Below are 54533 nucleotides of genomic sequence, written 5' to 3'. Positions count from 1 at the left end.
ACATATTAAATAAAGTCAACAGCCTCTGACTTGGACAGGGTTCACATCATGGGGACTAATCTCTCATCCTCTGAGGAGTAGTGAAGTTCATCCTCAGCTGAGAAAACACAGACAGTTGAAGACTGTGACCTTGCAAGCGATAACTAGATCAATAAAAGCAGGGAATATCAGAAATCCTGGATGCAGCATCTGGAAAGAATCTGACTCAGGTTTTCTAGACAATTATGGTAGTTAGATTCGTAGGCCTGAACATTGTAAATAGTGTCCACGAGGACCTGTGGGCATTGTTGGCTCTGCTTGTTTTTTTCCTCTTAACCATAAAACCCAGAGTTCCATATGCACACAGCTAAAATGAAAAGTATATTTGTCTTCTTGAGTTTAAAATGATGGGAAATTAAAGTAAACATAAAACCAACCCTGTAAAAGACTATTACTTTTTAATACAGGCTGTGTTTCTGTGCCGTAAACTGAGTTACTTAAGAAAAAAAAAAAAAAGAAAAAAAAGCTCCAGCGCCACACTGCATTAGCATCACCTCAATACCAGTGAGGGCCTCTTCCTGTCCATTTGGAAAATATAAGTACGTTTTCAAGCTGCTGCACACTCCACAACGAGAGTGCTTTTGGCATGCTTTGAAGTTCTAAGATATAATGCTCCTTAAAAGCATCCTCCAAAACACAGAAAAACATGAACATGTATTTCAGACAAGAGGTGTGAGTGAGTACTTCTTAGTGGCCATGTAAATCCCCTCTGCAGGACCTGGACATCTTTGATGATTTTATTCTATTCATTTTCTTTTTCTAAATCTGATGATATGATGTGAGCCTCTTTTTGTGAAAAATATTGTCTTTTCATGGAAGTGCTTCATTTTCTCAAAGCATCTTCTTTTCATTCGTAATCTACCTTAAGGGCACGTGTGTGTATTATAAGCAGTCTATGTTTCACTGAAAATGAGAGCAAAGTAGCAATGTTTACTACTTATCATTTTACAGGAAATTTGTTAATACCCACAAAAAACTAACATGAATGAATAAAACCATGAGATATACAAATTAGCAGTGTCCTCTCCTTTGTGGCGTGTCCTCTGAGGATGCTGACTGACGGATCAGAAACCCCCGTAAGTGAATTGTACTTTCAGGAAAACAGAGTAGTCAGATTTAACTCAGCCAAACTGCTGAGATATTAATTTACAATCGCATGCTGTAGATGTTAAAAATGTCAGTTACCTTCAAGTTGTGGACTGTTGTTCTAATACTGTGGAAATTACAGTCAAATGGCGGGCGTGCTGCAACACATCCAGTCAATGAAGGGGATGGATACTGGCGGGGTGTTCAGCCTCAGCTGTGCCTCCTTGGCTCTTTGCAACACCAACTTGCATGTTATGACTGTGAACAGTCTCATAACATCCTCCATATGACTAAAATCGGGCTCTTTGACCAGCTGTGAAGCTCTTCCAACGTCTGCGGTGCTGCATTCACACCATCCTTCATCCTCCGCACTATAAGCAGGCAGCCCATCTTCTGCAAGTCCTGGCTTCACAGGAACATGAACTTCTGTGATGAAGGAACAATATGCAGATGGATGATGTAATTGGTTAGCACAGGCCTAAGCCTATGAAGTAGGTCTGAATATAACATTACCATGTTCGGGCTGGGCCCACTTTAAAGATCTACTCTGTTATGTCAAACTATATTTTCTGACCGGCCTGAAAAAGGTTGTTAACGGAAAATGATGAAAAATCTGTTTATCGGTGAAACGTCACAATTCAGTAAAGTAGATCTCAGTCTTTTACCATGTTTAAGAAACTATTGTCTAACATGTTTCCATGTCAATCCGGAAAGGGCTTTACATGAGTTTTAAGTGTCATAATTTTAACTCAACTCATAGAAATCAAAACAGTCTATACCAATTTTCTTTAAGCAGAATTCACAGTTTTTCTCTTTTTATTCCTATTATTAATTATTTACTGGTGGACAAACACTTTCCTGATTATTAAACGGATTTTGCTTAAAAAAGTTATTACAAATGAAACAAAACATTAGAGGCAAGGAGAAAGGCAGGAATAAAACTTTTGCAACAGTCTTTTATTTTCCCTTCTGTGCACAGTTTAGCGTTTCAGTTACACCCTTAAGGCAGTAAAAACTGTCATCTAATCATATCCTCACACAGTCTTAAATGCCATATACGCCCATACCAGCCTAGAAAGGGGACCTTTCTGTGGATTAAAACGGATATGAGGTTATTTTTGTGAGATCCATGATTGCATGGGGCACTCCCATCCAGACTTAGCGTGATGACTGAGGAGGTGAACTAATATGGCACGGTGGTGATGCAAAACAGTTGTGTAAGTTCAGCAGTGGATCCTGCCCTTTGGCTGCTGGAAAAAATAAATAAATAAATTAACTTTTCATGGCACATAAACCTCTTTATGCTACTGAAATGACTCTAAGGCAGTAGACGGACTTTGTTTATGTGTCGTATATGATATGGTCACACCCTATCATAAATAAATCAATACTAGTGCAAAATGATAGAGGATTTGGAAAAACTTGGATTTTTCTTTAAGGATAAACGTTTTTGAAAATGGGGTGTTTCTTCAATTTAATTGCAGCAGTGAATAAAAAAAACACCTGGTGGAAAAAAATAATTAGGTTAATTGACAACTTGTTAGTAACAGGGGAATAAAAAATGGATGAATCTGTCAAAAGCAAGAGATTTAAATTAATTGAGAATTTCATCAAATTTTCATTAAAAGATTCAGATAATCTTCAGGATTCTGTCGTGGACTTCACTGCATGGGTTCATGAATTAACTACAAGTTAAAATAATAATAATTAAAAAAAAAACAATTCCCAGTGACATTGCTGGCTTCTCTGGACTAAAGAGAAGTGAAACCATCCAAAGTGTCATTTGTACACTGCGCAAAAACTAGCACGTGAGGGTGCAAGAGCATACATGGCAGGACAACATACTGTATGCATCAATTAAATCACATTAAAGCTGAGTGATTTAACTGCAACATATATTGACATCCAGACAGTCATTTTCCAATGAAATTGTTACAATTTTTCAAATCAAAATTTTAAAGCTCTGCACCTTTTTTTAGAAACATAATAGTGTTTGCAATTGCTCTAGACTTATTGTGCATAATATTCCCTTATATTTAAGCTGCTAAAGAAGACCCCAGAGAAATGAAGACATTTCGGATGCCTCTTGGGATTAAGGAAAGAAGTAAACTTGGGTACACTTCGGAAACAATTAAGTCAGATCTAAATCTCCTGAAGTGAGATAGATAGAAGCAACAGTAGCACATTGTGTGATCTGACATGTCTCCTGCACACTTTAACAAGTATTATTAAAGAGCTTGACAGGGTAGGTTTGGCCTGGCAAAGCATGTTGGACACACTGCAGCAGATCAGAGAGGAGACAGGGGAACTGCTTTAACACCTCTGAAACAGTGAGGGGAAGCATGGCGAGGAGATGGGAATTACTGCTGAATTAAGCACCACTTTGATTGGAAACTGATTGACCAATGTTGGCAAAACATGAAAGGATGACCTTGAATTCTCCAAAGTGAGTATGGATTGGCACACAGCATCCCTCCCTCTCTCTCTCTCTTTCTCCACCTTGCCTCTCACCGTCCATCATACCCACGCACATACACACTTGCAGCGCCGCACGGACCTACAAGCACATGCTGATAGAAACACACTTCACACAGGGAAACCGACACGTGTGTGTTGGCACACACGGCTGCTCTATGTCTGTTTTTTTCATACTCCCTTTAGTGGGGAGTGGGGGGCGGGGGTGTGCGTTGGGCACAGTCACGTACAGCATGCCAGAGTTGAGAGAGCAACTTCAAAGTAAGGCAGATGCAGGGACAGCACCCTCTGAATAAATTTTCTGGCCACCAGTCGATCTGCCCCCAGGCTAAGATTGTGGCTGTTCGCATCTCTCATGACCCCTCATCAGCTCCCTGTTAGAAGCAATCCCTCTCAAAAAAGCCAGTCAGGAAAGGGAAGGATATAGCTAAATATAAGAGATAACATCTCCTTTCATGTGTTGCAGGTGTTAAAAAAAGAATATTTTTCATCCAAAAATTGTCATAATTTTCCAAAAATACCAACGCAAAGCTGATCCAAAGAGCCAAAAAGGTAACTGAAACGTGTCATCATGTAAACATGCTTTATTCCATCTCCAGCAATCAACATTTGTGCTTTATTATAAAGCCAACTAGTTTACAGTGTGTGTTTTCCTCTTGAAACATTGCTTTTTATATTTTCCCCACAAATCTTTCATGCAACTGGTTTCTTTCGTCACTTTACTAATACGTCTGACTGAACAACAGTCTACGTTCTGCACACTAGTGTTTTGTTTTTTTTAATAACAAAGTACTTGAACTTTGTGCATATGTGGGAGAGGTGTCATTATTTCAGATACTCCTGTTGAGCAACTGCCTCCGCATGGCATCATTATTTGTCTGGGTTGACTTGTTTTAATATTTGATTTCTTTATAAATAATTCATAAGACAATGGTACATGAGCACTGAATAATTGTAGGTTACACCTGCCAGGACATGAGCAGTGCACTTCATCGCTGACATGTGATACATTCAGAAAAAGAAATAACTTTTTGTAAATGTGTGTTTTAGGGTTTATGGAAGCAATGTATCAGACTGAGGGTTTGGATGAACGACATTACCATTCTTAGCATACCTTAGGCCCTCAGCGAACAATGATGGGTTGCCCTAAGGCCAAATATTCACCTGTATGTGCATGCAATTGAAAAAAAAAGAAGTGTATTTCAGTATGCACAAGTACAGAAGCTCACTATCAGTAAAAATACTCCAATACATCGAAGATGCAGCATGAAACTACACTATACGTTGCTTTTAAATTAATACATATACACGTACCATATTGCACACACACACACACACACACACACACACACACACACACACACACACACACACACACACACACACACACACACACACACACACACACACACACACACACACACACACACACACACACACACACACACACACACACACACACAACACCCAGAAGGAATCAGGAGATCTAATGAGGCCCGTGGAGACACTGCTGAATTGTCAGTCAACCCTCAGCCTGCTGACACGCAGTCAACAACATCAGTGGCTTCTTTTCTCAAATATGGGCAGCCTGTCGAATGGCATCAGCAATAAAGAAAAGTCTGAGATCAATTGGCATTGGACTCAAAAAAGACAGGATGGGATATAAGGATGTTTTTATTCAGAATATATCTATCTATATATATATGTGTATGTGTATATATATTTATATATGTGTGTGTATGCATGTATGTATATATATATATATATATATATATATATATATATATATATACATATATATATATATATACATATACATATATACAGTGGGGGGAAAAAGTATTTAGTCAGCCACCAATTGTGAAGGTTATCCCACTTAAAAAGATGAGATATACCTGTCATTTTCATCATAGGTACACTCTAACTATGAGAGACAGAAAGGGGGGAAAGAATCTCGGAAATCACATTGTAGAACTTTTTCTGAATGAATTGGTAAATTCCTCGGTAAAATATACATATAGCAAGCTTGCCTGTGTCTAACCTTGGAAAACTTTGCAGCGTTTAATGACCACGCATCAGATCAATTTCATTTTTCTTTTAGTATCCCTATTGCAAAACTCCATGCCCTTGTGATGATTCATATTTACTCCACGGGAACAAAGAAAATAAAAAAATATGATGTAACTATACTTCCCCTGTCCTTCCAAGCCAGCTTGCAAAACCAGACCCACAATCTTGTTCCTCAAATCAACAATGGGGCGACGTGCTTCAGCGTCCTGGAGGAGTGAGTAGATCCAGTGGTGCCACACTAGGCCCAGGGTATTCCAGGTGTTAAGCCTAAATTATGGTTCCGCGTTAAATCGACGCCGTAGGGTACGGCGTAGGGTACGCGGCGACGCGCCTGGTACGGTGCGCGTCGCCGCTTACCCTACGCCGTAGGCTCTGCGTCGGGGTAACGCGGAACCATAAATCAGCCTTTAGCGCTCTTTGTCTTCCCAGGCGCAGACAGGCGTGCAATTTACGTGGAAGTGTGTAATTACGACTTTTTGTCACTAAAAACCCGGCCTGTCATTTCCACCCAGATGGAAGCAGCATGGTCTCCCGTGCCTTGCTTTTAACAATGCCGAAACTATCAGCTGGGCACTTTTCGAGTCGACTGCCGCTCGAGTTTATTTAAACTCAGAAAACATAATGAAGGGAAACACGTGATTTCTGCAAGGCAGAGACACGGGGCTGTCTGCTCCTGTTTTCGTGTTTTTAGCAGAGCTGGGTAGAGTAGCCAAAATCTGTACTCAAGTAAAAGTACTGTTACTTCAGAATAATATGACTCAAGTAGAAGTACAAAGTAGTCATCCAAATAATGACTTGAGTAAAAGTAAAAAAGTACTTGGTGAAAAAACTACTCAAGTACTGAGTAACTGTTGAGTAACGTCTGATTTATTTTTTTAACACAATCATTCAAACAGACAAAAGTACAAAATAATCATCTTCAGGCAAATTAAATCAATAAAATAATAAAATAAATTAAAATTAATAAAAAATAAAAAATAGCTTAAATTAAAATAATCTTAAAGTAAATTCAAGTACTTTAATAAATAATAAAATAAATAAAATAATAACAGAATAAAAAATGAATTAAGCACAAAATTTCAAGCCTTTGTACTTTTCTTTTTTAACCAGGCAGAACTAGAACAAACATGAACTCATAGAAACTCTGTTTGTTTGAGTCTGTGTAAATATGAAAAAACATGCAAAAACAAACATTTTTCCCAAAGAATCAAAACTACTCCTAAAAGTACATTTCCCAAAACGTACTCAAGTAAATGTAACGGAGTAAATGTAACTCGTTACTACCCAGCTCTGGTTTTTAGTTCATTCCAATTATAATAATAGCCTCCAAATATTAAATAATAATAATAACATGTCGGGTGCTGTTTCTGTACATTGCATTGTTTGGTGTGTGTGTGTGTGTGTGTGTGTGTGTGTGTGTGTGTGTGTGTGTGTGTGTGTGTGTGTGTGTGTGTGTGTGTGTGTGTGTGTGTGTGTGTGTGTGTGCGCCTCGGTGGTTTGAGGGTTAAGAATAGCTGATATGCATGCTGGTGAATGAAGTGTCGGTTTTCAGCGCAAACTCCTCCTCTACGGACTGGCTGGGCTTTTTCTTCCACTTGAACAACCAAGTAGTTTTCGGAGCGCATTCCCCGGCAGCAATGTGGAGGGAAAGGGCGAGCAGCTGAATTAGTATTTTATTCCATTTTTCTTTATAACATTTCACAACTTTGTGGTTGTTGAGGAACAGAGTAAATCGTCTGTTTCGGGGGAAAGTGAGGAAGTAAGAAGTGAGGAAAAAAAAACTGCAGTCTCATTTTATTATTATTTTTTCCTCTCTCTCTCTCCAACCCCCGCCTGTTTTTTTGGTCTTTTTTCAGTCAAGCCATTGTTTTCCTGCACATGGATATCCAGAAGATGAAATGGGACGTGTTGCATGCTCTTGAGTAGTCGTTTATGTCGTCCCCGGGTGCTGTAGGAGGAGAGAAAGTCCCATTCCTCAGGAGCACAAGAAGTAGAGACATACAAGGATCACAAGTTGTCCTCAAGCTGCGAAGGAGACGGAACTTTGCCAAGCTGCTGCGCATCCGGCCGCACAGACGCCAAAGCTTCATCGATATTTTCTCGCAGCGTCACCGTTGCCAACTTTAACTGTGGATTATTGACGCCGTTTCCTCCGCCATGGATCACGGAATCACGTTCAGAGGATGAAAGGGGACTTTTGAAAACATGAACTATTTCTCGTAGTTAGTTTGCGGGCACCAGTGTGCGCGTTTTGGACGACACCGCTCTTTAAAACAAAACAAGAAAGATCTTGTATTATTCTCGCGTCGCTTTTTTTTTTTCTTCCTCTTCGACCCCCTTATCCACTGGAGTGCGAATATGCCACAGCTAAACGGAGGCGGTGGGGATGATTTGGGGGCCAATGATGAGATGATATCGTTCAAAGACGAGGGAGAGCCGGAGGAAAAGATATCCGAAAACGTGTCGGCGGAGAGGGATTTGGATGATGTGAAGTCCTCCCTGGTGAACGAGTCGGAAAACAACAGCAGCTCATCAGACTCCGAGGTAAAAAAAATAAATAAATACATAAAAACGTGTATGCTTTTAAAATATTTCCCTAACGGTTCCACGGAATGTGAGTTTTTTAACAGTTTCTCCCGTTGGTTGGTGTGTGTCCTCCCTTGCAGCAAGCGGAGCGGCGCCCCCAAACCAGACCAGATTCAGAAAGTTACGAGAAAGCAAGAGACTACTTCAGTGAAGGTGAAGATGGAAAAACATCGTGCATTTTTTAACACTTTAGTGGGGGGAATGGTGTCGCTCGTGTGCTTCGATGAACACTGACAAACAACTTTTTTCTCCCCCCCGTATCCCTGCAGCACTGAGAAGACAGCAAGATGGTGGCTTTTTCAAGAGCCCTCACTACCCTGGCTATCCGTTTCTTATGATCCCAGACCTCTCCAATCCATACCTATCCAACGGCTCGCTGTCTCCCAGCGCGAGAACAGTAAGTTTCCTGCTGGATGCATTTACTCTCTTTACTCTGTTTTCTTTATTCTTTCGCGCTCTGAGAAAACTTTGGCCGTGCGTAAAAGTTCCTTGTGCGGTGCCAGACCGCCATATTCCCTCCAAGTGGCCTCTCAAGGAGTAGTACTAACTACTTCTTTGTTCTTTTAGGGGATATAAATGTCTCCCTGCCACCCATCCTCGCAAAGGTTTCGCACATGACAACTTCTCATTTTAGCACAAAGCTCAACCGAATTATTACACTTTTTTATACTATTTCGTCACCGTAAACTCTGCAACGCATAAACTTGATCTTCATTATTTACTTTAAAGTGACTGCGCCTTGCTCAAGTTGATCTTATCTATTATCACCATTATTCTCTTACAGATGGCTTTAATTTCATAGTAGAAGCCTGTGTTCTTCTTTTTTTTCCCCTAAAGAATAGCCATATATATATTTTTAAGATATTTGCTCTCCTTATTTGCAGTTTTTTCTAGTGAGACGTTTCTTTAGTCTGCAGGCAGTGAGCCTGAGTATTTAGAGGATATTACTACACACTGCACAGAGGGAAGAGGCTGTTCCTTTAGTTATATCCTGCAGTAACAATGTAATACCTTGCTTTGACACACATGGGAGGCATCTTACTGCAGTGTCCTTGACAGACGTTGTCCAGAGACTTTGGATGTCTAGATAAGGTTGACAGTCTCAAGCAAGTGTTATTGATGCACGGTTTGCAGTGGTTCATTTACTTATTCTATAGCAGCTTCAGGCAAGCTGTTGTTTGCAAAGTTGCGAACAAACCGTATTTAGTGTTCTGAACTGATTATGTCATCAGTTGGAGCAGTTGTGCTGTTTTGCTCTAGATATCATGCATATGTGTTAATAGCAGTAATAATAACTATGTGGGGGAGTTGATGTTCGTTTGAAATGATTCACTCATCGTCAGCGAGCACATGTGATCTCACACTAAGGTCGAAAGGGCATGCGAAATGCATTGAAAATGAAAACCGCCTGCAAACAAACATGCAGAATTTGAAGGAATTAAAGCTAACGTGTTTGCGGATGGCGGCTTGTTGTGTACATTTCGAATGGGGCTATGCAAACTTCCTTGGAATAATCCCTGCTGGAGAGCTGTGTTCCTTAGGGCTTGTCCAGACCCCCCCCACCCTCCACCCCACCCAACCAAAAAAAAACCAGTGTCACCCCCCCAAGAGCAAGTACTTTCGTTAAGGCCTGGCAGGCATCTTGCTGAAAAGACCCCCCCCCCCTGCTCCCCTCACACCAACCCACCCACCCTTCACCACTCTCCCACCCACCCCCACCTTTCTGTCTCCTTTTCACTGTTCCAGGCCCGCTCCCCTCGCCTCCCTACCTTCCATTCAATTAGAAAGGCGTTAGTTGACCATTGTTATTCTGAGCAGTCTTGATGGCTTCATTGGAGGTCTCCATTGGGGCTCATTAACTAAATGGCTACTCTCCCCACAGAGATGCACGGCACCTTGCAGTTTCCTTGTTTTGTAGGTTGCGTCAATTTCGGAGAGATAAACATGTTTTTGCAAAAGTGCATTGAAATGTATTGTTCTTTTACTGCCTTAATTTAAAAAACAAATCTATATCCGCTTCGTTGGTCTAAAATTGTCCAAGTTGTCCAACAGGATTTTTTTTTTCTTGATTTTTTTCTTACTGCTCTTTTCTAATCTAGTCATCTTTTGTTTTTTCAGGAAAGCCTCTCACTTCCTCTTGTTTTGTCCAGCACGACAAGGTTGAAAATTAAAATGTCTGTTCTTGTCGCTTGAGGCAAAGTAACAAATAATTAGAGGGGATTTTAAATCGAGAGGTATAATCCTCCATATTCGAAAGAATAGAATGAGGTCATTGGGACAAAGTGAACGGACTGTCAATCATCGCTGTGGCAGAAAACAAGCAGGCAGACAATGGTTGGCATACTTAGCAGTTGTCTTAAGGTCTCCATATTGCCCTGCCCCACTGGCTTAGTGTGAATGCAGTGAATGTGATTGATGAGAGACTCAGCTTAGTACCTTTAAAGGCTCTTATTCTGGCTGCTGGTGTTGTTTACACCTGTGAATCATTGCAGTTTTAGCAGTCTGATCTAGTGAATGATGTTTACCAGAGGCCTGCACGCACATGTCTGGCCAACAGCTTAGTTGAACTGATGAGCTCTTTGGTCACGTTTATCATGTATCATCATTCTGTGGAGTATGCATATTGGATAGAGATAAGATTTGCCCACAGGGCAACTGGATTTTGGTTGCTAACTCTCCGGTCTCAGGATGCAAACAATGGTGATGCTTGCAAACACTTTATGATGCTGTGTGGCTTGGAAAGGTCTGCTGGCACTGACAGATTTGTTTTATAGGCATGGAGTGGTATGTGGTTGTACTTCTGCTGCATGAGACACATTAAAGTTATGTCTGTTAAACAGATCATGTGATTAATACCAGGCAACAAAACACACTGTTTTTATTTCCAGGTGGAGACATGTAGTTTTATGGCCTCGAGTAAATATTTTTACATTTACAGGTGTATGCAGGGTATCTTTTTTTTTTTTTTTTTTTAGCATTTCCTGCATGGGTTTATTCATAATTAGATACTTTTTTGCAGTATAACCGCTCTGTTAAACAAAAGAAAACACGTGCATGCCATATATGCTGCATAACAAACATGGCACGGTGTTGCTCAAGAGTCATTATGCAATATATTCTGTAAACAATGCGCTTCACGGTGAAGGATTTGAGTTCTGAACTTTATTGGAGGAATTTGGATGTAGCAACCCCATCATGAGCAATGGGAGACAGGCCTACATGGGATCAGCACAGAGTTCCCCTGAGGGCCGAGCATAACTGATTTAAAGCCTGCTCAGAGCTGACATTCCGCTGTAATCCACCGAGAGCTGAGGAGGAGGTTTTATGTTTGCAGAGATGTTCCACCAGACTCCTGCCTGCTGCGCAGTGAAGGGCCAGAACTTTTTTTTTTTTCCCTCTCCCTCTCTCTACAAAGTCAAGCCCTTACAAATCCAGATCATTGTTTGTCAGCTCCACATTGTTCCTAAAGCCCAGGTTTAATTGGTGAACACGCACTCAGCTTGACGCCACCTCTTGTCACCTTCCTCAGCACTTTTAGATAACTCCGCTAACACATCATCATCGTCGTCACCAGAGGGTGAAATGCCTCTTGTGTGTGAGAGGTGGCGAGTAAGCGAGAGTGAGACTGGCCGCTCAAACATATCTTCATCAAATATGTGGTGGCGCACTCAAACTCCCGAGCATGATTGCTGAATAGAAAAGTTGTTGCAGGGATTGAGATATGAATGGAGAACTCGTGTAAGTCCGAACATGTCAGGGGCTACGATTGCATGCCTCTCTGGCTTCTTCTTCTTCTTTTTTTTTTTTCATTCTTTCTGCTGCTTTTGCTGCTTAAAAATGTGCAGACAAAGAAAAGTCAACAGAGACATTGTCCAGCAGTATGAAAGGGCCTCTCCCTGCATAAGCAAAGCCTGTTTGTGTGGAGGTGTCTTTTCAACGGGTGGCTCACTTGGCACTTGACTCACCTTGCTGTGTGTGTGTGTGTGTCTGTGTGTGAGTGTGTGTGTGTGTGTGCGTATGAGCAAACATGCAGCCATGCGTGCTACACGTTTGTTTGTGCGAAGTCTGTAAGTGCTGGGGGTTGAGGGAGGTAGGCGAGGAGGCGGGGGGGGGGGGTTGGTTGGGCCGCTCAGGTGAGGCTGTGCGGATATTTTGCAACAGAGGGAACAGTGTAAGGGCTCGCATTCTGACAACCATCAGTGTTTTATTCCCGAATTCTAGCATGCAAATATTTTTTCAGCCAAGCGCTGTGTCAACAGAGCTAGCGTTCTCGACCAGGTTTATAGTTTTTAAAATGATATTTTTTTTCTTTAAAGGCAAACACATCAACATCAATCTGGTGGCGCTGTTCAATTAGAGAAAGCTCCGCAGCGACCACAGAAATGCTGAGAGCTCTTGCCTGAAGTGATTAACTCTGATAATGATCTCTTTGCTTAGGTTTGAGGAAGTTGCATTACGTTTTAAAAACAAACCAAAACAAAATGTGATTACTGTAAAATACTGCATATCTTCGCCACCGCATGTCTCAGCTGTTGCTTTTAAAAGCACATCTTATCAAGATCAGGTCTCATTGTCCTCCCGTGTAACCTTCCTTTTTGGGTTTTTTGCAAGTGTGTATCATCCATTTGCATTTCCCTTTCATCGTGAATGCCCATGCTCACTTCCTAACATCACTTGCACAGAGCTGTGTGAAATGGTGTCAGTCCTGGGCTGCATCCTTCCCTCTCCGGTCTCTGCGGAAAGCGCGAGCTGGCGTCAATTCCTCCTGCTCCGCCATAGCCTGCTAGTACACTATCTAACCCACCCACTCGCCCGCTTGACATTAGAAATTCTGTTTATAGCGCTCTCTGGCTTCTCGAGCGCCGGGCCCATCAGGAGCATCTCTGCACCCTTTGAGGAAAGGATAACCAACATCTCCCCTCTCCAGCCGTAGACTCCCCATGTTCAGTGACATCAATGAATCCCTTTGATGTGCCTAGATGAATATGTGTGAAAATGTGTGCTTTTTTTAAAATCAATTTGTGTGTTTTTCTCATTTGCTATGTTTGGCCGGAGCTACTGCGCAGTTTGGCGCATTGCTTTTCCCTGTGAGCATTTGTGTTGGAGTGTAAAGACATGTTGGCTGAAGGTGGCCACCTCTCACACACCTGAATTCACTCCGTCTCCCTTTTTAAAAAAAAAACGTTGTTCTTTTTAAAAAGAAAGCTTTGACGCAATATGTTGAAAACAAAACAAAAGAATTAAGTAATAAAGTTGTGTTTGCACCAAGTCAAAATCTGTAGCTGTTATCTGAAGGAAATGGCCGGTCGTGCCTACACATGTCCTGACTTTACTTTCAAACAATACCAGTCGTTCGCTGGTGATCGTCACTGCAGCTTTGCCCTGCTCGGGGGCTCAGATATAGCTGAGAATGAAGCGGTGAAAACCTGAAGCTTGCTCTCTTTTTTGCTCCACAGATGCTAATTATCCAAAAAGTAAAAGAAAAGTTTTCGCAGGGAACTGAAGCTCTGGGAGACGGAGGGTGTTGGGCGGTGGAGTCATGTATCTCGGCTTAGTCGTGTCTGTTCTGTGGCATTAACCTGGAGTCCTGGTGCGAGTGGGGACGGGTGCCCCTCTGAATTTGTAAGGGGAGTATAATCAGACTCACTCAGAGATAACCACAATCATAAAGCAATGAGTTTTAGACTTAAAATAAAATGACGCACTTTGATGGACAGTAAGGAAGTTCAAATTTATGATCTGAAACGATAACAAAAGGGAACAAGAACATTTAGTCTGGTCGCTGTTATTAATATTTTTAGTATCTTTTGGGTAAACATTGGTTGAACGTTCAATTGAAACATGTTAAAAGGTCTTGAAAAAGACACCTTATATCAAATACAGCATAAGAGGGTGTATTTACTTGCAAAAATGACAAAAAAAAATAGGTCTTTTTCATTTTGACTTCCAATATTCCATCAATCAGCTGACCATTTCAACTCTCGTGAAGTGCTCTTCTGTGAAAATTTCATGGAACTGATCATGAAGACTGAAAATAGCCGTAAGATTGGATTTGGAGTAACAGTAAACTGTCACCGGGTTGCTAAGTGTAAGCGTATGTGGCCTGTCCATGCTCACAACTAATACTATTTAACTCAACTAAAGAAAGGTTTTCCATCAGTTATTGTATCTTAAACTCTTCGCTACATGGCAATAAAATGTGATTGTGCAGGAGGAAGAAAACAAAAAGACTCTAAACAGGGTTTCATCAGTCTGGTATTCCAGCCAGCTGTTTTCAGTTTAAGCACTGCAGGCAGCAGGAGAGGGAGCGGGAGAGCGAGCAGGCAGGGGGAGAGATTGTTGATGAGATGTGGTGGTGGGAGCATAAACTGGAGCAGATACGGGTGCTGCTATTCCTCTGCCTGTTATCCTGAGGTGGGCCCACTTCCAGACCTTGAGGCACTCACTTATCAGAGGGATTCTGTCTCCCACAGAGCGAAGCTTCTCCTCCATACTGCACTACGCCCCAACCATTCCCCTGCAGTCACTGTCCAATCAAGGCAGCAGGATATCAGATCATGGACACGTAGAATCAGCTTTACTCAAATGTACATCATGCTGCTCATCGGGTCAGACACAGGGCACATGGTCTCTTAAAGGCCACGTTGTACAGTGAATGCAGGATCAGGGAGGTTGCAGCGGTCACACTGAATTAAGAAGTGGATGGATATCTCTTCAGGATGAGGTTAGTTGACAGCAAGCAGAGCAGCTGTTCTTCTTGTTGAAGTTATAAATCAGCCTTGTTGCTCCGTCCCGGTCATGGTGGAGCTGGTTTGGACTGCTGGAGGGGCTCACGTTTCCTGTCAGGCACACAGCACCTCAATACATTTCACCTGTGGCTCTTTCCACACAGGCTTAGGGCAGTTTAAACTTGATTGGATTAGCTTTAAGCAGAATGCGACTTTATCGACAAGGCTGATGCATCTGTTTCATGCTGTCGTAACTTTTGGTATTCAACTTGGCCTTGAATAAAATGGAAAAAATCTGGAGGGAGAAGAGATGTGTCGAAAAAAAATAATCAACCACACCACATAAGTGCTTTGTCATAAGTATATGAGGCCTTTCGTAATGTTTTCCCTGAGCAGTTTTCCATAACATGAATCATCAAATGTCAATTATTTGGTTGACTTCTGCCGTCATGATAGATACTTAATGATTGTACTTTCACCTACCACTTTATTAGATACACCTGATACGCCTACTAAAACGGTGGGTATAAATATAGAAGTAGAACATCCAAGGAAGTTTTTGTCCATGTTGTAATCCTATAGTTGTAGAGGTTGAGTAGCTGTCCAAGATTTGTTCTTGTTTTGACGTCTTTCTTAGACACTCTTGTGTTTTATCCTCCATCTCTTATCCATGATGTCCAATCTAGTTCTGTGAGATAGTTTCATGGTTGTGGACGTGTGACGTAGAACAATAAAGTGACAAGCAGTCGTCTGCAAGAGACCACCAGGACGGGAGTCCAAAGTTACTTTGGAAAGATTTTGCTGATAGCAGGGATGGGTGACTGCGAGAGCTAGATGATACTTGTTAAAAGTCAATCAAATATTCCTTTAAATGAAATGGAAACGGATGTTTTGACCTGAAAAAAAAAAACAACCCTCATTTGTGCTGCTGTAATATCATACATTTACAATTGTCCCATGAGATCAGGCTGTTTTGTTGTAATATTAGTAATAACTTCACCTTTGGGTGCCCCCTTCCTCCCCCCTGTTACCCTCGTAAACCAATTGTACTTGTTAAGAAGTCACAATGTTCTGCAGAGCATCAAATTTGATTAAATCCAAGCAAAGGCTCAAGTCATGTAAAATGTGCAGCCTCTTTATTTCAGAACAGACTTGTGGATCTTGTTAGAACAACCAGCCAAAGCAGCAGAAATCTCCGATGGGCTGAGGTTTTCATATCAGCATCAGCCACAGGATATTGGTCTTTTCTGACCTTATCTGCTCAATTGGAAATTATGAGGTAATGTTCTTGATTAGTTATGATTAATGACCATGATTGAGTCCCTTGTGCTAAGCAGACATAAGACAACTCTCAGTGATAGCGGGATTCCCCCTGTGTTTGCCGTCAGATAGTCAGGATGATTAGGTTTCTTTGTTCTGAGATGTTATCATGTGATGCACTCAGGTTAAAGCTTTCGAATGGTGACAATCGTCTCGAGAAATGTGGGTTTACATGCAGTGAATTGTGCCAGATGTTTCAGTTCAACACCTCCACATGTCGGACTCCTGCATCTGTTGTTAAAGCCGGGTACTCAAATCTGACACATTCAACCAACTTACTTTTATAGCCACATTAGAAAAAAAAAAAATCTAATCAACCATTTATGACATGGAGTTGACCAAGGAGGCCTTTTGTTTGATTTGTACATGGGTTAGAGGGGCAGGCTATTGGAAATCCCTGAAGCAGGCTTTAGGGGCAGGTCTGATTCTCGTGTGAAATGGGAAGGCTCTATAGCTCTCGGCTGACTTGACTGGGGCTGTATGGGTGTGTTGGCAGGGGGAGCGCCGGTCATGAATAGGGTCTTTGACTACCTCAGACTTGCCCTGAAAGGCAGGACAAAGACCCGAGGGCAACGGCTTAGAGCCTCACAGCTGAGCTACAGAATGCTTGGCCCAGTCTTCTTCCCTCCTTGCCCGATTTAAATACTACAGTGGCTTTCAGCATTCTGGTGACGGAGACTCGTATTCAGCGCAGCACATTTACCATAAAGCACCGCCTCTCTGTTTTTGTTTACAGTATACTAATCCCAGAGTCCCATTCGTAATCCATTGTGTAAAATCCACCAGAGGTGAGGGTGCCTACGCGACAGGGGCCATGTTAAACTCACCTAAAGGTGCCCATGTTGTTTGCATTAAGCAGAATGTATTTTGCCACAGACAAACTGTCGGCATGCACGTTCACCGCTGGGAATCACATCTCAGCTCGGGCTTGTTAATTATGCAGCACTTTTCCCAATCTTCACGCAAAAAAATTAAGGCATCGCCAAGTAAAGAGGAAGAAACTTGGTGCATACCTCTGATGGCTTGATTATTTCTGACAGATCGGTGTAACTCTTCAGCTTTCGAAATTTTGCAGGGGGAACATAAATAGCCATAAATCTTTTCTGTCTTTTCTGCAGCGTTAATGGGGTTACTTGAGTCCTGTCCAGACACTCTCCCCACAGAGTGTCTAGTTTCAGATGCCACTCAGAGCTTTGTTTGCCCCCGCCCCCCTCCCTCCACCTCCCGGGTGAAGGGCCGGAGGTCAAGGTTCAGGGCCAGTTGGCTGAGTGGCCACAAAAGCGCAGGCTTCCCCTCAGCACATCCGATCCCTTCTTCCACACCAGCCTGCAGCCACAATGAAGGGATCAGTTTGCAGAATTTGTCCTTTCTTATTATGAGCTAAAACTATCTTGGACTCAAGTCAACGGCGTAATTATAAGGCTTTAGTTCACAGTTTCACAGTAAGCTCATAAAACTGGCTTGAAACTTTATTTCTCAGTGGAAGCTTGTTTAATTATTTGTTTACTTGCTGTCCATCTACTTCATCAGTCCATTATTACTGGAAAACATCTTCTAGTTTCCATGATTTGCATAATTTGAAACCACATATTGCTCAAGTTCCCATTAAGTCATACTTATTGTCTGTTCTGCTGACATTAAAATGACAAAAAATGCACCTCAGCAAAATCTTACATCTCGCCTTCTCAGTTTCTTTGTTCAGAACATTTCAAAACTTTCAGCCCCCCCCCCCCCTCCCCACACACACACACACATACGCACACAATCTCAACTTCTCCCTCAGCTTCACCACCACCACCCAAACATGTCCTCCAGCCAGGTTTATTATGCCGTTTCACGCAGACCAAAATTGCAGCTGCATGGAGAACAATCTGGAGCACATTAGCTCAGGCGCTGTGATTTATAAATTGTTTCTCAGGCCATAAATCCCTGCTGTAATTGTGCACAAGCACCCCTCTCTTTCTCCAGTCACCCCCCTCCACCCCCCCTCATCCTTTTTCTCTTTCTTTCTCTCTCTGAGCAGCTTACAGTCCGTGGGTTAACATTTAATTGTTTGCAGAAGTGTGCAGTTTGGAATGAGGGAAAGTTTGTTGCATTGTAGCACAAAACCTGAGCTCGCAGAAAAAGCTCCTCATGCAAGATAATCCCATAATTTTTTAATGCTGTTCTGAATTATTTTATTTTTTTTGTCACATGGTGGGAGCTAAACATTCGAAATGGGGATGGGAGCAGGTTTTTTTTTGTTTTTTTTATGCTCCATGTTCCTGTGGTTCGTGCTCTGCATTCCTGAAAACTGTGTAATTGTAAGGGGCCTCTCCTAAACTCTGTCCCTGGGAATCTGATATTTACAGCAGCCCCTGATCGTTATCACCTTGCCATTCTCATTAGATTGTGTTGAGACTGAAAGATAGCAGCAGCTGTGTTCATCGCTACGTCAGTCACCGAGGTGTCAGTGGCCCTGATTAATTTCACAAACATATTTTTTAACCAATGTAGTCCAAACGAATCACATTTTTCCTCCTAACACCTGGTGCAATTTTTGTTGCTTTGGGTTCCCTCTAAGAAATATTGTGACATAGACAACAACACGTGTGATATCCACATATGTGTTTGCCTGAGAGACTGAGGGGATTAAAGACACATGAAAAATGTGTAAAACTAGTTTATCCAACATAAAATCATTTATTAATGTGCAAATGGGGGCGCGTTGTTTATGCTTTTACCTAAATGTTTTACTTTCAAGAGTCCTTGTAAACCTTTTAGAGCTAGCGGTCAGCTTTGTGATTTCTCTGCAGGTTTTTCTCCCTGCCTGAAGGCCGAGGTTTGGACTAAAACATTTATTTTTTGTAGAATTTAAGAACCACAACTATGAAATACTGAAACGGTCAAAATCAAAAATAAATTACAAAATGCATAAATAGCTCACGAAATAAATAAATGTCCAAGAATATTCTACAAAATAATAAATAAAAAAGAATATCAAATAAGTTGACATTTTGCTTTAAGTTTGAACTATGCACATACTTTGCCATTAAACGTTGAAGTACCAGTTTAATCATTTATTTTTCTTATATTTACCCATAAATGTATGTATTTCTGAAATGTATTTTCTTTTACAACATATTTCTTTGCAATTGTGGATTTCTTTTCATTTATTTTGACACATTTCCTTTTGATATTTTCAATTTAACATCTATTTTCTTATTTTATTTGTAATTCTGCTTCATTCATCTTTCAAAATGTTTCCTCAGAGCTCTGTTACCGAGCAACAGAGACAGGAAGTAGGGAAATGTTTTATTTCCGGTAATAACGCTGGACTTAACGGTCAGTCGAAACAGTCAGTCCATTTACAAGAAAGAAAACAAAATAATTGCATTTGCTCGACTGAACCCACAGGTTTAGGAAGCGTGTAAACATGTTGGAAATTGAACTGAACTGAACTTGTTTTAGCTGGATTAACAAACCCAAATAATGCAGCTGGAAGTCAAGCTAAGGCCTGCATGTGGATGTTCAACGGCACTGAAACTGAGCTGGGCTATATGTTCTGCACACGTCTTACAATTCCTGCCCTGGCTTTTACCCAGATGTCCTGGGGGGAAAAACAATACAAAGGGGGGAAAAAACTGCAAGTGTACATAATGTACGAAATGTACAGAGCTGTTAGTTTGTCACTAGCAGCTAAAACAAAGTTCTTTCTGTTGTTTTGCTGTGTGCCGTGTAGTTGTGTAAGTAAAACAGAAAAGCCCACTTCTGACAAGGAAGGGAATCCTAGCTGAGCTGTAACTGTGGCTCAAATAAACTGTACATGAAAACGTAAGGATTGTCTTAAAAAGCTTGCAGTAAACCTCTTTTGTTCTTTAAAATAAACCCCAAAACATCTGCACTTTCAACTGATCAGTTTATGACTGAAAGAACACAAGCTGTTCCAGTTTGTCAATAAGTGAGTTAACTTTACTGGAGCAGTGCAGCAGGAACTGCTGGTTTTCCTACTTCCGGTTTATCGTGTCGTTTTGCATAAAAGGATCCGAGTAGACGAACAATCTTTAAAAATGTAAAGAAGCTGAGCCCAGCATATACTCTGGAAAAGCCAATCCTCCTCATTTAGATGAAACAGCAGGAAAGAAATCTGGAAATGTAAGAAGAAGATGCAGAATTAAACATGTTTATTGAAATAAGAAAGGAAAGGATAAGAGACGAACATAAAAACATATAGGAATGAAACATATATGAATATCTTTCATTTAGTGATGAACAACATGCCAATAAATTAAAAATAATGATAAACTCAAACGATACTAAGTCAACGAAAAGTGAAATTAACAAAGTGAAATGAGTACAATACAAGAATGATCTTTTTATATTACATACTGTATTATATTACATTTTTGTAGAATCCAATGGGGCATTTATCTATTTTTATATTTATTTTAAATGTTGTCAGTTCCAGTCCTCCGTAAAGAGGTGAAGCCATAAAGGTGGACATAAATTAAACATACAACCAAGCCCATCACTAGGTCATAACTTGGACATAAATATTGCTGTGTGCAGTGTGATGAAAACGAAGCCTGTAGAATGCCAGGAAATTATTTCTTAAAAAAAAAAAAAACGCTTTAGGTATAAAAAAATGTATTGGCTACATTCCAGACCTCCCTGCAGTCTGCTGACAATACGCATAACTAATTCTGGGGAATGTCATGGTAATTTTGTGCTGTGTCACACATCGTGGAGGTCTGAAGTACTTCTGAAAATATTCTCTAATTGGACTCAAACCGTTGCAAGATAAGTGGGGAATATGATGGAATATGGGAGTTTTACTCCTTATTTTTGTCATTTAAACTTAAGCATCCCTTAAACTGCTGAGGTGTGTTTCATTTCTAACTGTTTTTCGCTATCCCTGCAAACTACCTGTGGCATTTGAATGTAGCTGAGTGCGTGTGCGTGCGTGCCGTGCGTGCGTGCGTGCGTGCATGCGTTTGTGTGTGTGTGTGTGTGTGTGTGTGTGTGTGTGTTTGAACAGGACCGAGACGGAGAGTGGAGAGTTTGGGGTTAGCAGTGGGGTGATAGGGATGTCAGGTAGTAAAAACTGAGATGAGGCAGGACCCAGAAGTCTGCGGGGCCTGGAGACTTGCGCCTATACACTCAGAGAGCAAACACAGAAGGCATCTACAGGCAGCTGTGTGTGTGTGTGTGTGTGTGTATACATGACTGCGTGTATGTGTGTGTGAGAGAGAGAGACTGGGGGGAGGGTGGGTGCTCCTGCTCAGGACAGGGGGTTGGGGAGTGGAGCTGGTTGTGGTGTTGGGTGGTGGTGAAGAGACAGAGGGGAGGGCAGGGGGAGGAGGGGTGGGGGACTTGCAGAGTGAACACAATCAGCCCTCTGTTTTCATAAGACTTGTGGTATGTGAGAGCAGAAACAAATGTGTTTAATTTAGGCTCCTTTTTTTCTCTCTCTCTCTCTCTCTCTCTCTCGCTCTCCCTCTTGCCTTTTCCACTACACCCACTTATGCCCACCTCAGTTTTTCAAAACGGACTTCTTTTTCCCTACAAGATGCTTCACTGCCTCCCCGGCCTCTGTGTGCCATACTTAGGACGTTTAAAAAAGTAGCCAAGGAAAGCTTAGAAAGAAGGTACAATCCCCCGTTGGCTGCTGTCAGAAATGAAAAAAAGAAAGATGAAAAAGTGACATGCTTTTAATAGACATACTCACATTTACTCTTGTAAGGTTGGAGTTGGGCTTTATCTGCCACTACTGGAAAAACAAGAGACAAAGACTGATTTAGTTGTGCGTTTTGGTGTTATTGCCACGCTGCGGTATCTGCCTCGCTCAGTGGGCTGGACTTATTATTACCTCCTAAATACCTTGGCAAGAAAGTGCTGTATTATACCGGTAACCCATGCTGTCTCCAGTCAATTTGTGTTTGGTCATAAATGAAAAATTCAGGTCTCACTTGGGTGTCATTGGCGTAGACTTGACACAGACACACAGACACACATTTGATTTCTAAGTTGGGCTTTACTGTAAACATCCAGCCAAGCGCCGGTAACCACCTCGTGTTCTGGAGTTAATTATACAGACATTTACAGCTGTAAATTTCAATGAAACGAGGCTACTCCCCAAACAGTAAAAATCTCCGCTCCTGTGCGACTGGCTGAAACAATGCCGCGGGACATGGAACGGGACGATGTCACCGACATTTGAAGTGTAGTTTGTCCTGACACTAGATCACACTGACATAAAGGGGAGCAGTTTGTGACCACGGAAAGCAGATCTCCCACGTACGGGAAACCACATTACTGACTTCACATAATTGAGTTGAATAACTTCGCACCCTCCTCTCTGTCTTTATGAGATGGCCTTGCTCTTACCAGATGCATAATTGTTTTCTCCTGTGTCTAATTATACAGTGAGTTTTGAGTGACCTGCTGTTGCGCTCTGCTCTGGAAAAGAAAAAGAAAAAAAAAGGCTCACTTATTCCAACTTTGCTCTCATTCTCCTTCAGCTGTTGGATTAAAATTACTCGCGGGTCAACAAGATAGTCTGATAACACACTCGAGCTTCATTTAAGGACTTATATTAGCTCCATGGTAACACTGTCGTTTCAGGAAGCAATAACTTTGTGATGAAGCCAAAGAAAAGAGCAGAAAACAAAGGAACTGTGAAACAAATACTTGCTTGAGATGCAAAAATGCAAACTCCTGCTGAAGCTGCAGCCTGCTCACCAGGATAGAATGTTAAAGAAGCTTTTCAGGGGATTTATCTTGGCCTTGTATTCTGCTAATGTCGTTTTATTACTGAAGCAGCAGTAAATTCACTCCAAGGACTTTCCAAATAAGCCTGGACTGCTGGCCTGTTTGGCCTTGCACAGAATATACATGAGGTAGTCATATGACAGTTGCTCGATGAGTAATGTAATTGAGAAAGTGGAAAATCTTGGAAATCATTCAACAAAACAATCAGCACAAGTATTTTATATGTATATAATATATATGTGTCTATATAACAGATGTTCTGGATGTTGTACTATCCTGAATAAGAGGCTTCTGAAATGTGAACACATGCCACATATGGAAGTGAACAGATGCAGCGCACGGTGGAACCATCTTGGAAATCTTGGAGGAACCTTGACGCCATGTTGTTTGGACCTCCCGTGCGCTGCCTCCCCTCTTCAGTGCCCTCTCTCCCTCTTTGCACTAATAGTTCTTTTGTGTACAAGAGCATGTTAAGAGGCCAATGAGCCTGGCCTTATTAGGCCACGTCACCATAGAAACCACAGCACTCTGGATGTCTGACCTTTGACCCAGTTTTTGTACTGGCTGTGAATAAAAGTGCAGGATGACCGACCAGGTCACAATGGAGGCCCGGCAAACTGAGGGAGTACCCCTGTCATAGTCACTTAACTTCATTCCTCCATGGGCTAATGGACACTTCACATGTGGTTTGCCATCAGGAAGAGGCTATCTCCGCTGCAGCATCACTGGCTCTGCAGGGATAATATCGTGGAAACTCGGAGAGGAGGCTTTAAAGATGAAATCCCTTTTTTTTTGTTTGTTTGTTTGTTTTTCATAAGGGTCTAAATGGAGTCAGATGAAAGTCATCCGCACTAATGTGATTAAAAGAATAGAAATCTAGGTTTTCTGTTTGGATGAAGATTATGATATCTCTCACTCATTACACTCATTATATACATATATATATATATATATATTAGGGCTGTTCGATTAATCGATTTTAAATCGTAATCGCGATTATGTAATTAGAACGATGTTAAAACGTGAAACTCGTAAAATCGATTTTTCACTTTTTTTTTCTTTTTTTAATTGGAAATATAACTTACTGTATGTTTGCAAGTGCTGATTTGCTGATTTTTTTTTCAGAGATAAAACTTTTTATTTTATTATATTTTTAAAAACTTTTTTTCAACTTATTTTACAGAGTTTTGCACTTTATTCATTCATTTTGGGGCAAATGTTCAATAAAAAAACAGCATATTTGAAATCATTTCTTTGCCTTTTGTCAATTCACAAAATAATCGTAATCGAAAATCGGATTTTGAGAGAAAAAAATCGAGATTTTATTTTTGGGCAAAATCGAACAGCCCTAATATATATATATATATATAGATATATAGATATATATAGATGTGTGTGTATATATGTGTGTGTACTTGTATCTGCAATTTCCTTTAGGATTTAGAATAACCTGCTTCACACTCACCTCATCGTTGATTACATAACAGGGCATGATCCCCATTCACAGAAATTTTCAGTGGCCCAATTATACCGTGCACGTCGGACCAGCTGAGCTGCTTGTCGTTTCCCCATCGATTACACACTAATTAGCACAATGACTGCCGAGGTTTGCTTAACAATTGTCAGTGTAATTGCCTCTAATGTTGGCAAACAATAAGGCTTAATGCAAACTCCAGGACGAGGCGGGGGCCACTCACCGCATTGTCATTGTCCTGTAATCTTTTAATTGTGTTCCATGCATAGATCAGGTGGAGGTGTCAATGGGCTCCCAAGAGCAGGTGATATCAGCTCAGCAAACTGGGGAGGGACTTTCGGGTCGGGGATGGGGGGGGGGGCTGACAGTGTTTTTGTCTGAAGTTGCTGTTCATGTGGGGCTGGAGACGGTAATTAACACCTCAGCCAAGCAGCAAGCTGTGTGGCCCATTTGTTTTCTGTTGGGGGTAAAAGAAAACAATGGGGAGGGTTCTCCACACAGTAGGTGATTGACATTATCTGCTGGAGCGATCCATGGACGCATTCTTGCATCTCTGCGGTTTCACCACAGGTTGGTTGAAGCCGTTTCACAAGCGTCTGAGCGGCCGCTTTAAATATACTCACTCCTTTCTTTGTTGCTGTTTTGGATTGATTAACTTAATCCAATTCGGTATGTTTTACAGGCTGTAGATATTCAGCATATCTATCTATTCAAGATATAACATTTTGTCTGGTTTTTATCAGTTCTTCCAGTTTGGTAGTAATTGTTATGTCTCTGTGCAACCTTTAAGTCAACAGAACAGATAGTTGCTAGGAAAGTTTGGCTTCTTTTTTTTCTGTCCCTTTGGCTTGGTGCCTGACTTACTTTGACAGCAAATGTCCAGACATCTGTCTCTTTTCCGTGCTCTGATGTTGGCCTGCAGTATGGCACCATACACTTCAGAGATGACAAAGACTCTTGGCTGTGTTTTCCCCCTGCTCCGCAAGAGCAATGTAACAATTAGAACCCAGCTCTGGCACGCTGCACGGCCCAGAGCATATGTTGTATTCTCTCTGTTCAAAAAACCAAAGGGCTCCAGTGCAGCCTTTTTGGAAATTTTTCTGTGGCATCACTGCCACCTTTGTCGCATCTGGGTCCTGTAAAAGTAGCACATTCTACTGAAGTCTATTCTGAGTGCTGGAGGCGGCAGGGAAAGCTGGAAGACAATTAGAGAGCTGCAGAAATGGATCAGCTCAACTTTACTTTAGATTCTCGTTTCTTTCAGTTCTCCGTCCGAGCCCATTTAGTATCCAGGTCCCGTGTTGAAACAGGCACTGCTGAGGGCCCTGACCATATGTCTGCATTTGTTTCTAATAAGATAAGAGCATGTGTAAAGCATTACTACATGCCTCGCAATTGAGTTGAAATTAGTTATCTGGGTTTCAAATCTTTTGCAAACATCTAATATCACTTAAGCCTTGGTGTTGCTCTTTAAGTAATCCATTATTATTGGGTTTTTTTTTTCTCCTTTTTTTTCCCCGATGCTTGTTTTATGTTTATATTTTTTCACTGGAACTCTTGAGAAAGTTTTTGCTGAGCAGCGCAGCCCACAATTCTAGCTTTTTTTTGCTTCCTGCAACAACTCACGGATCCAGACGCCCTCCTCCCCCTCTCCTGTCCCGGTGAGTGGTGTGTTCCTGGAGTCTGGACGGCAGCTAATGTGACAGTGTGCGGCTGTTGTTACCTAGCTGGATGTTCCAGGGGCTGTGTGAGCATTTGCTACATGGGGCACACTGGCAATTAAAAGAAAAGCAAAGTCCTACGATGGGAATGGAAAAAAAAAGAAGAGAAAAAGAAAAGTGCCTGGGGGCATGCTCCTCAGTCCTGGCAGAAACTGTCAAATAAGGGACGGATCGACAGAGAGAGCCAGGGTGGGCACAGCCGGAGCGGACCAAACGCTCACAATATCGCTTGTTTAATTTGTGGAAGGACTCATGATTGACATAGATTAGACAGAGAAAACTGCATTGTTTTGGATTTTCCCTCCAGAGAGTAGCATTCATTAGGCACCATGCACACAGCAGAGCAAAGTTTCAATAGGCAGCGAGCAGTCTTTAAAAGCAACTGCCTCCTGACAGTTGTATGGACTTGGGCCCATTAGTTGGAACCTACGATTCAGCCTTGAGCAGTATAGTGAAAATGAAGAGGGCTGATGTCAACTCCAAGAATTCCCCCTCTTTTCGAAGGAAAAAAAGGGACCCCTTCCCCCTGCCTCGGTGCTGTGTTGGACCCCAGCTGTCAGGAAACAATACCCTCTGCCTGCTCCGAAAAACTCATTCCTGAAAAAGTTTTTTTCCTCCTCTCCCTTTTCCCCCTTCTGCCATAATGTCTTTTCCATTTTTAACCCACAGTCACCCAAACTTCCTTCCTCCTTACAAACTCTGAGTGACGAATGGAGTTTAAAAAATCAAAACCTGAATGGCAGTTTTCTTGTCCATCATCATTTATCCTGCGCGCTTCTGAAAAGAAGACAGAGCTTTTCATATATTGTGAAGACGGGTTTGACTGCTAGTTTTTTTTCCACGTTCCAAATACTTTTTATTGTTTTTTTTTTTTTCCATGTAGCAGATGTTTGCAGAGGGTGGACATTAAACCGTTTGTGCAGAGGAATTCCTACGTGCAATGCTACATAAATAACAATGACAGTATTTAGTGGAGGATGCAAAATGTATAACTCAGAATACAATTCTGGTCTAAAATGGTACTTTAATGTCTATGCTAGAAGTGGTCTACAATAAAACACATTATTAATTAATTTAAAAATGTACCACAGAAAAAAATCCACATGCATGAAAAGCTAATGTATCCGGTATTTAAAGTGATTCATAAAACAGATGGTTGCCTGTGCTCTAGGAACTCTGAATTCATGCTGAAGGACGACAAGAAAAAAAAATGTAGTACTAAATGACAAAAAAACTCTCACCCACAGTACATAGCTCTTGTTTGATAGCCCATCAGCTCGAGGAAATGATTGGACAAAGAGTTGTAAAACATTTTTGCGACAAGTAACTAAATACAGGGAAAGCAGCCAAACACGCAGCCCCTTTATGATAATTTTCACACATGTGTGAAATATAGTGATAGTGGAAGGAGGAGGGGCTCTGTTCGGGTCAAAAGGCTAAATGCTTCGAGGCGGATAGTCAGGAATGGGCTTCGCGTCTGCAGCTCAGTCCATTGCTGATCTGTCGAAGGGGCTTCCTTCCAGCTGTCTCTTCCCACCCACTCAGCGATGGGCTCCCACAGCTGGCCTCTTGTTTTTCCTTGACAAACGGCAATTTCACAGTCCCCCACCAGTCCGTTGTGCTCACATCCCTCTTCGTACTCTCCCCTGTGCCAGAATTCACTGTCTAACTCCAGCAGCAATGTGGGTCTTGTACAGGTGTTAGCTGGACATCTCTGCAGGTTTCACACCATTCATACCATTTCTCCAGGAAAGGATACACTCATCTGGCTGATTTGTGACCCTGTCATTTTTGTTTTTTCAAGCCATTCTTCCATTGCTGTGCATGTTTGGTTTTGTTAAAATGCCTTTTTTTTCTTTTCTCGTCAACAGTATCTGCAGATGAAATGGCCCCTCTTGGACGTTCCCGGCTCTGCAGGAATAAAAGACTCCCGTTCACCAACACCAGGGCATTTAGTAAGTAGACACACATCCTCAAAAGCAGACAAAAAATGTCATTGTGTCCTAATCAGACCTTTAAAACTGAAAAACCGCTGCCAACCAAGCGGTGCTGGGGTTAAGGCAAAATTTGGCGTCAGGATTCTTGCGTGAAGTACACGTGTACGCCGACGGCTGCTGCTTTGTACGGGTTTGAACTAGTGCGTGTGCCGGAAACATTGTAATAAACAAGAGATTGTTTGAGGAAAAAGAACTGCTTGTTTGAGGGATGTAAAATAGCACACAATTTCCACACAAAAACTTAACACACCAAATAACTGTCACCACCATTTACAGGCCCTTATTTATGGCGCTTACAAGATGTTCCTTCCAGTCAACATCCTCCAGGACATTAACCCAATTATCAAACGAATCATGTAAACTTATTGGGGAAATCCATTTACTGCAAGACATACAAAATGCTTTAATCAGACTATAACCATAATATGGTTATGCCCAATAATGAAGTTATGGTGTGCATGTAAACCCACTGGTTCCCATCCATCCATCCATGCAGAGCTTCTGACTGCAGCCCTCACAGCACCCGCAGACCAGCTGCTGAGCAGTCTGTCTGTCTTTACCGCAGTAACTCAGCCCCCGCCATAAATCTCTCAAATTTGATGCAGCCTGCCATTCTTGAACTTTCCCACACAGGTGCGAACTAGTCATCCTGGTGTCTCACTCCAGTTAGACAATGCGGGGCCTCAACAGACCTGTTTGGTTTGTGGCTTCGCTGAGGGATGTGTGTTTGGGACTGAAAACACGAGATAACGCTGAGCCCAGAACATCTATCTGGCATCTCACCTGCACGATTGTATCAGGGCGTTGTCTGCTTCAGGAAGTTATTTTAATACAGAGCAAAATACCACCGTGGCTACACTTTAGTAAAAAGGGGTCATTGTGACAGCACCTTCACCTTACATGTCCTCACTGCGTGGACCCATTGCATTTATGCTTGATTCACTGGATTTTGCTGTCGCAGCAATACATACGACAAAGTCTTCATTGACAGCGGTCAATGGGAAATTGTGAGCGGGATGGAGTTCGTTCATGGGAATTCAGCACTGACTAGTAAAATATCTTAATTGACGTCCACCGCCTCCGCCGCCTCGGTGGACGTCAATTAAGATATTTTATTAAAACACTCACGCTGAAATATGAGTAGCCTTTGTAGTTTCTCTTGAGCACAGTTTTGTTTCTATGAGCTGATTGTAATTTTAGTCTGCATGTCATCTTATGAAATGTTATCATCCGTGTTAAAGGGGGGAAAAAATCAATAACAGCTCAAATTTCAAAGGAAATAAATTGATAGACCTTAAGGCATTGACTCAGATTCAGGTCTGTGTGGGTTTGTTTCTGTTCTGTCCTTCAGAACCTGCTACTACTCATTATGTTGCTCTGGTGACGTTTAGCCTTAATCCTGCTGAACCACATCCAAGCAGAATACTCAATACAGAAGGAAACAATGTAGAAGTCTCGAGATCAAAATGTTTTTGGGTGAAAGTTTTGTCCCAAAACTGCCTTATACACGACCAATCCTTCTGTTTTTCACACTCAAAAGATGTTCTGAGCGTTGGTTGTCTTGCAGTTGAGTGGAATTAAATGCTTTTGTGCAAGTGCAGAGCGGTCTAAAGTAGCCTTATAATTTGTACCTATGAAAGTCCAAATACTGGTCATTGAAACTTGCACACATGTGCAGTCCAGTATCAAACACGTCACATAACATTTCTTAAAATACCACAAGAAAAATCCAGAGTTTCATATAACTGTCTCAGATTGAACAACATTTGCATTATTGGAGCGTGAAAGGTGGGGAAGTTCACTGCAAGTGTTACAGCTTTCATTGTGTGAAGTAAAAGAGGAAGTTGCTTTCCTTTATCCGGTGACTTGTGGCTGGAGGGTCAGGCCGTGTGGGATGGGAAGCTCTAATTCTGGATATGGCGTAAACTAGGCGCAGAGGCTAAAAAGTGAAACACCCCCTGTGCACTTACCCCCCGACTCTGGGCCAGGTGCCCACATGCTCCTCTGGTGTGCTGCTATTGACAGGGAGCCAGGCTGATTATGTGCTCATTACTCCAGTCCAGGCGAGAGAAGGGGAGTGGGAGGGGGAGCAGCAGGCTGGCTCCCCAGGCCTGCAGGCTCCCCAGGCCCCAACACTGCACTAATGAGAGCAAGGGGAGCGGATGGGCACACACTGGGGGCCAGGGATTACTGCCGTAGGCCAGGAGGAGCCAGGGTAAGAGACCCGAGGAGGAGACGGCAGCGGGATCTCCTCAAGCTGACCTGTTCTCCTGCAGCTGAGCAGAATTTTCACCAAGATGGACTGGCAAGGCTTGGATTATCTGTTGAGACCTGCTTGTAGGCACATGCATTGAGTTTTCTTCTTTTTCTTCTTCCCACATATCCGTTATTTATGATGGCTTATTGCTAGTGAGGGTTTTGCAGCCAGTTTGTTGAGAGATTGGTAATAATTCCTCTGCTAGCAATTCATGATATGTTTTTTTTTTTTTTTTGAATGATATTCTCATTGTGCTTTGTATGCATGCAACGATCAGTGCATATCCTGCTGGTGAGGCATTTCAACTAATTCTGGCAATGATAAAACAAGGAAAGATGTTGTAAATTAGAAATCAGAGCACAGGATGGATGTAGAAGGTCTGGGGAAACACCATCTTGTCACAGTGCAGATTGGGTCCATGAGGCCTGTATGCTAATCTGAGCTGCTCCGGCCTGAGAGCCTCAATTATTCAACAGACAGATTTGTTTAGTATTCAGATGGTATTGCTTTTGGTGGTTGTAGTGACGGTGGGTTGGGAGGACTGTTGAAAAGGGGTAGAATTTTTCAAAGATCGCACCTCACCCCGGCCGTGCATAAGCACACTTGTATGCATACACATGCGCTCACAGACACGCAGGACCCATCCACCCTCCCAATATCAGCTTCTGTGTTTAGTGGGCTGCTTCTCCATGAATAATATATCCCAAGGTGCTTCAGGGCCAGGTGATGCAGTGTGTGGAACCATCCGTAGTGACCGCGCCGGACCAGAGAGGAGCGGACCTCATGGTCACTCTGCTCATCTTCCACAATGCACAAATCCACAGTCTTCAATACTCAGCTGATAATGTTGTCAAGGCTGCTTACTCCCCTCTCGTAAGGTCATTCAGTCACTGACAGTAATTTGTCAATCAGACCTATTCTGGGTCTCATTACAGGCTACACTGATTTATACTGTTATTCCTGATTAGAAGTAACTCTGACTTTAATGAGATAAAAGTGACTCGAGTGTCTGACATAGTGCACTCACTGCTTAAATATGGGCTGATCTACACTTGACGATGCACAAGAATCGCCCTCTTTGTTCAAATATTGTATTAGCGTTAAGAGTAATCAGGGCAGCGAAGGAGCCGGTCCTGTCAGCGCGTCACAAGTCACTTAGTCACTGAATTGTTTAAATGAATTGAAGTGACCAGGTCTAGACCGACATTCCACAAAAACCTCATCTCACCAGATTCATCTGGCGCAATATTCAACTATTAGCGCTGTATTAGTTTTAAGTATATGTATTAAATAAATGCTGCGTGAGTGTGATAGCGTTACATTCGCTCCAATTCGACCTATATTCTTTAAACAGACCTTTGACTGGGAGTCCGCTGAGATTTGCTCATTTTGCATTAGGCACTGAACACCCCGGATCCATCACGAAATCAAAGGCTTTGGGAGGACTGAAATGAATACTGATCCGAGGTCTGCAGTCCTGCTGGGCCTCTGCAGAGACGAGATCCTCTTCAAAAATGCAACACGGAACCGTAGCTTTGATTCCAGTCAAACTCTTGAGATGAACACACTCAGATTTAGTAATGCAGAATGAGTTCATGGCTGAAATTACACAAGATACTGGTTTTAAGTGATATATTTACCATAAATAATGTTCCTGTATGTTTGTCTTTTATAAATATTTAGCACTAGATCCCAGTGAGATTTGTCCATGTTTGGGTCAATATATTATGTGCTGATTTTACTACCTCTTTTAATTTATTTAAAAACCACTGGGGATATTTACTCCGGTAACCTGATGCTGTCCCCCCACAGTATTATTCTAACCTAGAATTATAATGCCACTGACCTCTTCAGAGGCGATGACCAGACGTAAAGCCCACGTTGTCCGTGATGAATGGCACGGTTTTTGGAACGGTTGATTTTAAAGACATATGACACGGTCAGTCTCCCCTCACGTCCGCTTCCTGTTGGCGTTGACAAACAAGGCTTGGATTTCTCAGCATGCCAGGCATTCTTTTCACCCTGTCTTTCCTGGAGTTTTGAAAGGCCTCTGAGCCTCCCACCCAGAATCACCAAGCATAAAGACACACAAAGCTGCGGGGTTATTCAGTTTGTTCTAAGCTCTCTTCCCCATCGGGTGTTTGCCTAGTAATTCAATTCAGATGTGCAGGATCCAAAAACATGTTTGCTTGAATGAAATCCACTCCTCCACCCACATTGACCAAGGACTGTGCTTTTCTTAGCTTGGTTCCAAGTTGGACAGCCAAGCAAGGTACTGCCACCTCGGCCTTTTTAGCTTCAAACCCTCTGAAGAGACAGACATCTTTTCTCTGCAAGTTTTTTTTTTTTTTTTTTTTTTTTCCTTTTTTAAAACCTTCCTGTTTCTATGTCAAATAACTCCACGACCAACTCTGGGTGTTTTTACTTGCTTGCTGAGAGCTATACACCGCTGCATACCTGGACCAAACAAGCACATCTACGCAAAAAGCATGATTTCTGTCCGTTGGCGTAGATATCATCTGGTATCCGCTCTATCACATAGATGTTTATATTTAAAACATGGCTCATGTTCCTTGTGGTTTTCTGATTACACTTTGCTTGTGGATCGTGAAACCCAGACATATGACGCTGTCATGGGCTGGAGGAATATTACCTCTACACATAAACCAAGTCAAAGAAGGCATTGATGCATTCGTTTTTGCAGCCGTAAGTCGAGTTTTTTCCCCACTACGAATCCACATGTCAGGTTCTCAGGGTCCTGGAATGCTTAATTCATTTTAATTCATTTCATAATGACTTGATTTGATCAAAAAACATATGAAAATAAAATAAAAAATAAAAAAAAGTCCCCCCTGCATTTTCTCAGCTGAAAGGCAGTGTGGAGTTGAACTAGTAGCTTGAAACTTTGGTTTAGAGCGGACGATTCATGTATTCCAGGATATGAATGATTAATAGGCATCATTTCAAATTCTCACTGAACTGCTTCCCAAACCATGTTGGCACCCTGGTCTAGAGGTCTCAAACAAGCCTCACAATATCAGGGAAAATCAGGCATATTGTACATGAAGTAGAACAACAAAGCACAATTCAAATATACATGACATGTGGGGCCTGGGATTTTACCCCAGTAAGTCAACACTCTTTCTGCCGTGGACTTTTTTTTTATCAAAGCTTTTTTCTGTGTTGTGTTAAATGTGCGTATCTATTTTTTTTCTCTACGCTCAAAAGTCTGCAGAAACCAAGAATGTCCTGAGCAAAGGGATCTTAATATAGCCATGTTTAACAGCAGTAAATATTTTTCCCCGCTCTGCCCTCACTCATTTGCTTTAAAATTTAAAAGGACAAAAAAAAGTTGGACCTTCGTTTGACAAAAAAAAAAAAAAAAGTAGCAGGGGGGGGAAAAGAAAAAAGCTCAAATTTGGAACAATTCTGAGCAGCGTGAAGCAAGAGAGTACAGAAGACTCAATGCAAACCTTGTTCCCCAGCAGACCACGTTGGGAAGAGACAGAGGTTGAGAAGGGGGTGGGGAAGGATATTGAAGAAAGGTTAGCCTGGAGGAACAAGACTCCTTTCTCCCCTCCCACCCCTTGACCCTCCCATGTGACAAGTCGAGCCAACAAGTGCTCTATTCAGCCAGGCAGCCAGGGGAAATGACTGCTAGCCTGAGCGCTGCCTAATGAAAGTAGAGACGCTGGTGATTATTATTTTCTTCATCATCCCCGTCGTAGCGCTGCTCAGATCTGAACAGGGACACACACACACACTCAGCAAATAAAAGGGAGTTTCAGCTTCATGTTGTCTGCTCTCTCCACCACTTCATGTGTTATGTTGCATTTTTAGTCGGCTTTTCAATTTAAGTCACGTGTGTAGACAGACGGAGTGGGAGATAATGTCTCCACATGTTTATGGGTATCCAGTTTACCTTAGCCCAAATGTGCTTGTTTGAGGTTTGCACATGCAGCTCAGGGATCTGTGGCGCTGTTGTTTTTCTTTTTTGGAATGAACAAACAGTTCTCTTCCCTCAACTAAATGACCGTAATGATCCTGGCATGTGTCTGCAAGGCTTTTAAAAGCTTCTTGGTTCTGGTCCAGACTGCTGCATCACAGGGCTGGTCACACGCATAAACTGTGATGTTTACCAAGGAGAGCTTTCACAAATGATGGCCTTTTCTTTCCCTCCACGCATTTCTTTTGTTTGTTACAGCTGCGCATGTCATAGATTTGATGTATTGACGGCCAAGTATGACATCGGAGAAAGCAGCTCTGCATGGATGTTTACATGTCAAACACTTGTTGCTCACCTCCAGCACTCTGTCTTCTCTTTAGTCCAACAAAGTCCCCGTGGTACAGCATGCCCACCACGTCCACCCGCTGACGCCTCTCATCACCTACAGCAATGAACACTTCTCCCCCGGGACGCCACCGTCGCACCTCTCGCCTGAGATCCTTGACCCAAAGACAGGTAAAGCCCCTGGCTGATGGATATCAATTGACATCGCTGTAAACACTGGAACTAATATTCTACTTTGCACGCTTTTATATTCTTAAAAAGTCTAGTTTTGTATTGGTGGAGCAAGTATGTTGAAACATCCACTGTAACCGGGGTTCAAGCTCTCTGGTGAAATTAAGAACGGTCAGGATAGCGTAGAAAGGAGAGCGTCTGTGGAGATTTTGTTTTTGCTTTTCTTTTTCCATATTATAAAGCGTTTTTGATTAAGTCATCAAAGTGCACACAGAAGTGTTACATTTAAAAAAAAAGAATGTGTTAAAATGCTTTTTTTTCTGTCCTGCAGGTATTCCTCGGACGCCTCACCCGTCAGAGCTCTCGCCATACTACCCTCTGTCTCCCGGTCCTGTGGGCTCCATCGCACACCCCCTGAGCTGGCTCATGCCGCAGTAAGTTTGTCCTATTATCAGCTGTCAGCACTTTGTCACAAATTATCATCGCTTTTCAAAAAAATAGGATAAATCAGTGGATTTGCTGAATAACTGTGTTTTCTTGGCTACCAGAAAAGAGATATGGTTTAGGAAAGCATCAGCAATTAAACTAGAGCTGGAATGAACACAGAACCTCTTCGCTATGTCTGTAACCTTAATGCTAGTTTTGTGTAAGTGCAGGTGCACCATATCGTAAATATAACAAAATGAAAACATTTGAGTTTACCAGCAGGATTTTCTGAACATTTATGGGTTTTTCTATGGGTCTGCTAATCAATTGTAACGGATCTGTTCCACAAGGGGGGGATTTGAGTTAATGAGGGGAGGATTAGTGCTGGTGGGTTAGCTGTCAGCTGTGTTTGATCTGCTTCACACTGAGGCTTTCGCTCACTCTTGTCTTCCTCCGTCTCCCAGGCAGGGCCAGCACATGTACTCCATCCCTCCGGGGGGATTCCGTCACCCCTATCCAGCCCTGGCCATGAATGCATCCATGTCCAGGTGAGTGGATCGTGTTCGGCAACACCCCCCACCTTCCCAAGGGGAGACGTCTAGTATGCGCTGTTTTCTATGACATGCTGTAATCACATTTCCACTCCCCTCTTTGCCAGAATGTAACAAAATAAATGACCGTCACGCAGCCTTAAACTTCCATTGTTCCCATTGTGTTATGGTTTGAGTATGAGCTGTGTAGAAGTGAAGATGATGTTTCAACCACATAAGTTTAGCATCAAAAACTAAGTTAAATAACATGCTTGACTTGTACCAAACATTGTCGGATCAGGAGCAGGCACTTGCGACGGGACTACAAAGGGATGCAAGTCTTTGAAAGACAGCTCAGCTTCTTAAGGAGAGCCAACACATTATTGGCATTCAGCACGGCTCTCTCTTTTTCTCTCTTAGAGCTAAACTTTTCTGGTCAGGCTGCTGTTCTGAGCATCTCCAACACACACACACACACACCAGTAGCACAGAGATGAAAGGGCTGAGAATCGATTAGGACAAATCAAAGCTTATCTGAACCCACACGTCCCATCAGACTAAACTCTCTGACTCTCTGTCAAAATTGGAAAGATTTGTAACGAGCCTTCCGGTGTTAGTATGAGATGAAATATTCAGAGGGGTTTCTGATCAATAGTTTGTGTAGCTACACCCTTAGATGAATTCACAACAATCAGATCGTACCTCCTGGAAGTTTGTATCCAGGTGAATGTGTTACATGTACTGCTCGTCACCGCTTACAAGAATCTGCGGGACGTAGTAAGAATTTTGTCATCATTTATAAGATATCATTGAGAATCGTTAAAAGTTAGAATAACTGTATGGATTAAAGGAAAAAATAGTTTCCTATTCTGGAGCTTGAGTACACTCCGCCATTTAGAGCAGCCTGAAGTAATTATGAAGTTAATTTCAGGGTAATAGGCAGAGTCTTACAAAGATATCTGGTAAGGTTTATTATCAAGGGAATTATATGACACCTCCTTGTTTACTAAGTGTTAATTATTAAGTAAACGTGAACGTTGGGGAAAGAGTTCAAACAGGTTTAAACTCTCTCGTGCGTGTGCTGATTTATGAACTGGACCTCATTGTTGTTGTCAAATATCTGCACATGGCTCAGCTTTGGGTCGTTTTCTTTACTAAGTGAATTATAAGGCAGAACATATTGTATTGCACTTTTTGTCTCATGACAGACTCGCGTGTTAAAACATTTAAACCGGTAATTAACATCAAGTCAAGTTTGTGATGCAGAAGTCCAGAGCTTAATTTCCCCCCTTTGTCCCTCACAATGGTCCTTTGTCCTAACGACTGGACATTGAGAAAGACACTTTATAAAGGTGTTCTGTGTGTACGGCTGTCAGTAGTTTTTCCGTGGTCTGGAACGTGGTAAGGAGAGAGGTTTCAGGTATCAGGGCCATGCTGTCACCATGGTAACTCCACACTCCACTTTTCTTCAGCTGTTGGCGAATAAAGGAGCTTTTGAAAAAGTCTTTATTTGAACAAAAAGCAAAGCACGGTACACTCTGTGTGTATGAATTTAGTCTAGACAGAGGTGGTAGGCAAAGTGGATTGCACCCGGAGGGGAAGGCAGGGCAACGATGTGCCAAATGAGCCGAACCTTTTCTTGTGGAGTTGACAGAGGCTCTCTGTTAAACCCTGACTGTTGCCTGCTTTCGCCCTTGCAGCTTAGTGTCCAGCCGTTTCTCCCCTCACATGGTGAGCCCTCCTCCGCACGGCCTCCACCAGACAGGCATTCCCCATCCTGCCATTGTCTCCCCAGCCATCAAGCAGGAGCCCAGCAGTGACCACATCAGCCCCTCCATGCATGCGTAAGGACAATTATTAAATCTGTCAAAAACGTGCTTCTGCTCTTGCAAAAATGTAACTCCTCACACATTACTGATGTCACCTTTTTAATGTTTTTGGATTAGCAGGAAGTCCCCTGTTCCCAGTAAGAAAGAAGAGGACAAGAAGCCTCATATCAAAAAGCCGCTGAATGCTTTCATGCTGTATATGAAGGAGATGAGAGCCAAAGTGGTGGCAGAATGCACTCTGAAAGAGAGCGCTGCAATTAACCAGATCCTTGGAAGACGGGTAAGAAGCAGAGACCAGACCTGCTGGCTAGTTTAGTACTATATTTGTGTGTGCGTGTTTTTAATAGTACTTTGGCTTAATCCACAGTGGCATTCTCTGTCAAGAGAGGAGCAGGCCAAATACTACGAGCTGGCCAGAAAAGAGAGGCAACTCCACTCCCAGCTCTATCCCGGATGGTCAGCACGGGATAACTACGTGAGTGATACTTACTTTTCCAGTCTCAGCTCTTGCATCAGTGAACAGAAGAATTTAATAAAGCAGCTTATTTCCCATAAGCTTCTACCAGCTAAGACTATATGGGTCATTTATAGTAGCTGCACCTTTGATCTCATGAACTGAAATTGCTGGTTCACTTCCACTATGAACTGTTTTTAACTGCATTGTTTTATGTGTGAAGGGAAAGCGGAAAAAGAGGAAGAGAGAGAATAAACCAGACTCAAAACCAGAGGGTAAGAGACCTTTTCTTCCTGACTGTCTATATTTTTGTTTTTTTTTGCTTCACAATTTAGAATAAAGAAAAGACTGACTGCAAGAGATTTATTAGTCTTACATATCTCAAGTATAACCTGAAACGGCCCCGTGATGCTGTTCATTTTATTTCATGTGAATTCTTTCCTTCTCTACTACTTACTAACGTTTGTTTCCTGCTTTTACACTTTTGTCAAGCAGCTTATGAGGTTCAGTGCTAATAGTGGCAGGTATGTCTGTGGTGGTGCAGCCAAATCACTGCTGTCAATTAAATAAAGAGCCTTTCACTCCTCAGTGCACATTTTAATGTATATTATGTGTCATGTCGGTTTTTTGGATCATACATACCGCATATCATTTAAACTTGCCATAACACCCAGTTTAACCCCGCCCATTGTGATGTGATTTCAAGCTGATGAGAAAAACATCATATTTTAAAACTCTTACTCATGCTCATTTTTTTTATTTATTTTTTAGTCAGTCATCCACTTCTGTCAGCTGCAGCATTGTAGGATTTGTTACCAAGATGTGAAGATTGCAGCAGATCCATAATAATCCTGCCTTGTTTCTCCTCTGTCCTCTCTCAGACTTCTCAATCAGGAATAAGAAGCAGTGCGTGCAGTACCTGCCCTCGGAGAAGATGTGTGACAGCCCTGCGTCATCTCACGGAAGCATGCTGGACTCCCCGGCCACCCCCTCCGCTGCCTTGGCTTCCCCCGCTGCTCCCGCTGCCACGCACTCCGAACAGGCCCAGCCGTTATCGCTCACCACCAAACCGGAGGGACGGATGCACCACCACTTCTCCCTGGCCGGGAAAGCCTCTGGATCTACATCCTCCTCCTCTTCCTCCTCTTCCTCCACCTCCTCTTCCACCTCCATCTCCTCCCAGCCCAGCATCTCTGTCCCCACTGGCACTTCAGGTAGCCAGCCGAACACACCCATCCTGACCCGGCCAATCCCCTTCACCTCTCTGCACCCCTCCATGCTCTCCCCCACTTCCCCGTTCCATCAGGCAGCCCTTCACTCCCACCATTCCCTGTTCCAGTCACAGCCCCTCTCTTTGGTCACCAAACCAACCGAATAAACCTGCAAAGGCAGTTGTCTCTCATTTATTGTGCTGTATATTGCTTTTCTTTAAAATAGGTATTAGAACATCTTTTTTTCTAAATACTGAAAAGGAAGAAATATTATTGGTCAATATTTGACTGCCTCCTTTTCTACATCTCTCAATAAAAAAGCAAAATGTATTTTTTGTAAAGTTTACTGCAGAACTGGGTTCTTTTTGATGCATTTATCCAATGAACCTCTTGTATAAAAGAACCAATGTACATAAAGTTTCTTTATAAAAGCAAAAAAAGAAACAAAAAAGACGTTTTCTTTTTAGCCAAAACCTAATTCAGGTTAGTATGAAGTTCAAGTCCTAGTCCTGGCCGATAATTGCAACCCCTTTTTCAATTCACAAGTGTGTGCCCCTTCTTTGACATGTTAAATAAAATTTCAAAATTGTTTCTTAAAGCAAATGTCTCTGTCTGTCCTTTCAAGTTTTTAGTGCCCATTTTTTTCTGATTTTTATGAAATTATTCTTGAACAAGATTATGTGGTCAGGGTTTTTCTGATATTATTGATCTCAGCACATATCGAACTGATGACAGCATTGTCCAGGTGGAGCTTTAATGAGCAGCTTCATTTTAAAACACGCACACCAACCGCGTGCATACTTGTCATCATTCTGTGCTAACATTGTGCTGTGGTTCACATTTAATAACATCTTCGTAAGAGCCCGACTGATGGTGGTGAGGCCTTTAATGTTTAATAAAGAAGATTTGGGCTAACCACTCTGGAAAACAAGCGTCTGAACCAGCGTAAGAAAATTTCAACCCCAAAGTAAATAGAAATAAAAAAATTATAGACATCTGCTCCGTCTTGGAGTACAGCATCCCATAACAATGACAAAAAAGCAGGTCAGCCCCGTCCCAGCGCAGAGAACCCTGCTTGGGTTCCCTGTTTCTTTTCCACTTTTACTACATCTTTATTCACCGTTTGGCACGCTGCTGGGGCTTTAATTAACTCTGAGGTAATGGGATGGAGCCCGTGGGACCTCATTAGGCATTTCAATTAGCGAAAAATACACAAGGTAGGTTACAGTTTTTGGTGGCTTTGGAGATGATGAGTGTTGCCAGGGATAGACCAAATCTGGAAGCAGAGGGGGACTGACTTGGATGGGCCCACTCACGAGCAACCAGCTGCTGATTTAGAGAGATATACATATACATTTATATTCTAGATTTACCATTAGTTTTCTGCACAAGTGACAGAACTAACAGTACAGTCAGTATTAAAGTATATATATAAAACATCCAGACGGTATATGACTCATATCTAACTCTATAATATACTCATTAATGATCTTTCTTTCAGTGTTGATGGTTTGTGACACACTCACTAATCAGTGTCACAACATTTCCTTCTCCTCATACAACCAGAAGCAGGTGAACAGAGGAAGTATTAGCATTTTTTTCCCTCTGCAATCAACGTAGCAAACTGTCAAATCCGTGTAGCTCTGTTTTAAGCAATCATTAGCCATAATGAGCCTTTGCTTGTTTGCCGCTCTGTCTTACATCATTGCAGGCGCAGGCCACACAGTCTCTGGTGCTATGGCTTCCTACTCTGAGCCACTTCACCAATCTGTCAGGGAAATTACAGGTAATGAGTTGTCAAAACAGCCAGCGAATCTGTCTCCTCAAGGCCATACATCCAGTGAAATGCGCTGTTCTCCCAAGAGTGTGCCTTTATTGTTAAACCCACTCCCCAAACCTGCACCTGCTGACTTCTTTATTTTCATCTCACTGTATTAAGCAGAACCTCAGGAAAGGTGAAACACAATTTTTAGAAGCCAAATTTATTGGAATCCAGTTTCAGCTATATATGCGTTCTCTTGCTCTTTTTTTCTAAATGTAGTATCTTATTTATCCTCTGCAATGTTCCTGGATGCCGCTCCACTCGACATCAGGCCAGTGTAAGCACAGGGTCAAATTTAATTCATGTTAATTTTTTGCAATTAAGATTCTTCCAATCTCTTGCCAAGATCCTTTTTTGGAGCCTTCCTTTGATCTTGAATTCCAGGCTGGCAATTTGATTTCACATGTGTAATATTGCAACTAAATGTGTTTTTCTGAGTCAGTAAAAGTGTGTCAGTGATATAATAAAGAGAATATAGTCAGCAAAAAAAGAAAGGTTGATCCTATATCTGCCATTGACTGCATGACCTATTCTCTAATAACAGGATGCTGCGCAAGCTTCACATGGGGTTTCCTAAATTGATATTAATTGATTGTTTCTGTAACATTCACTGAGCTTAACAAGACTCAGCTGGTGCCTTTGTGCAGGCAGGTATGGCTGGCTGGGAGCTTAAGAACCTTCTTAATGTTTTATTCATACCCATTTGACCTTAAAGATGGAAATGCAAATGGGTGTCAAGAATGAGAGGGATCGTTGGACTTTTCAAATGTCAAATAGACTGCCACAATTAAAACATATTCATTACAAGAACCCACAGGTCTCCCACACCCAGCTGAGATGTAAAACACCTCCAATGAGCACTTAGATCATTATCTTGTCTCTTACCTTCAATTGTACTTTCTTTAGTATTGTTATCATGAGGAGGCAGATTCAGCTTGAACAGCTCTCACCTGCTATTTTACTTCTAAGAAAAAATATTGTCTCAAAGGTTATCAGAGAAGAGGATATATCTATAGATAAGCTTGTAGCTTTAAAAAAACAAACTCCTACTATAACGGCTGCAAGATTGTCTTTAATCTGTAGGTATATATAAATACTGCCATCTGCTGATAGAGTAAAATACAGACACCGCCGCTTCATGTGAGGTAAATCAATATCCCTATAATGTCATCTTTTAACCTGAAGGTGGCAGTAGTACATCTAATGAGAAGTCCCACTCTTCTTCTGTCGTTTGTTTCTTTTTAAAGATTACACTAGTTTTCCCTTAGTGGAAGCTTTATGCCTATAAACTCTGCCCAGATCAGCATCGTGGGTGTATGTACAAAAGAAAGAGGGAGTAATCATCACATACTGTAAGATGTGAATCTAGTCCAAATATTTGTTACCTCCCCTCTTTCAACATATGCCATTCAAATGAAACCCAAAACCTCAGGCATTTACTGGGAGGAGGTGCCTGCAAGTTTTGAAAACTTTTCCGGACAGCCCTCCAAGTTTTTACTCATATCAGTGGCTTCTCAAAGACTAAAATCAAAGCCAACTGACTTTAAGCAAATGTGGTTCTGAAAAGAACAAGCGCACATTTACACCTCTGTTTAAGCCCATGTCATACACACATTGTAATGACACAATGCTTTTTGGTTGTATGTGTTGGTGCTTTAATCCATTTCAGTGTTAGGCCCAAGGGAATGAAGCGTCAAATCTCTCTTCTTGAAACAAAATGAAGTCCTCACTGGAATCAACTTGGCATTTTAAATATTTGAGAATGTTCTAACTAGTTTCATTAACATTAGTATAACCTATTTATTGTTTGTTTGTTGGCAATTATTTTAGGGTTTTGATGAAGCAGACCAGGTCCTGTTTGTAAATGAAAATTTGTTCTCAAACTCAAAAGGTTTAATAATATTAATGATAATAATAAATACATTTTTTTGTTCTTCTTTACACTGGTCCAACAACAATGATAAGAAGGCCATCTGTATTTATGAATTCTCCCATGGAGCCCAAAGTTGTTTGCCGAGTGCGTCCTTTTAGAGGACTTCATATGAAAAACAATGAAACTGCTCCATATGCAAACATGAGCGGTATCAAAGTCCCTATATAGCCTACTCTATGAGGCAGTAGGAGTGGGCTAACTGCTGTGAGGAGAAAACATGAAGACATATCATTGCCTTCTCAGTACAGAAACAACGGGGGAGACTGACAATAGCTGCAACTCTTTTTTTATTGCATACATGGATTTGACCAAGCATTTCTTTAAATGCTAAACTTACATCTCAGATTCAGATTCAGATTCAGACAACTTTATTAATCCCTTTGGGAGGTTCCCTTGGGGAAACTGACATCTCCATCTCACACACACAACACTGTCATTTTGAAATCAAACAACCCAAAAGCCAAACACCAATATAAAGATAAAAAGATAAGACATTTGAAAATAAAGATAAAAATAAAAATAAAAGTAAAAAGTAAAAACAAAGACAAAAAGAAGAAAAAAATGTTGTGTAATATTGCACAAAGTTATTGCATTTCTGATATCATTTAAAGATGATTATATGTTACACAAGGTTCACATTATTTGAATAGATAGATAGATAGATAGATAGATAGATAGATAGATAGATAGATAGATAGATAGATAGATAGATAGATAGATAGATAGATAGATAGATAGATAGATAGATAGATAGATAGATAGATAGATAGATAGATAGATAGATACAGGACTGTCTCAGAAAATTAGAATATTGTGATTTTCTGTAATGCAAAAAAACAAAAATGTAATACATTCTGGATTCATTACAAATCAACTGAAATATTGCAAGCCTTTTATTATTTTAATATTGCTGATCATGGCTTACAGCTTAAGAAAACTCAAATATCCTATCTAAAAAATTTGAATATTCTGGGAATCTTAATCTTAAACTGTAAACCATAATCAGCAATATTAAAATAATAAAAGGCTTGCAATATTTCAGTTGATTTGTAATGAATCCAGAATGTATGACATTTTTGTTTTTTTAATTGCATTACAGAAAATAAAGAACTTTATCACAATATTCTATTTTTCTGAGACAGTCCAGTGTAGATAGATAGATATCCCGGGTCTCCCACGCTTCTACTCTGCAATGTCAACATCCAGCCGCCAGGCGGCGACAAACCGCCTCTATTTCTCCAGCAGCACAGCGGAAGAAGAGCTGTTTGTAGACGGAAGGGACTTGTCAAACCTCCAACCTGTCGCTCTGTCGTCTCACGGCGCCACGGCTTTATCTCCACGACACCAGGATCTCTGTAGTCAGGTTTAACAGGGGTTTTATCGCCGGGCACACGGGGCACCATGAGGACGGCTTCTCTAGTACTCTCCATGTTGTTATTCGGCTGCTTGGTAAGAGGTGAGTACGATTTGGAATAGTTTTCCTGTATCCAGCGTTTAATTATTAGCTCAATGTTTCCCCAGATCCTTAATTTCTGTTTGCCAGCAGGTACGTTGCTTAGAAACAACCCCCTCGCTCGTCGGTGTTGCTCTGTAGAGAAGGAAGAAAATAAACGATACGTGTATTTCAAAGTGTAGGCTACCTACTGTGGCCAAAAGCACCTGGTCAACCTGACTTCAAATGGCTCCTTATTACTGGTAATCCTCGTTTGACTAGCTCTGCAATCCAGCCTGGATAAGAAGGACTGTTAAATCTCGCCAGCAGCCACAGGTGGTGTAGCAGTCCTCAGCTGCGACACAAGCTACAACACTATAGTCCATGGGCCAGAGTCCAACATTTCACTGGTCAGTACCACTCAAGGTGACCAAACTTGCTTATAATTTTTGAAAATATCCATCTGTAGATGATATTTTGGTATGAAAACCCTTCCTGAGTGGCAGCTTTATCATAGTTATCAGCTCATGAAGTTCAGAAAATTACACTATAGATGCTGGTGCATATCCTGGTTTAGACTCATGTACAGGATATCTGTCAATGTTTCACTATATTGTCTTTGGTTTCATTTTAAAGGGGACCTTTAAAGCATTCATTCAAGCTAAGATGTGATACATTTCCTGAATCCTTATGCTCCTATGAGTATTCCAGTATTGTATTTTGTGTCTCTGTTGTTCCTAGATGACACAGGGATAAAAGATAGTATCATTTAGGCGAAAATTGTGTAAAAATGTGTGTTGTTTATAGTTTAAAGCAGTGCTTCTCAATCCTGGTCCTCGAGTACCACTGTCCTGCATGTTTTAGATGTTTCCCTGCATCAACACACCTGATTCTAATTAAAGGTCCTCATTAGCTTGTCACCAAGGTCTGCACAGTTCTGTTGATGACACAGGTACTTGTATCACGGTGTGCTGAAGCAGGGTAGCATCTAAAACATGCAGGACAGTGGTACTCGAGGACCAGGATTGAGAAACACTGTTTTAGATAATACCCTGCTTCAGCACACTGTGATAAAAGTACCTGTGTCATCAACAGAGTTGTGCAGACCTTGGTGACAAGCTAATTAGGACCTTTAATTAGAATCAGGTGTGTTGATGCAGGGAAACATCTAAAACATGCAGGATAGGGGGGGCTCGAGGACCAGGATTGAGAAGCACTGGTTTAAAGAGTTGCAGTGACCTCTATGTTGGTCAGAAAGATTCACATCTCAGCTTGAATGAATGCTTAACAGGTGTCCTTTAAAATGATACCAAAGACAATATTGTGAAACATTGACAGATTTCCTGTACATGAGTCTAAACCAGGATATGCACCAGCATCTAAAATGTAATTTTCTGAAGGGGCTGGGTAACTTCATGAGCTGATAACTATGATCCAGCTGCCACTCAGGAAGAGTTATCATACCAAAATATCATCTACAGACATGGATATTTTCAAAAAGTATAAGCAAGTTTGGTCACCTTGAGCGGTACTGATATCTGGTCTGGCCCATGGACTATTAAGCAGTACTCAAGTTGAGGGGGGATGGCATCCCCCCTGAAATATAAACGGCCAAAATCATCCCCCCATTCCATCCCTTATGTCATTTCATCAATGAATGTGGTTTTACTGCTATTTCAACATTTAGAGTCATCACCAGAAAAATAACTTATTTGACAAATTTCACCTGTTTCAAGTAAATCTTCACTTGAAATAAGTAGAAAAATCTGCCAATGGGACAAGATTTATCTTCTCATTACAAGCAATAAAATCTTGTTCCACTGACAGATTTTTGTACTTATTTTAAGTGAAAATCTACTTGAAACAGGTGAAAATTGTTGTTTTTTCCAGTGATGAGTCTTGTTTGAAGTGTAATGAGATATTTTTTTTTTACTAAAATTAGACATTTTAACTAGAAATAAGACAAATATTCTTGTTAAGATTTTGAGTTTTTGCAGTGATCCATTTTACTTATCCTGTGAAGGACAGAGTCATATTGATAAGTTCCGAAAACAGTTTTTTATTGTTGTGTTTTGATGTATTTGATGTAAGCCCAGTGGATATTTAAAGCTTACAGAAGGCTGCATTTAACTGCTGCTATGTCATTCCTGCAGTATTTCTGCTGGTGTTTTGGTCACTGCTATTATTTGTAATATATTACATTATTTGTAATCAGCACAAATTATCTGTCCCCATATGATAAAATCCACCATCCCCCCCTGATTTTTTTTTTTACAACTCAAGTACTGCTTACAAGAGGTGGAATGGTCGTTTTTCGGTGACACTATCAGAAAGACACTAAAAGGGTAATTTTGGAGGGAGATAATTGTACAAACTGATGCAACTGGACTACCCGCGTTGTTATGAGAAACCTAATAATAAGGCTACATGACGTTGGTAATTTAACGGAGCTGCTGGTGGTGGGTGGGGCTAGTGATGACAACTTATCCCATATCAAACTAGGTCTCGTGTTTATGTATCACAAACATGTATGATGAGAGTCAGGCCTTTTAAGATAAGATACTTTATTAATCCTTTGCAGGAAATTAAAGTGTTGCAGCAGCATCAGTGCGTTTTTCCAATCCACTTTATTTATATAGCACGTTTTAAAAACAACAAGGTTACCAAAGTGCTGCACAATGAGTAAAGCAAGACATAATAAAATAGTAAAAACAGAGTAATATAGATAAGAGCACATAAAAGCACGAAATAAATACACACCAGACAGACAACAACCAGTGATTCATAAACATAAAAGACAGGACAGAGACCACACAACTCTCATGCTGGATTAAAAGCCAAAGAAAAATAAGTTTTAAGACGAGATTTAAAAATTTCGAGTGTGGGGGCCATTTTGATACGGGGAGGTACAGTATATGATCTTAGCTGTGCTGCAACTCATTTTCATGGTGTTGGCAATCTTCTTATAGCCAAGGCCATCTTTGTGAAGCGCAATAATCCTTTTTTTCAGCCGCTCAGAGAGTTCCTTGCCATGAGGTGCCATGTTGTCCAGCATTCAGAGAGAATTGTGCCCAAAACACCAAATTTAACAGCCCTGCTTATCATTTACACCTGAATCCTTGTAACACTAACGAGTCACATGACACCAGGGCGGGAAAACAACATCATTGGGCACAATTAGGACATGTTCACTATGGGGTGTACTCACTTTTGTTGCCAGCTGTTTAGACATTAACAGCTGTGTACTGAGTAATTTTCAAAGGACAATAAATCTATACTGTTATTCAAGCAGCACACTCACTACTTTAAGTTATATCAAAGTTTCATTAAGATAGTGTTATCCCCTGAAAGGATATGACAGAATATTTGCAAAAATCTAAAGGGTGTACTCACTTTTGAGATATACTGTATCTCGTTCCAAGGTTTAGGGGCTATTGCTGAAAAAGCACGGTCGCCCCTGGTTTTTTGCCTAGTTTTGGGAACGACAAGACGCGACTGAGTAGAAACCTCAAAGACCTCGAGGGAATGTAAACATGTAGGAGGTCTGAGATGTATTTTGGTGCCAACCCATTTAGTGACTTAAAAACAAACAATAGTATTTTAAAATTAATTCTAAAAGACACAGGGAGCCAGTGAAGGGAGGCCAGACAGGGGTGATGTGATCATGCATGCATTCAACACCAAGATAAAATCTGATCCAATAAAAAGAAACAGATCACTTAAAATTAAAATGCTGGGGTGCTAAAGTGCTGAGTAATAAAGTGCTAAGAATAAAGTGCTGGAGTATTGCACATAGGACAGTTATTGCACATTATAGAGCTTGAAGGCAGCTGGAAGGAACGACTTTCCGTGGCGTTGGGTTTTGCATCGTGGTGGGATCAGCAGCCGCTGAAGCTGCTCCGCTAAAACACCTCCAGGGCATGAAGTGGATGAGTGTCAGTGTTCATGATATTTTTCATTTTCCTGAGCATCCTCACTTCAGCCACCTGCTCAACAAAGTCCTGAGGTGCCCATGGTGGTGCTCGCTTTCTTAATCAGTTTGTTGAGTCTGTTTCTGTGTGAAGTGCGAGCAGCCACACCCCAGCACACAACACCAAAAAACAGAGCACTGGCCACAACAGTCTTATTAAAAGAGGACAGCAATGATTTACAAATGTTAAAAGAACGCAACTGTCTTAAAAAGTGCAACCTGCTCTGCCCTCTCTTGTACACGGCCTCTGTGTGGCTGGACCAGTCCAGCTTGTGCTTGTGTCCAGCAGGACACCCAAGTATTTGTAGCTTGAAATAAGCTCCACATCAGTTCCTTGAATGGAGACAGGATCAGGTTCTGGCCTCTTACTCCTGAAATCACGTTTTCAGAATTAGTGTTCTTACATTTCGGTGTTTCTTTGAGGCAAAACACAGCTGGAAATACATAGTGAGCTGCATAGCTATCAAGTTTTGGATTTAAAAATACAGGAAATTATCTGCTGCTTTCCCACCAGCCAAACCGAAGTACAGTATCTTACATTTTAAGACAGATTTACGAGAAATCCAAAATAACTACCTGTCAACCACTTACAAACTACAATTATGTGCTCATAGCCTGATAGTTTTACCTTTTGTTGAAACTGAAATGCTGTGGACATTCCTATATTTGTAGTTCCCATAATAGAGCCTAAATGAAAACAGTAAAGGGAATTAAAGCACACTTATTTATTTTAAATATTTTCAGTTTAGGCTATACATATTGATTGTGTGAAACATTTACATTTTCTTTTAATTTGTCATTTTCACTCATGTGGCTCTCTGGCATTCATGATTGATGACACAGACGCATGTTTCTGTGCCTCCGGCTGAAATAACTTTCACAAAGCGTAACTGAGCCCCATCCTGCTCATCTTTAGGAAAGTAAATTTGGTTTAGCATTTTTAGATGTATTTAAACTTTTTGGGCAGAAATGTCTTCTCTCTGGTTACATCCATCCATTTCTCTGATTTGTTGTTCCGAGTGCCCTGGGTGGAAGTTCTTGCGAGGCTAGTGACAATTCAGTTTGCAGTTTAAAAATTATTATATTATAAAACAGGAAATTTACGCGAAAATACTAATACGGGAGGGTGGTGGGAAAGAGAGGTAAAACACTGTAGTTTCCCGGCCAAAACAGGAGACTTGACGGGTATGTGAGCTATTTCAGATTTGCAAGGTTCTGTGACATCATAAACCCGGATCAGTGTAGAATTACCTTTTTTATGATTTGAGTCAAGTGGGTATCTTCATACCCTTAAACTGCCTGCTATGAACGGAGATGTGCGTTTTTGTACTGTAATCCAGCTTCACTGAGTTGTCAGATAGTTGTATAGGAAGGACATAATGTGTGTCTCTTTTGGGTACTTTTAATATTCTCTGTGGCATCAGATGACGATGACATCAAACCCTAGATGTTGAAGTGTGTGATGTGTTTGTAGATCTCTTTGACTTTCACATCTGGCCGAACTACTATCGCCAGGCTCACATTGAGCCAGACAGTGATGTAGATGCTGTGTGATGCTTACCATGATTTAAAGCTGTAGGACATAATTGTTTAAGAGAAGAAAAATTGATATCAGGCAGCGCATCCACTGTCATACTCTACAACCTCATTGTCAGTATTTATTGTTAAATTGAGTTGGGTTCACTGCTTAAATATTAATTTACTGTTGCTTTTCTTATTCACAGCTGCTCCTTTGCAACCAGGTGATACTCCCTTGACAGACTCCAATTCAGACGAAAAGACTGTATCTTCTGCTAATGGAAATGCAGCTCAGACCTCAATTGGAACTCTTGACAAAGAGGCAAAGCCTGACCCCTCCACTGAAGATAATACAGTATCTGCAGATAAAATAAAAGATGGGAACCAAGGTGGGGGCCCACCTAGCAAAACAATTCCAGAAAAGCCTGATGAAAACAAAGAAGCATTGAAGGACAAAAATCAAGTGCCGGTGCAACAAGCTCAGGGGGACAAAAAGGGGAGCAAAGACACAAACCAGATGCCTCTAGACAAAAAGTCAACAGACCCTGATCAGTCAAATGTAGCCCAAACTCTTACAGACAATAAGTCAACGAAGCCTAAAGACAACGGGCAAGAAGCTGGAGGAGAGACTGAGAGGGGAAATGCAGAGGGAAATGATCACAATGAGAAAATTAGTGAAAAGATGGAAGATGCTAATGCTAAAAAAGAACTAAACAGCAAAAATGGAAAGCCAGAATTGCAAATTAACAAGGATGGAGGGAAACCAGAAGCTAAAGATGCCAGTGATAAAAACAAGAAACCACTGGAATCAGGATCTGACCGCGATAAGGACACAGGAGATGATGATGATGATGAAACTATGATTAAAGACAAGGAACAAAACAAACCAGAGAGCAGCAATCCAATAATACCTTTACACAGTGACAAAGAAAATAAAGCTGGAGAAGATAAGGGTGATGAGGAAACCAAAGCAGGGGACGATGACAAAGACCAGGAAAACCTGCATACGGAACCTGAGCATGATAAGAACACAGACGAGGATGATGATGATGATGATGATAATGATAATGATGATGATGATGGGAATAATAAAAAAAAAAATGAGGACCCTCATGAGGAAAATGAAGAAAACAACATTAATGAGAAAACACCAACATTGGAAATTGAAAAGAACAAAGACACTAAAGGAAATAATGATGAGATCAATAAAAAAACTGAAGAAGCTGATGAGAAGAGCAAACAACCAGACAACAGTGGCAACGAAAGACCAGAACTAGAAGCTACCAAAGATAAAGAAACGGGAGGAGACGATGCCAGTAAAATAACAACAGAAGGCAGTGATGGTGGGTTTGAAAATCCAGAAGGACTGAACACTAAAAAAGAAGAAACTGGAGCGAAAGTTCAGTATAACCCCACTAGAATAAAAGACGAGGCTGAAAGCAGTCATTTCTTTGCATACCTCGTCTCCACAGCTGTGTTGGTGGCAGTGCTTTACGTCACTTACCACAACAAACGCAAGGTACTTTTCTTATAATTCTGGCTTCTCTGAAATGTACATCCTGACCTTAATTCTTCTGCTTTAGTATGATTTTCCTCTTGTTGCAGCAGAGAATGACACAAATTAAACCTTATTAAGGGTTCAGTTTCCAGAGATACATCTGATGCAGGTTTATGTTCTACATAAGAACTTTGAAGAAATTCTCTCACTGAATTTTGGAGATGCACATTCCCCTAAGTTAAACTTAGTTCTTGAAAAAGCTTTAGTATCAGCCAAAATCTTTTGTGAACACTTAACCAGACCTCATTGATTCATTACTTTAATCAAGTCTGTTTTGTTTTGAAGCTCAATCAGATGAAAACTCAGAAGCTGTTCTTTTTTCTATCTTTTACTGTCTCTTCCAGATAATTGCCTTTGTTTTGGAGGGCAAGAGATCTAGATCCACACGTCGGCCTAAATCTGCTGAATACCAGAGGCTGGAACAAGTGAGTTCCAAGACTAAAGAAAACAATTCATAGTATTTTTTCAATGACGATAGTATTTCCTGATCTTTGAATTCTTCTTCTTTCAGATGTAATCTGAAGCAGTGGAACGATCTCAAGCCCCTTCCTGGAACAGCTGAAAACACTTTATTGCTTGAAGGGGAGAGCGGGTACCAGTGTTGGACATATCATGGGTGCACACTGCATTACATCCAGCTCGTGTCAAATGGATATTCTTTGATTTTGTACATTTACATGTTTAGTGCATGACTATGCAGATGACACTGTTGCCTTATTGAGCAATTTGGTGAAGGTAAAGTAAGCATGCAGTTTTTGCACTCGTGTGTACCACTTTTCTGGCAATTCGGTAATGTGCCCTGACTGAGGTCCCGACTCAGGATATTTCTGTAGCAAATTAGCTTTTTGGATTCCAGTCTTGCTTTTTGAATAAATGAGAGATTGCCACTTAAATAAGCCATCTTAGAGTGTTGGATGTTTTTTGCAAATGTCCATTCATTTATCTGTATTTTGCATCTTGCAAAACAATCTGTCTGCTGGAGTATTGTAAGTCTTGTTGATTTGTGGCTGCCCATTATCTCTGTGACGTCTTAGTTCTGTCTTGGTTGAACATTTCCAACTTGCACCACTTGATAGGTTACAACAATCATAATTTCAGTCTATTTTTTTTTGTTATAGGGGATTAGACAGCAGCTGCTTTGTTTTAACTGCACTATTTAAAAACTGTATTGATGTGGGGATGACCACTACTACACGAGATTTAATCTTTCCACACGTGTAAATGTGTTTGTTTCTAAATGATAGACCTGTGCCAAATTGTGAATATTACTGTGATTTATTGTGTGGCCCTTGCATTTGTGCCTGTTCCAGTTACTTTGGGACCATGCATTTGTTTCTAATGTTTCTGCAAAAAGAAATCTAATGTAATTGCTCTTTAGCAGAATTAAGCCCACATTTTGTGTCCCCATTTTGTGATTTTTTTTTTTTTTTTTTTTTAGCAATCTGCAAAGGAAATTGATCATTTTAATTGGTTTTTACTTCACATTCTCCTTAGTTAAGTTAAGCTTCAGTTAGAACATCATGACCATTGTAGTGTCTAAAAAGAGGCAAAATATTTCTTTCAGTTTGCTAGGAATGAATGTATAAATGTCCTGCGGCTGAACAGCTGAGCGCTATTACTAAAATAAAAAGCTTTTTTTACTTTCAGACTACCTGGATTTGTTTCAGTTTCACATCTGTGTGTGTATATACATATGCGCTCATGCATAGTCTGTGTATGTATATATACATTCACACACATACATGTACCAATTTAACAAAAGGAAAACAATTCATTACAAGTCCACCTATTTTCTATTCCTGCTTAAATCCTGGTCAGGATCACGTGGTGCTATCCGAGCTGTAAAAAGGAGACAAGTGGGACACAAGTCTGAGTGTAGTAATGTTGGGGGAAAAAGGAAAACAAATAGTGCATTGTTGAACTCATAATTTCTCCAAACTTTGTGGATTACAAAAGAAGATTTGAGTTTATTTTCAACCTGTTTGTGTTTTCAAAGGAGACTGAACTACTAGTTTATTTTTCTTAACAAAACTTTATATAACGTGTAAAATCAATATAGTAATAGTGGAAAAAAAGGTTTTCCCCTGTGTTGCACAGACATACACAACGTCGATTATAACAAGCTTCACATATTTGTATTTCATCAAGTTATAGTTTAAAGGCAAAAAGGCCACCTGGATAATTGAGGTTTACATCACAGGTACAGTGAAAAGAGACCTTTGGTATTTTGGAAAGACAAACTTTCTACATGGACGATAGGGAAGGATTGGTACTTCCATATAATCAATCATCTTTGAGTGGACTTTGGAGCTTTGTTAAACCATCCCAGGGAAACACGCACGAGGCCTGTAAAGGCTGATTTATGGTTCCGCGTTACACCAACGCAGAGCCATTGTTTGCTTGTGCACCTCTATATGATATGGAGCGTACATAATATCACCAATAAGCAATACAATGCCTCTATCCTCCACTCTGCAAACGTGACATAGGCCTCTGCTCTCTTAATTTGATTGATTATAACACCCCGTTTTCATTGGGGATGCTATTGTAGTTGAAATGGGGTCACATGGCAGCAGTTTTCTAAAAATGGAAGCCAAGCGATAAATCCAGAACATTCTGAGTGTTTACTTTGGTTTTGGTGACTGCTTAGATTTGATAGTAGTTCTGATAGACCCACATCTAGAAACATGTCTAGTTGTATCTGTTTAGATAGATCTCTTAAGTTAGCGTCATCCTTAAAAATGTTTAGGACCAGCTTGGTGGGGTATCTTTTATTTAGACAAAATTAACAGGCTATTCTTACTGAAATGAAATTGCCATTTCGTGGATATTTTTGTTTGTGTACTTATTGTATTTTTCTTTGTTTCTTTTACCTTTCTATTCTT

At 41.2% G+C, this 54533-nt stretch overlaps 2 protein-coding genes across 3 annotated transcripts; both read left to right on the top strand.

Annotated features, from left to right (window-relative positions):
- The first annotated feature begins 7283 nt into the window (after positions 1–7283).
- Positions 7284–39981, top strand: tcf7l1b (transcription factor 7 like 1b). Of its 2 annotated transcripts, none has more exons than XM_061728854.1 (12): positions 7284–8214; positions 8337–8409; positions 8526–8653; positions 28121–28204; positions 34830–34965; positions 35297–35399; positions 35856–35939; positions 37622–37765; positions 37871–38030; positions 38118–38225; positions 38428–38479; positions 39086–39981. In XM_061728854.1, the coding sequence occupies exons 1-12, from the start codon at positions 8029–8031 to the stop codon at positions 39580–39582; spliced, it is 1755 nt and encodes a 584-aa protein (XP_061584838.1). In that variant the 5' UTR covers positions 7284–8028; the 3' UTR covers positions 39583–39981. The 2 variants fall into 2 exon arrangements, with proteins under 2 accessions (XP_061584838.1, XP_061584837.1); XM_061728853.1 differs by having other exon boundaries at positions 37868–38030.
- A 4451-nt stretch (positions 39982–44432) lies between these two features.
- Positions 44433–53294, top strand: tgoln2 (trans-golgi network protein 2). Its single transcript, XM_061728851.1, has 4 exons — positions 44433–44626; positions 50297–51609; positions 51993–52073; positions 52160–53294. The coding sequence occupies exons 1-4, from the start codon at positions 44572–44574 to the stop codon at positions 52163–52165; spliced, it is 1455 nt and encodes a 484-aa protein (XP_061584835.1). The 5' UTR covers positions 44433–44571; the 3' UTR covers positions 52166–53294.
- Positions 53295–54533: the final 1239 nt, after the last annotated feature.

The sequence above is a fragment of the Cololabis saira genome, chromosome 9 (genome assembly GCF_033807715.1).
Source record: "Cololabis saira isolate AMF1-May2022 chromosome 9, fColSai1.1, whole genome shotgun sequence".
Taxonomy (NCBI): domain Eukaryota; kingdom Metazoa; phylum Chordata; class Actinopteri; order Beloniformes; family Belonidae; genus Cololabis; species Cololabis saira.
This window is presented reverse-complemented; position numbering and strand designations above follow the sequence as displayed.

Bases quoted from the DNA above. Each gene is read 5' to 3' on its own strand.
- tcf7l1b (XM_061728853.1), top strand. From the start codon at position 8,029: ATGCCACAGCTAAACGGAGGCGGTGGGGATGATTTGGGGGCCAATGAT. The intron at 34,966-35,296 runs GTAAAGCCCCTG...TCTGTCCTGCAG, and splicing joins GATCCTTGACCCAAAGACAG to GTATTCCTCGGACGCCTCAC. The intron at 38,226-38,427 runs GTGAGTGATACT...TTATGTGTGAAG, and splicing joins GGTCAGCACGGGATAACTAC to GGAAAGCGGAAAAAGAGGAA.
- tgoln2 (XM_061728851.1), top strand. From the start codon at position 44,572: ATGAGGACGGCTTCTCTAGTACTCTCCATGTTGTTATTCGGCTGCTTG. The intron at 44,627-50,296 runs GTGAGTACGATT...TCTTATTCACAG, and splicing joins ATTCGGCTGCTTGGTAAGAG to CTGCTCCTTTGCAACCAGGT. The intron at 51,610-51,992 runs GTACTTTTCTTA...TGTCTCTTCCAG, and splicing joins CTTACCACAACAAACGCAAG to ATAATTGCCTTTGTTTTGGA.